The following is a 72,089-nucleotide window of genomic DNA, read 5'->3' as shown; positions in this document are numbered from 1 at the left end:
GTAAAATGGCCATGAGAAAATAATTACACATGGGTGCCGAATCCCGCGGACGCAATTTCCGTAAAATGGCAGTTTGAAGTATTATTGGCTTGAGATGTAGTCTCGCTTAAGTTGTCTGGCTAGGTTCTGAGCCATGTTTATATGTTGAGTTTTGTTAAGTGAAGGATTATGGAACTGGAATGTACTGTATGATTGGTTTATATGAGTTAGACATTTATCAAGTGCAAATGTTTTAATTATTGCTCATATTATGTTTAGCATATCTCTACTGGGCGTTGGCTCACCCTATATGGGACATCATTTTCAGGTACATGTATTATGCCACCTCCAAGGACGTAACTTGGGAGACTTGGGACTGTCAGACTCCTTTTTGTTGCTTTATTGTATTACATGTATATCAAGCCAAGGGCTTGTTTTGTGTAGAGTTAGTACTCTCTTTTTGTGACCAAGTGTTGACTTGAAAAGTTGTAAGCCTATAAGGCATTTACTTTTGTTGTCAACATGTAATACCTTTTGTAAGAATACTCTGATGATTATAATATGAAATCTCTTTTCTTCATCGTAAATGCATGTTATTATGGGTTTATTTTGAGGGTGTTACACAAATGATGTATCCAACATGAATGAGGTAGCAAAAGGGATGGTCTAGTGTCAAGCCACTAAGTGGCAATTAGGTAAATAACTTGAATAATGCAATTTCGTTTTATTTAATCTAATTTAATCATACCAAATCAAATTTCAATTAAATCTATCATAAAATCACATAAATTCTAATCAACATAAAATACCAATCAATTTCAGATTCGGCCGCCGATAAGGCCTCCAATTCGCTATTCGAGATTAAAACATGAACAGATCAATTAAGTAATCAAACAGATATAAATGCGTTTAAAACAGTATACTCATGAAATCAATTTAGAATTTCAGTCAGATCAATTACTTATCATGCTTAATCACAGATTAGCACTAATCAGAGGTGAGGGTTGTCACACTGCGTGCTGTGAAACTGCCAGGTACAAAAAGAGCTCTTCACCAGGTATTGGGGTTACTAGCAACGGTGAGGAAGACATGTATTCTTTCAGGCTTTCTAGGGTATGATCGCATTCTTCATCCCACTCAAACTTGGCCTTTAACGCTTGAAAAAATGGTCGACATCTGTCTGACGACCGACTTATGAACCGGTTGAGCGCAGCTGCCATACCAGTGAGATGCTGCACTTTTTTTGTTGAGTTAGACCTCTCTAGATCCTGAATTGCTTTGATTTGAGAGGGGTTTGCCTCTATACCTCGGTTGGTTACCAGGAAGCCTAGGAATTTTTCAAATCTTACGCCGAACACATACTTGGATGCATAAAGGCGTAACTTATTCTTCTTTAGGATTTGAAACATCTCACCTAGGTTCCTGAGATGGTCATTCTCATCCTTGCTTTTGACCACCATATCATCTATGTATGCCTCCATTGTTCTGCCAAACAATGGTTCAAACATCTTGGTGACCATCCGCTGGAATGTTGCCCCTGCGTTTTTTAGGCCAAAAGGCATGACCTTGTAGCAATACAATCCTCTTGGTGTTGTAAAGGATGTGACCTCCTGGTCTGGTTCGTACATAGCGATCTAATGGTAACCTATGTACGCATCAAGAAAGCTAAGTCGATTGTGTCCTGCCGTTAGGTCTACCAGTTGGTCTATCCGCGGTAAGGGAAAGCTATCCTTTGGGCATGCCTTGTTGACTGTTTTGTAGTCCACGAAGATACGTCATTTTCCATTCTTCTTTGGCACCACTACAATATTGGATATCCACTTGGGATAGTGCACTTCTCTGATAGCTCCTGCCTCTAGAAGGTTTCCCACTTCTTCCGCTACTATCTCGGCGTGGTGGAGTGTTGATCTATGAGTGCGCTGTATAATCGGTTTGGCAGTTGGGTGGACATTTAATTGGTGACACATGAAGTTTGGATCAATGCCAGGCATGTCATACGGCGTCCAGGCGAACACTTCAATGTTATAGGTTAAGAATTTCATGACCTCTATCCTCTCAGTGCTAGACAATGATGAGCCGAAACTTTTCTGGGTCTTTTTCATCCATCCTTACCTGTACCAAGTCTTCCACTGCCTTCTGTTCAACTGCTTTGCTAACATCTGCAAACAGCTCATTGCTCTCAGGTTCTTCCACCATCTGTACATATCCCTTGGCAGCGCAGCTGCCATTTGCTGTGACGAAGCATTGTTTGGACATAATTTGGTCTCCTAAGACCTCTTCAATTACTCTGGCTTAGTTGGGGAACCGCAATACTTGATGGTAGGTTGATGTTACAGATCGCATGGCATGCAGCCATGTTCTTCCCAAGATTATGTTGTAAGTGGAAGGGACTTTCAATACCTAGAATTTCACTTGTTTCGTCATGCTTCCTGCTTTGACTGGGAGGATTATCTTGCCCACTGGCCACTCTGGCATTGAGTTGAATCCGATTAGGGGAGATGTTGCAGGCGCCAAGTCTTTGTCCTCCAGTTTCAATTGTTTGAAGGTTTCGTAATACATTATCTCACACGAGCTTCCTTGGTCGATCAAAATCCGTTTGATGTCGTAATCCTTGACGCGGAGTGTGACGACCAGTGCATCATTGTAAGGGCAATATATCCTTGCCAAGTCTCTGTCTGAAAAAGATATGACATTCGTAGCTTCTGTTCTCCCTATTTTGATGGCAGGTTGTGCACTTAATACCCCCCTTAAATGCTCAGCCTTCTTGATCATTCCCCTGAGCTCACATACTCGCTCAGGATCGAATACCCCATATATTACGTTAATCACGCCTTGAGGTGGGGCGTCGATCAGCATTCCGTTTGGGTTGTCGTAGTTCTGGGAGGTTGGTTGTGTCCCCCCTTCTATGTACTGGTCCAAGTGCCCAGCTACCACTAACTCCTCCAAGTGATGTCTCAACGGCGTGCAATTCTCTGTGCGGTGTCCGTTTTCATACCGGGATCCTTCGTCATAGTCTTTTTGTGTTTCTCCCAACTTAGCTGGCCATTAGACGAAGGGTTCATCGCGTATCTCACAGAGAATTCGGTAGATTGGTTTTTTGAACACCGTGGTAATAGCAGTGCGAACTCTTAGCCACCTTTTGTCTGGATCCTCTTTGTTGGCCCATCTGCCTCGCCCATTCCTGCTTGGTTGTTCTACCGTGTTGACTTTTGCCGAAGTCTTTTTATCTGGTATTGCTGTCGTGCTAGATTTCATCTTAGCACGGGCGTCATCCTCTTACACACGAATATGTTGGTGCACTCTCTCCATTAAGGCCTTCATCGTGAGGAGAGGCCTCATAGTAATTGAATCCCTCAATTTGTTGCCGACTAGCTAGCCCCGTTTGTATTGTGCGATGACGAGGTTTGTAGAACAATCTCCTATCTGGTTGAAAGTTTCCCAGTAGCGACTGTTGTAGGACCTCAATGTTTCTTTGTCGCCCATGTCAATGGAGAGTAGCTGATCGATCTCCACTGGAGTCTTGGTGTTCATTCTAAACCTTGTCACGAACGTCTCTGCCAATTGTGCCCAGGAGGCGATGCTGCCTTCTGGTAGCCTTTCGAACCAAGTTAGGCCCAGGTCGCCTAGGCTGGATGGAAACAAGATGCACATTAAAGCCTCGTTTCGCCGATATACTGCCATAACCTGGCGAAAGTGGTGAAAGTGCATGTAGGGGTCCGTCTTTCCCTCATAAGTGGTGAATTTGGGCTAGTGAAAGCCCGAAGGTAGTGGTGCGTTCTCGATTACCGGAACAAACGGCGAGGTCTGCAGCCTTGCTAATGCTTTGTCTGTTGGTTTGTAAGCAAGGCACGGTATTGGCATTCCCACATCGACGCTCCCATGCGTCCGATAAGCCAACCGCTGAAGGGTTGATACTCTGCGCGGCTCGCGCGCCCTGGTATCTTCCTTCCATTGTGCACTTTCTTGTAGCACAGTTCGCAAATCAGATGATCTAGGTAACTCCGTCTGCCTGGATAATGTCTGGTGCGTGCATGAGGGCCGATAGGTGATCCCTCAGTATATGACCTCTCAGTTCTCGTTCTCTCAAACCTGGAGTAACGAGTCCTGGGAGTTCTTGACTGAGTGTCGCCTGTTCTCAGGCTCCTACTCTCTGCTTGTAATGGTGTGATACGCCTACCACGATCTTCTGAGTGGTGAGGGGGCGTGTTGCTTTTGCGTCCCTCTCCTGTCGCCACCCTTTTTCCTTTTATCTGACGCTTCATTGACTCCATGTCTACCGCCATCTTCTTTATCAATTCGTTCTGTTCCTTCACGCGATCCTCCAAGACTTGAGGGTCCATCCTTCGCCTCTACCTTTCAGGACTTTGAGAGCGACAGGGGCTGTTAGTCCGCCTCCCCCTGGCATCCCTCCAGGGGTTCTGTCGTTGGGGCTCCAAATCCGCCATGGAAGGGATAAAAGGCAAACCTTCGCGCCTCCCACCCCCCTCTGGGGTTTGTCCGTCGATAGCGGACTGTGGCAAATTTTCACTGTGCGCCATTACTTTCCAATTAGAGAGGAAAAACTTGATCAAGAGGTTTTGTTCTTTCTGGACTTCCCACAGACGGCGCTAATTGTACGAGCAAGAAATAATGTTCTCGTATAATCCTGTTGATCAATTTTACGCTCCTCCTAACGTCGTCGCTTTACTCCCTGAAAACACAAACATGAGCTAGCCGGCGGATGTGTGCCGGATACCTCTCCGATGCCTAAGTCAGCAAAATAGACAAATAGACAAAAGCTCTGTGTATTCGAGAATCAAAATTGTGTTACCTCTACATAGGTTATGTTGTGAGCTTTTATAGGTTCCGTGTGGCATAATCTTACTAGGACTCTTATTCCTCCATGTAGAGTCCTCCTAGGAATCACATTCCTGAAAGATAATGCTTATCTTTTAACATCCCCTCACTGCTTAAACCAAGTGAGATGGTTTTACCTCGGTAGTATGACAAAACGACCGGGCTAACAATACTTCTTTGTCATACTCAAACCAGCACCTTCACATGCAACTTATAGCTCGGCCTTTGTTCACCAATACCTCGGTTGTATCCATTAAAGACCGAGCTAAATACAGCAAGCTCTGACCGTGCTAACCATAGCAAGGTCAACCTCAAAAAGCCATAACACCTCGGTCCAAAACACTGTGGCCGAGATAATTACCACTCCGACCGAGGTGGCTGAGCTAACTGCAAGGCTCCTTTTGGACCGAGCTAACTACAAGGCTCCTTTTGGACCGAGCTAACTACAAGGCCTTTTTACTCAGCCTTTCTTACCGTGGCCCACAGAACGACCCATTACCCAGCTCGGCCCAATTTATTTACAAATTACCCTCTCAACAAGTTTTGAAATTCAAAATTTGAATTTTGAAATTTGACACAAAACTTGAATTCGGAAATCGAATCTTTAGCACAAAAATCTGGATTCAAATTCCAAAAGTTTTTGGCTCAAAAAGATTAACAATGGGCTGACCCAACCCAACCTCTCACCACGCACATGTGCCCAGCCTGTGATGGTGGTGTGTGTTGTTTTTTGGGTTCAACCAAACATGGTCCATAACTCCCCTCCTCACAAAACTTGCAGTGCCCTTGGGGTCCCAATCCAAAAATCCAACTAGGGACTTATATACACTTCAACCTCATATATTTTCAATGGGGGACAAGAAAATTGCTCCTTATTCAAACGTGTAACATGTTCACAAAACTTGCAGTGCCCTTAGGGTCCCAACCCAAAAATCCAACTCGGGACTTACATGCACTTCAACCTTCTATATTTTCAATGGGAGACAAGAAAATTGCTCGTTATTCAAACATGTAACATGTTCAATGAGGCACACTGCGACATCAATTTCCATTCACAGGAAAATTGATTTCAGCCAACAAAATACAAATTGTTATTCTCCACACGATAACGATTACATTACCGCTTGGACCATCAGAACAGACGTGTGACTCCCACTTAATAATTAATACAAAGTTTTTGAAAAATAATACTCGAAAACATATTTTCCAACAGTTTGTTCTTTAAATGGTTTCATAGAGTTGCTAATGGGGCGGCACATTGGACGGCTCGAGCATGCTTGGATGGGATTTTGCCTTTGAATTGGGTTTCATGTTCCTTCTTGTCTCTTGTTAATGTTCCTTCTTACAATTATGAGTAACTGGAGTTGTTTTGATTAAAATAAAAAGGCCATGCAATGAATTTTATTTTATTTTTTTCAATTTGCTTGGAATTTTTTTGTAAGATTTGTTGCCAAACTTGAAAAATAAGATCAATAAAATTATTTTACATCGAAACAAATAGAACCCAAATTAAAAATATACAACTTGAATGAGTATTGTCAATTTTATTCATTTGCAATCTCTAATATTAAATGCAAACTTTTTAGTTGTATTGAAAATTAAGAGTAATGATAGAGATCCCAAAAGTTCTACTAAATGTCTTACATGGTGTGGGTCCCACACCTATGTGAGACATTTGGTAGAATTTTTGAAGCTTTTAGCATTTTTGAAAAATTAAATATAACCCTGGCATTATGATGAAAGGAAAATTAAAGTATAAGAAAATCAACTTTTTATATATATATATTTTAGCTATCCAGATAGGATAAATTTTCACTCAAAATTTGGCAACTTGTTTTTCTAACCTAAAATCCCTTAAAAAATCAAACATCTTAGTAATTTACAAATTTTCATACAACTAAAAATAATTAGTATGTTTGGTTTCAATTTTCTGAAAATTGAGTTTTTTGTTTTGTATTTTTCTTTATTTTTAGCGAATATTTTTAAAATTTTAAGCAATTTTTTAAATTTTTTGTACGCACCATATTTAGATGTATCTAAAAGTAAAATATTTGTAAAAATCAATAAATACATAAGTATACAAAAAATATACTGAATTTTTCTTCTTCTTTTTTTTTTTTGAGTTTTTGGTATTTAGCAAATTTTCTAAAGATTTTTTTCATAAATATTATACTTTTTAAGTATATTTATGTTAGGTGTATCTAAAAATTAAAAAAATTGATTAGAATATTAAAAAAATTAGTAAAACCAAAAAAATATAAAGAATAAAAAAACTCAAATTTCTAAAAAATAAGCTGAATAATTTTCAAACACATTCTGCATAGTGCATAGGTGCAGAGCTCGATAGTTCTATGTTATTGTACGTTTGGAATGAAAAAAAAAAAATTTAAAATTAATGTTTTTAACTTTTGCTTTTGACCATGTAGTGTTTGGGGAAGTTGATAAAAAGTTAATTTTTTTGATTTTTTTTTTGTATTTTTTTTGGCTTTTTTGTGTTAAAAAATTAAAAAGCTAAAAAGCTGACTTTTTTAGAATATTTCCAAAACGCCGGTATAGTTGGTAAGAAATGGGGACGAGTATCGGTCAATAGGCCCAGTCAGTTTGTCCGGTCTAATCTTGTTTTTTTTTACGATTTAGGGAGATTGTTTTAGTCTATAGGGTCGGGTTAGACCAATATTTTTAATTCGATATATTAATGGACTAAATTTAGGATTTACACTTTCAATTCAGTCTGATCCGCTATTAAATTAATTAATTAATTAATTATATATATATTACAAATAAATTTTTTTGGGGATCTAAATTTTATCTTTGTTGATTTTATTAAAATTCACGTTTATGGTAATGTATGATTGAATTTATTTAAGAAAATTTTCAATTTATACACAAAATATTTTAATTTATAATGAAGTCGGTATATTTATTTAATAAATATAATATGTGATTGAATTTAATTATAGAATTAACCTGATTTATGGGTTTAGGGTTTATAATTATTTTTTAGATCAGAGTTGGACAAATATAGAAGCCTGATGTTAAGATCAAACTAGATTTGAACAAAACATAAAATCTCTTATTATGTAGTATCGGCATCTGCCGAACTTAGCCCAACCCACGAAATGTCCACCCCCCAATAAGAAGTTACACCAAATAAATTCAATAAAACACATTTATAATCATGCCATTTTGATTACTAAGATTTTCAATTTTATCACTTGATCCTAAATGCTGGTGAAGAACACGAAGCATGTCCTAAAAGTGTTCAACAATTAAATTGATAAAATTAAAATTTTTTAAATAATAATCATTATCTATCTATACAATATATTAAGTAAAAAGAGATTTTTAGCCCCCAAGACCTATGGGAGTTTCAATATGTCAATCCTAATTTTCTAATTTTTTGTTTTTTTAAAAAAAAATTAACCTCAGCATATTTATTAATTTCTCTCAACTCACAAGACTTTTTGACTTCTCTCATAATTACTGCAATACCTTTTCCAAAACAAATAATTTGTATATTCAAAAAAATTTAAAACAAATATAAATATCTATATCTATATCTATCTATTTATTTATATCTATCTCTAGAGTCCAGATCATCGGCCGCAAAAGCCTGCGGCTATCCCTGCGGCACCCCCAAAACGACGTCGTTTTGGGGGAGATTTCAATTTTTTTTAAAAAAAAGCAGAGCAGAGCAGAAACCAGAGGGGAGGGAAAGAAGAGAGAGAGGAAGGGAGAAGCAGAGCAGAAACCAAAGCTCTCTTCCAAAACCCAAAATCCATGTCTTGTTCAGTACTAGTACCATTCCTCCTCCAACCTGATGTGGGTTTGGAGTTTGGAGGGCTGATTTGCAGAGAAAGGTCTGGTTGTGCTGGAAATAATTCCATCTTCTCTCAAGCCAAACAAGCCCTCTAAAACTCTTTAGCTATTCTCCTTTGTCCTCTCTCTCTCTCTTTTTGTTCTTGTGTTTCTAGGTCTTGGTCTTGTGGTGTACTTGAACAGTAGTACGTAAGAGGCTTTGTCAAGGATCAGAGAGGCTTCTTGAGAAGTTTTGATGAAATGGGTTTTGAATTTTCAGGTAAGAGATTTCTGGGTTTTTTTTCTTCAGATGGGAATTTAATGATCAATTGAATGGAGTAGTTGCAGAGATAAAAAAAAAACCACCAGCGATTGCGGCGACGCCCTCCTCCTTCTTCTCCCCTCTTCTTCTCCTTTCTTCTTCTCCCTTCCTCTCTCTCTTCTTCCCCTCCCTCTAGTTTCTGCTCTGCTTTTTTTTTTTTTTTTTAAATTGAAATTTCCCCCAAAACGACGTCGTTTTGGGATGGCCGCAGGCTTGTGCGGCCGAGGATCCGAACTCCTATTTCTAACCCACAAGTTTTGTAGGAGTTCCAATATCTAAACCTTAATTTCTTAATTTTTTTGATTTTTTTTGAAAAAAAAAAACTTAGCGCTTATTAAATTCTTCCAAATCTTTTTAATTTCTCCAATACACACACTCTTTTTAACTTTTCACATACTCATTGCAAACAGTGAGTCTCCTTTTTATTTTCTTCTTCTTGACTTTTCACTTCTACACTTTTAACTTCAGTGACCAAGTATGCAAACAGTAAGTCTTTTTTTTGTTTTCTCTTTCTTGACTTTTCCTTTTGTTTACTATTTTAATATTGTAATTAATAGCGCATAAAAATATTTGTTATTTGTCTAGCGAATAAAAAATTATAATTTAATTTTTTAATATGATTGAAATTAGATAAATATAAACCCTCACAAAGAGAAAAATGTGATTATAATTAGTTGAATGATTCTTTTTTTTTTAAATGTGATTGTAATTAGTTTAATAGTTCTTTTTTTTCATTTATTTATTTTATTATGAGAAAAATGTGATGTGATTGTACTTTGTTCAATGACTCTTTTTTTAATATGATTGTTGTAGTTAGTTCAATGGTTTTTTTTACTATTTTAATTTTATTTTTGATTTTTTAATTTGATTGAAGTTAGATAAATATAAACCCTCACAAAGAGAAAAATGTGATTATAATTAGTTGAATGATTCTTTTTTTTTTAATGTGATTGTAGTTAGTTTAATAATTCTTTTTTTTCATTTATTTATTTTATTATGGGAAAAATGTGATATGATTGTAGTTTGTTCAATGGCTCTTTTTTTAAATATGATTGTTGTAGTTAGTTCAATGGTTTTTTTTACTATTTTAATTTTATTTTTGATTTTTTAATATGATTGAAATTAGATAAATATAAACCCTTACAAAGAAAAAAATGTGATTATAATTAGTTGAATGATTCTTTTTTTTTTTTTAAATGTGATTGTAGTTAGTTTAATATTTTTTTTTCATTTATTTATTTTATTATGGGAAAAATGTGATGTGATTGTAGTTTGTTTAATAGCTCTTTTTTTTAATATAATTGTTGTAGTTAGTTCAATGATTTTTTTTAATGTTATTTAATCTTTTTATCTACTATTTTAATTTTATTTTTAATATGATTGAAGTTAGATAAACATAAACACTCACAAAGGAAAAAATGTGATTGTAATTAGTTCAATGGTTCTTTTTTTTTTTAATGTGATTGTAGTTAGTCAATGGTTCTTTTTTTCATTTTTTTTTTTTTAATTATGGGAAAAATGTGATATGATTGTAGTTTGTTCAATAATTCTTTTTTTAATATGATTAAAGTTAGATAAATATAAACTCTATCAAACAAAAAAATGTGATTATAATTAGTTGAATTATTCTTTTTTTTTAATGTGATTGTAGTTAGTTTAATAGTTCTTTTTTTTCATTTATTTATTTTATTATGGGAAAAATGTGATGTGATTGTAATTTATTCAATGGCTCTTTTTTTTAATATGATTGTTGTAGTTAGTTCAATGGTTTTTTTTACTATTTTAATTTTATTTTTGATTTTTTAATATGATTCAAGTTGGATAAATATAAACCCTCACAAAGAGAAAAATGTGATTATAATTAGTTGAATAATTCTTTTTTTTTTTAAATGTGATTGTAATTAGTTTAATAGTTCTTTTTTTTCATTTATTTATTTTATTATGGGAAAAATGTGATGTGATTGTAGTTTGTTCAATGGCTCTTTTTTTTAATATGATTGTTGTAGTTAGTTCAATGTTTTTTTTTTTTTAATGTTATTTAATCTTTTTATTTACTATTTTAATTTTATTTTTAATATAATTGAAGTTAGATAAACATAAACATTCACAAATAAAAAAATGTGATTGTAATTAGCTCAATGGTTCTTTTTTTTTTTAATGTGATTGTAGTTAGTCGATGGTTCTTTTTTTCATTTATTTATTTATTTTATTATGAAAAAAATGTGATGTGATTGTAATTTGTTCAATGGTTCTTTTTTTTAATGTGATTTAATCTTTTATTTACTATTTTAATGGTTTTTCTTTACAATTATTTATCAAAAAAATATAATTGTAGTTGGATAGCATAAAAATATTTGTGATTTGATTTTTTTTTTTTCTGATTTGATTTTTAAAATACCAATTATTGATAATGATTAGAGTGTATTTGGAAAAAAAATTATAATTGATTTTTTTAACTCACTAAGTTTTTTGAAAAAAAATTATTGTGTTTTTTTAGCTGTCAATTCACTTAATTTGTGATTTGATTTTTAACTCACTGTAGTTTGTTCAATGGTTCTAAATAATTCTATACCTATCTATCTATACTATATATTAAGCAAAAGGGGGTTTTTAACCCCAAGGCCTGTGGGAGCTCCAATCTCTTAATCCTAATTTTCTATTTTTTTTTTTATTTTAAAAAAAAACCTCAGCATTTATTGGCTTCTCCCAACCCAACCTTAGCATTTATTGACTTCTCCCAACCCACAATCTCTTTTGACTTCTCTCATAATTATTGTAACACCCTTTTCAATTTCTCCCATACACTATGGTTTCACACAAAAATAAAAATAAAAAATATAAGAATTTAGTTATAGATCTCAAAAAGAAATAACATCTAAATTTGAATTATGATTTAATAATATAATTATGTATTTTTTTTATGTATATCTATCAAAATTTTAAATCACTTAATGAGACAAATTAATCAATTTTCCAAAAGTATTGATTTTTAATTTACAAAATAGATTAAAAAAAACTATTGACTGATTTATTTATTTAATAACAAAAATATTTCATAATCTCTCCCTCCTAATCTCTCTCACAAATTTTTAAAAAAAAAATATTAAAACTTGCATTCATTTTCTCTTCCCCAAAAAACCAGATAATATTTTTTTATTAAAGTTGTAGATATCTACCTATATTTTATATATTATATTATAACATAACCAAAAAAAAAAAAACTATAAAACTAAAAAAAAATCTTTACTTTAAATCAATAAAACTCACATGTCTATCACATATCTAACTCACATCATAACTTACCTACATAATAATAATTAAAAACAAATGGAAACCACAGATAAATTAAATTAAAAAAAAAAGATACCCACAACTTCATCTTAAATAAATTGAAAAAAAAATACTCGAATAGAAACCACACAAAAATAAAAAGATATATTTACTTTAAATCAATAAAACTCACATGTCTATCACATATCTAACTCACATCATAACTTACCTAAATAATAATAATTAAAAACAAATGGAAACCACAGATAAATTAAATTTAAAAAAAAAAAGATACCCACAACTCCATCTTAAATAAATTGAAAAAAAAATACCCGAATAGAAACTACACAAATAAAAATAAAAATAAAAAGATATATCTATCTATCTATCTATCTATCTATCTATCTATATATATATATTAAGAAAAATGGGGTTTCTAACTAGGGATGGTAATTTGAAACCGGCCCGACGGGGACCCGATCCCCCGATCCCGATTTGAATGATTTTTTCCCGAAAAATACCCCCGACGGGGAGGGGATGGTATTTAAAAATTAATCCCCGATTAATTTCGGGCCGGGGACGGTAATTAATGCCCAATCCCCGGCCCCGGCCCGGCCCCGACCAGTTTGTCCCCGACTTAGTATATATATATAAAATATACTTTATATATTATGTTTCCGTCTCTCTTTCTCTCTCTTTCATTTGCACACTCTCTTCCCTCTCTTCTCTCTCTCTGGTTCTCATCCTCTCACTACCTCTCATCTCTCTCTCTCCCTCTCACTCACTCACTCACTCACAGTCTCTCTCTCTCTCTCTCACTCTCACTCTCATACTCTCCTCCCCTTCAGCGCCACCGTCTCTGTGGCCTCGCACCGCCGTCCTCCTTCGTTGTTCGTCTTAGCCACCGTCGTTCATCGCCTTCGTCCATCGCAACCGTCGTCGTCTACCATCGCCGATTGCAGCAACCATCGCCGATCGCAGCCACCATCGCCGATCACAGCCACCGTGGTCCACCTTCGGTGCAGTCACCATTGCCGACTCAAATCTGTTTGATGACACAAAAATCTCAGATCTGTCTCTATTTGTCTTTATTTTTTTTTTTGGTAGTTGATGCACGTTGATTGTCACGACCCCAAACCGCCCCTAGTAGTTTGGTGCCGTGATGGCCAGTAATCCGTAATTACCGAAGGCCAACTTCCAAGGTTCACACACAATTAGAGTATATATATATGGGGCTCACAAATGCGGAAGCAATAATTCAAAATACAAGTGGTCCATAAGAGCAGTGCATAAGTCAAATGAAATGGCATACATCTTTACATAGCTTTACAACTTGAGTACAATAAAGAAATGAAATACAAAATGCATCTTGACCAAAAGGCTTCTCAAGCCGACATATGCCAAAACAACAAAAACATAAGCCGAGAAGCATAATCTTCAAGACGCCACAAAATATGAATCCGAGGAACATCGGTAATACATCCAAAACACATCGGCAAAGCATCTAGGCCTCATCGCCTTCTTGCTCATCACCTACATATATATAGAGAGGGTGAGCTTGGATACTCAGTGAATGGTACAAGTAATAAAGGGGTCTGCATGCATGACATCCGAGATCCTTAACAATACAATGCATAAACATAGCTTATATCAAAACGTGGAATGAATCAAGTTCTTCTACAAATCTAACAAGCTTTGTCAATCAAGTCTTTCGAGGCTTCCAAGTTCCAAGGATGATATTTGCAAGGTTGTGCTACAAATTCTTATAGTCCCTTAGCACGTACGGACTTTCAAATTCTGTGCTACTAATGCTTATAGTCCCCTAGCACGTACGGACTTCCAAACTTTGTGCTACTAATGCTTATAGTCCCCTAGCACGTACGGACTTCCAAACTTTGTGCTACTAATGCTTATAGTCCCCTAGCACGTACGGACTTGTGCCACAAATGCTTAAAGTCCCCTGGCACGTACGGACTTTCAAAGATTGTCATCCAAAACAAAGCTCACTTGATAACTTGCCATTCAAAACAAGGCTTATACTTGTCACATAAAATAGAGAGGTCATTCATGCTTAACAAATACTTTTATCAAAACGAGGCAAAGCTTTATCAAAACTTTAAGAACATATCTTTATTAAAAATACCACTCACCTAATTCTGCAATGTCGGGGTTACAGGCAAAGGTCCAAGGCCTACAAATACACAAGGGATCCCATTGAATGCACTAACAAACAAACTTTACATGTATGCAATGATTTCGGCATTCATCAAAGCCAAGTCGAACCAAGACAAATACTGTTTCTCCTTTTGGGAAAATATGTTGGGTACCAACCAGGCTATTGCCGAGGTCCCACACCTCTTTGCCGAGGTGTGGTCCCAGCGGCCTTACCCAAGGAAATGAAGCTGGGAAACCTGGGTTTCCCTTTGCTGAAGAACATGGAGAACATGAAACACATGAATGCTCAATCTTAACTTGTCACTACGAAATCTGGGATTTCATGCTATGAATTTCAAAACATGGACCTGGGTACCCAAACTCGAAGATCTTACGAAAACAAACACAAAAGCATGAATCTTGATGTAAACTTTCGGATTAAACAAGGCTTTTATTCAAGAACACATGAACACTACTTATTCTTTCTAAAACCAGACTTTCAATCAATGCATGGCCAGCAAATCAAATTCAATCATGCGATGTAGTTAGATGATCATAAAGAATCACAAGAGAAGATCAAGAATCTAACCTCAAGACACAAATCTAACGGTTTGATCTCTAGGAATCAAGCTCAAGGATCTACTTTCTCACTCTACAACTTCTTCTTCTTCCTAGAGCTTCTCTCTCTAAAAGACAAGGACTTGATACAAAAATGATAGGTTCTTTGGCTGGTTTCAGACTTAACCCTCAGCTGGGACACGTGGCAGCGACTGGTTGGGTTTCCTCAAAAAGATGGCTGACAGGCCAGGCAAAAGCATGGCGATAGAGTGTTCAACAAGTAAAACGGTATGGGCGCTCTGGCAAGACACTGACATCGGGCGAAACCATCAACTCCGGTAGGTAAGGTATCTATGACCTCGGCTAGAACGAACAACACTTGGCCTAGCTGTGCCACACCTCGGCCTAGGTCGCACCAATCCAGGAACAAGATCACTTGGGTTCAAGGTTAACATCTCGGCCTAGATGATACTTCTCGGCCTAGAAAATGACATCTCGGCCAAAATGCCAGGACGGAAACAAAGGTAAACCTAAGTGGTTTCTAGATGGTTTTAGTTTTAAAGTGACCTCGGCTAGGCTTACCAAGGGGAACAAGACCTAACGAGTAATTCACATGAGCACAAACCATGACAAGAATCTTATTCTAGATAAAAAAAAGTCGAGAAAATTCACTAATGCAAGTTTATCACAACAAGATTATACAAATGCTCGTGCTCGAGGCTAAGGTGGGGATTGAGGGTCTCTACATTGATGATGTTCTTGATTGATGAATGCACACTCAGATTTGTTGATTGATGATTTTTTTTATGATTTTCTTGATGATTTTGTTGATGTTAAAAGTTGTTGATGATGTTGAAACAGATTTGGGCGGGGAATTTTCGGGGTCGGGGAAACTCGATCCCCGTTAGGGGCGGGGATGGGGACGGTGGAAGAGTCCCCGTCAAGGATCGGGGCCGGGGCCGGGGAATTTTTTACCATCGGGGATCGGGGACGAGGAGGGTGATCCCCGGCCCCGCCCCGCCCCGTTGCCATTCCTATTTCTAACCCCCAAGTCTTGTGGGAGCTCCAATATCCTAATCTAAATTTTCTGATTTTTTATTTTAAAAAAAAAACCTTAGCATTTATTAACTTTTCCCAACCCCCAAGTATAAAAAAAATTCTTTGAAAAGTCCAACACATATGAATTTCTTGAAAAGTCCCAACACATACGATTATTATCCCTTATAATAACACTTTAATACATTAAGAACAATCATAAAAAAAAATTCCTTGAAAAGTCCAACACATATGATTATTATCAAAATATTACACTTTAATATAATATAAAAAAAAAACATTTAAAAATCACAATTCACATATATAGAAATAATTGTGAAGTACATATGAATTCCTTGAAAAATTCAACATATGATTATTATCTCTCATAATAACATTTTAATGCATTAAGAACAAGCATGAAAAAAATTTCTTGAAAAGTCCATCACATATGAATTACTTGAAAAATCCAACACATATGATTAGTATCAAAATATTAAATTTTAATATAGTATAAAAAAAGAAGAAAAAAAAAAGACAAAGTGCTGAAACACAACCCGTGCATAGCACGGGTGATATGCTAGTATTATATATTAAGCAAAAGGGGGTTTTTAACCCCAAGCCTTGTGGGAGTTCCACTCTCCCAATCTAAATTTCTTGATTTTTTGATTTAAAAAAAAAAAAAAAAAAAAACTTAGCATTTATTAACTTCTCAAAACCTTCAAGTCTTACCCTCATAATAACACTTTAATGCATTAAGAACAAGTATAAAAAAAATTCTTTGAAATCCAACACATATGAATTCCTTGAAAAGTCCCCACACATATGATTATTATCCCTCATAATAACACTTTAATGCATTAAAAACAAGCATAAAAAAAGTTTCTTGAAAAGTCCAACACATATGATTATTATCAAAATATTAAACTTTAATAAAATATAATAAAAAAAGAAAACATTTAATTCCTTGAAAAGTCCAACACATATGATTATTACCAAAATATTAAACTTAAATATAATATAAAAAAGGAAAAAAAAAGACATTTAAAAAATATATATATTTAAAAATCATAATTCACATAAATAGATAATTGTAAACACAATCTGTGCATCGCGCGGGTGATATGCTAGTACTATATATTAAGCAAAAGGAAATTTTTAACCCCAAACCTTGTGGGAGCTCCAATCTCCCAATCTAAATTTCTTAATTTTTTGATTAAAAAAAAAAAAACTTAGCATTTATTAACATCTCCCAACTCCCAAGTCTTACCCTCATAATTACACTTTAATGCATTAAAAACAAGTATAAAAAAATTCTTTGAAATCCAACACATATGATTATTATCCCTCATAATAACACTTTAATGCATTAAAAACAAACATAAAAAAAATTTCTTGAAAAGTTCAACACATATGATTATTATCAAAATATTAAACTTTAATATAATATAATAAAAAAACATTTAATTCCTTGAAAAGTCCAACACATATGATTATTATTAAAATAATAAACTTTAATATAATATAAAAAAGGAAAAAAAGAAGACATTTAAAAAAAAAAGAAAAAAAAAAGACATTTAAAAATCGCAATTCACATATATAGATAATTGTAAATATATTAAGAAAAAGGGGATTTCTAAACCCCAAGCCTTATGGGAGCTCCAATATCTCAATCTTAATTTTCTAAATTTTTTATTTAAAAAAAAATCTCAGCATTTATTGATTTGGTCAAAATCCCCTGAGCAGCATTTATTAACTTTTTCCAATCTACATGCCTGCATTTATTAATTCGGTCAAAATCCCTGATTAGCATTTAAAATCCCCTCATACAAATAATTATAGATACAGCCCGTGCATAGTTACTGCAGTAGCCTTTTTAATTTCTCATGTACACTATGGTTAGTGATAAGATTATTAAATTATTTTTATAAAAAATCTTAAAAAAACATAATTTATATATAAAAAAAATAAAATAAAATATAAATATCTATAATTATTCCGTGCATAGCACGGGTGATAGGCTAGTACTATATATTAAGTAAAAGAAGATTTTTAACCCCAAGCCTTGTTGGAGCTTCAATCTCCCAATCTAAATTTCTTGATTTTTTGATTTAAAAAAAAAAAAAAAAAACTTAGCATTTATTAACTTCTCACGACCCCCAAGTCTTACCCTCATAATAACAATTTAATGCATTAAGAACAAGTATAAAAAAAATTCTTTGAAATCCAACACATATGAATTCCTTGAAAAGTCTCAACACATATGATTATTCTCCCTCATAATAGCACTTTAATGCATTAAAAACAAACATAAAAAAAAAATTTAAAAGTCCAACACATATGATTATTATCAAAATATTAAACTTTAATAAAATATAATAAAAAAAGAAAACATTTAATTCCTTGAAAAGTCCAACACATATGATTATTATCAAAATATTAAACTTTAATATAATATAACAAAAGAAAAAAAAAAGAAGACATTTAAAAAAAGAAAAAGAAAAAAAAGACATTTAAAAATCGTAATTCACATATATAGATAATTGTAAATATATTAAGAAAAAGTGGGTTTCTAAACCCCAAGCTTTGTGGGAGTTCCAATCTCTCAATCTTAATTTTCTAAATTTTTTATTTAAAAAAAAAAAACTCAGCATTTATTGATTTGGTCAAAATCTCCTGACCAACATTTATTAACTTTTTCCAATCCACATGTCTGCATTTATTGATTTGGTCAAAATCCCTGATTAGCATTTAAAATTTCCTCATAAAAATAATTATAGATACAGCCCGTGCATAGTTACTGCAGTAGTATTTTTAATTTCTCCTGTACACTATGGTTACTGATAAAATTGTTAAATTATTTTTATAAAAAATCTTAAAAAACATAATTTGCATATTAAAAAAAATTAAAATAAATATAAATATATATAATTATCTCGTGCATAGCACATGTGAGAGGCTAGTATCTATATCTTACTATATATTAAGCAAAATGGGGTTTCTAACCCCCAAGGCCTGTGGGAGCTCCAATATGTCAATCCTAATTTTTTAATTTTTTGTTTTTTTTATAAAAAAAATTAACCTCAGCATGTATTAACTTCTCTCAATCCACAAGACTTTTTGACTTCTCTCATAATTATTGCAGTACCTTTTCCAAAACAAATAATTTGTACATTAAAAAAAATTTAAAACAAATATAAATATCTATATCTATATCTATCAATTTATTTATATCTATCTCTAACCCATAAGTTTTGTGGGAGTTCCAATATCTAAACCTTAATTTCTTAATTTTTTTGATTTTTTTTTGAAAAAAAAAACTTAGCACTTATTAAATTCTTCCAAGTCTTTTTAACTTCTCCAATTCACACACTCTTTTTAACTTTTCACATACCTATTGCAAACAGTGAGTCTCCTTTTTGTTTTCTCCTACTTGACTTCTCACTTCTACATTTTCAAGTTCAGTGACCACGTATGCAAACAGTAAGTCTTCTTTTTGTTTTCTCCTTCTTGACTTTTCTTTTTATTTACTGTTTTAATATTGTAATTAGATAGCGCATAAAAATATTTGTGATTTATCTAGCGAATAAAAAATTATAATTTGATTTTTTAATATGATTGAACTTAGATAAATATAAACCCTCACAAAGAAAAAAATGTGATTATAATTATGGAAAAAATGTGATGTGATTGTAGTTTATTCAATGACTCTTTTTTTTAATATGATTGTTGTAGTTAGTTCAATGGTTTTTTTTTAATGTTATTTAATCTTTTTATTTACTATTTTAATTTTATTTTAATATGATTGAAGTTAAATAAACATAAACACTCATAAAGAAAAAAATGTGATTGTAATGTGACGTGATTGTAGTTTGTTCAATGGCTTTTTTTTTTTTAATATGATTGTTATAGTTAGTTCAATAATTTTTTTTTAAATGTTATTTAATCTTTTTATTTACTATTTTAATTTTATTTTTAATATGATTGAAGTTAGATAAACATAAACACTCACAAAGAAAAAAATGTGATTGTAGTTAGTTCAATGGTTCTTTTTTTTTAATGTGATTGTAGTTAGTCAATGGTTCTTTTTTTAATTAATTAATTTATTTTATTATGGAAAAAATGTGATGTGATTGTAGTTTGTTCAATAGTTCTTTTTTTAATGTGATTTAATCTTTTATTTACTGTTTTAATGGTTTTTCTTTACAATTATTTATGAAAAAAATATGATTGTAGTTAGATAGCATAAAAATATTTGTGATTTGATTTGATTTTTAAAGTACCAATTATTGATAATGATTAGATTATATTTTGAAAAAAAAATTGTAATTGATTTTTTTAACTCACAGTGTTTTTTGAAAAAAAATTATTGTGTTTTTTTAACTATCAATTCACTTAATTTGTGATTTGATTTTTAACTCACTGTGTTTTTTGAAAAACAAAATGGATTGTACTCATTAAGGTCACGTAATGTACCAATTATTGATGATAATTAGATTGTATTTTGACCCCCAAAAAAATTGTAATTGATCTTTTTAACTCACTATATTTTTTGAAAAACAAATTATTGTGTTTTTTTAATTATTGATGATGATTAGATAACATTAAAAAAATTGTGATTTATATGATTGAAGTTATCTGCTTTTGTTTATAATTTTACTAGCCTATCACCCGTGCTATGCACAGGATAATTATAGATATTTATATTTGTTTTAAATTTTTTTAATATATAAATTATGTTTTTTAAGATTTTTTATAAAAATAATTTAACAGTCTCATCACTAACCATAGTGTATGGGAGAAGTTGAAAAGGGTACTGTAGTAACTATACACGGATTGTATCTATAATTATTTGTATGAAGGGATTTTAAATGCTGATCAGGGGATTTTGACTAAATCAACAAATGTAGGCATGTGGAAAGACACGTGGATTGAAAAAATTTAATAAATGCTGATCAGGGAATTTTGACCAAATCAATAAATGCTGAGTTTTTTTTAATTAAAAAATAAAAAATTTAGAAAATTCAGATTGGGATATTGAAGCTCCCACAGGCTTTGAGGGTTAAAAACCCCCTTTTGCTTAATATATAGTATAGACTAGCCTATCACCCGTGCTATGCACGGGATAACTATAGATATTTATATTTGTTTCAGATTTTTTTTAATATATAAATTATGTTTTTTAAGATTTTTTATAAAAATAATTTAACAATCTTATCACTAACCATAGTGTATGGGAGAAGTTGAAAAGGGTACTACAGTAACTATACACGGATTGTATCTATAATTATTTGTATGAGGGGATTTTAAATGTTGATTAGTGGATTTTGACAAAATCAATAAATGTATGCATGTGGAAAGACATGTGGATTGAAAAAATTTAATAAATGCTGATAAAGGGATTTTGACCAAATCAATAAATGCTGAATTTCTTTTTAAATCAAAAATAAAAAATTTAGAAAATTCAGATTGGGATATTGAAACTCCCTCAGGCCTTGGGGATTAATAACTTCATTTTGCTTAATATATAGTATAGAAGTATAGATATAGATATAGATATAGATAGATAGATGGATAGATAGATAGATAGATAGATTGTAAAGAAAAATCATTAAAATAGTAAATAAAAGATTAAATCACATTATAAAAAAGAACCATTGAACAAACTACAATCACATCACATTTTTTTCATAATAAAATAATTAAATAAATGAAAAAAAGAACCATTGACTAACTACAACCACATTAAAAAAAAAGAACCATTGAACTAACTACAATCACATTTTTTTCTTTGTGAGTGTTTATGTTTATCTAATTTCAATCATATTGAAAATAAAATTAAAATAGTAAATAAAAAGATTAAATAACATTAAAAAAAACCATTGAACTAATTACAGCAATCATATTAAAAAAAAGAGCCATTGAACAAACTACAATCACATCACATTTTTCTCATGATAAAATAAATAAATAAATAAATAAAGAACTATTAAACTAACTACAATCACATTAAAAAAAAAAGAATCATTCAACTAATTATAATCACATTTTTTATAGGTATATTCTACTTGATATATTCTAAAATGTGAACGGTTCGGATTATCAAAATGGACCCCGAAAAGGGCCCAAATGGCTGCACAGCAGTGACTGCTGTGCACCCCGCACAGTAGCCACCCCAATTCCAATAATATAACATTTCTCAATAAAAGAAAAAGAAACAAAATTACATTTTTCTTTTTTTTTTTTGGGTTACAAATAATTTACTTTGATTCCCCTTGCAGGCCGATCAATTTGAAAGGTGGCGCCAAGACACCGAATCCAATGTTGGGTCAAACTTGATTTATTCCAGCCTGTAGGTTTAATGCTAATTTTACTTTTTATTTATGTTATTTTTTCTATTTCATTATTAAATTATCAAATTTATTAATGTTTTTGTTGCAATCTTATAATTTGTGTGGTAGTAATTATATTAGTGGTGATGTTAGTGTGATGATTTTGTGTGGTAGTAATTATATTAGTGGTGATGTTAGTGTGATGATCTAGTAGTGGTAGTGGTAGTGGTGATGGGAATCAGCAATGCTAGGTATCATGAAAAGTCTTTCATGAAAATGGTCATGATTTGTGACCTTTGGATTACACTTACAATAAAGCACCACACACTAATCAAGGTAATCTAAGGGTCACAAATTTTTCATGATTCTTTTCATGACAAAATTTTCATGATCTCTAACATTTCTCGATGGGAATAGTACAGGAGGAGGAGGTGGTAATAGAGATGGTGCCAAATAGAGTAAGAATTTAGGATTGTTTTGATAAATAATAAAGTGGAAAGTCTTTTTTTTTTTTTATAGTAACTTTTTACCATTTTGATACTTTAATGACTTGTCAAAGAGGGCGTTTGGTTTGGATTATTATAAGTTAAAAGTTAATAATCAGAAAATTGTAAGTAGAAGCATCCCTTCCCCAGCTATTAAATAATTAGTTTTTTCCAACTTATTTAAGTTATTTTTGTCTAAAAACTGTAAGCAAAAACTGCACCAAATAATCTGAAACAAATTTCCAAATTAAAATAAGCTACGATTCACACCAAACACCCCCAAAACAAGCTTTAGTTTGAAAATTATTTTTTTACCTTTCAAAAGTATGAACACCATTTCATTCCAAATAAACTTGTTTTCTATTAATTATGGAAAACGTTTATTTTTATCATACCAAGCACTAAAAAATGTTAAAAGTATTTTTGTAAAAATATTTTTTATCTAAATAAGTGAAGTGTTAGTCTCTAAAATTTATGATTTTATTCATATAATCTAATTAAAGATGTATTACAACTTACAAGCAATGAATGGTGGTAAGAGTATCTCTAATGGTTGTTGCTATAATATCATTGCTATTGCTATAATTTGGTAACTAGCCTATCACCCGTGCTATACACGGGATAATTATAAATATTTATATTTGTTTTAGAATTTTTTTAATATATAAATTATTTTTTTAGGTTTTTTATCAAAATAATTTAACAATCGTATCACTAATCATAGTGTATGTGAGAAGTTGAAAATGATGCTATATTAACGATGCATGGGTTGTATCTATAATTATTCGTATGAGGGGATTTTGACCAAAGCTCTCAAAAGGCATGTAGAAATGCATGTGGATTGGAAAAAATTAATAAATACTAATCAGAGGATTTTGACCAAATCAATAAATGCAGGCATATGGATTGAAAAAAGTTAATAAATATTGGTCAAGAAATTTTGACCAAATCAATAAATGCTGTGTTTTTTTTTAAGTAAAAAATTTAGAAAATTAAGATTAGAATATTGAAACTCCCACAAGCCTTGGGGGTTAGAAATCCCCATTTCCTTATATATAAACTAGCCTATCACCCGTGCTATGCACGGGATAATTATAGATATTTATATTTGTTTTAGATTTTTTTTAATATATAAATTATGTTTTTTAAGATTTTTTATAAAAATAATTTAACAATCTTATCACTAACCATAGTGTATGGGAGAAGTTGAAAAGGGTACTGCAGTAACTATACACAGATTGTATCTATAATTATTTGTATGAGGGGATTTTAAATGCTGATTAGGGGATTTTGACCAAATCAATAAATGCAGGTATGTGAAAAGATATGTGGATTGAAAAAAATTAATAAATGCTGATTAGGGAATTTTGACCAAATCAATCAATGCTGAGGTTTTTTTTTAAAATAAAAAATTTAGAAAATTCATATTGGGATATTGAATGTCCCACAGGACTTGGAGGTTAAAAATCCGTTTTTGCTTAATATATAGTATAGATATTTAGGAATTTTTTTTATACTTGTTCTTAATGCATTAAAGTGTTATTATTAGGGATAATAATCATATGTGTTGAGACTTTTCAAGAAATTCATATCTATTGGACTTTTCAAGAAATTTTTTTTATGCTTGTTCTTAATGCATTAAATGTTATTATGAGGGTAATGCTTGGGGGATGAGAGAAATTAATAAATGCTAAGTTTTTTTTTTTAAATCAAAAAATCAAGAAATTTAGATTGGGATATTGGAGCTCTCAAGGCTTGGGGGTTAAAAACTCCCTTTTGCTTAATATATAGTATAGATAGCATATCACCCGTGCTATGCACAGATTGTATTTACAATTATCTATATATGTGAATTGCGATTTTTAAATGTTTTTTTTTTGTTGTTGTAAAATGCCTTCTTTTTTTCTTTTTTTATATTATATTAAAGTTTAATATTTTAATAATAATCATATATGTTAGACTTTTCAAGGAATTAAGTGTCTTTTTTTTATTATATTATATTAAAGTTTAATATTTTGATAATAATCATATGTGTTGGACTTTTCAGGAAATTTTTGTTATGCTTGTTCTTAATGTATTAAAGTATTATTATGAGGGATAATAATCATACGTGTTGGAACTTTTCAAAAAATTCATGTGTGTTGGATTTCAAAGAATTTTTTTTATGCTTGTTCTTAATGCATTAAAGTGTTGTTATACTTGGAGGTTGGGAGAAGTTAATAAATGCTAAGATTTTTTTTTTTTTTAGATCAAAAAATTAAGAAATTTAGATTGGGAGATTGGAGCTCCCACAAAACATGGGGTTAAAAACTACATTTTGCTTAATATATAGTACTAGCATATCACATGTGCTATGCATGGATTGTGTTTACAATTATCTATATATGTGAATTGTGATTTTTAAATATATATATATTTTAAAATGTCTTCTTTTTTTCATTTTTTATATTATATTAAAGTTTAATATTTTGATAATAATCATATATGTTGAACTTTTCAAGGAATTAAATGTTTTTATTATTATTATATTATATTAAAATTTAATATTTTGATAATAATCATTTGTGTTGGACTTTGTAAGAAATTTTTTTTATACTTGTTCTTAATGCATTAAAGTGTTATTATGAGGGATAATGATCATATGTGTTGGGACTTTTAAAGGAATTCATAATAATCATATATGTTGGACTTTTTAAGAAATTTTTTTTATATTTGTTCTTAATGCATTAAAGTGTTATTATGAGGGCTAATAATTATATGTGTTGGGACTTTTCAAGGAATTCATAGGTGTTGGATTTCAAAGAATTTTTTTTATGCTTGTTCTTAATGCATTAAAGTGTTATTATAATGGTAAGACTTGAGAGTTGAGAGAAGTTAATAAATGCTAAGATTTTTTTTTTAAATAAAAAAATCAGGAAATCTAGATTGGGAGATTGGAGCTCTCACAAGACTTGGGGTTAAAAATCCCATTTTGCTTAATATATAGTATAGACTAGCATATTACTCATGCTATGCACGAGTATAAATAAATAATTAAAAATTAGTTTTTAAATTAAAATAATAATATAAAATTTATTTGAAATATGTTGTAAAAGTGATTTATAATCAATTAAATTTTATTAATTTTTATTAGAGTTACACGAAGAGAAGATTTTTATTCTGATATTATTAATTGTATTTCCTAAGTTCGTAATAAAAATCTGCATGTAAAAATTTAATTGGTAAAATTTAAATAATAAATTACAAAAATTTTATTTACAATAAAATATAAATACATTTCATTTTATAAGTTTCGTAATTTTAATTTTAGTAATAAATTATATTTTTTAATATACTAATTTTTTCTTATTTTGTAAAACCTAGAAATTTGTTTACTTAAAATTGTTGTTATAACTCTTATGTGAAAATGGATTAAAATTGACTTGTGGTGTTGGACTAAATATTATAAATGACCTAAAAGCTAGTTGACTGAATATTTAGAGTTATGCTAGGTACCCCAAACAAATTACCAAATTTTCTACCAAATCTCTCACATGGGTGTGGGACCCACACACATTTGATTTGTGTGGATTCTACACCCATGCGAGAGGTTTGGTAGAAAATTTGGTAATTTGTTTGGAGTCCATAGCATTTTTCAAATATTTATGCCAATGTGACATTCGCCTAGTCATTAAAAATTGTCTTGATTGTTTAAAATTATCTTTATCGGTTTGTAACCTAGATAAGTTAGTTTGAGGGTTTCAATATTAGATTAAATATATAAAATGAGTCTAGAAAATTTAGTTTGAGTCGATTTTTTTTTTTCCCCCCAACAATTCTTGGTTTAAGCATATAATACATTTTATTTTAATAACTCAATATAATAATTTTAAAAAAAACAATAATCTTAATGTTTAGGGTGCTTTTTGTCAATCAATAAAAAATATTTATAAATATTAAGAGAATTACATCTGAACAAATTCTAACATAAATTTTTTACTTTAAAATTCTAAGACCTACACATTTTGTTTGATTCCATCTGCATCACTAATCTTTGGAGGTTTAATGATTTTTTTTTTTAATGGAATGTCTGTTCGCTATAATATAGATATATAGATTGGAATATCGATGCATATAAAATTATTAAACATTAAGAAAAAAAATCTATGAAAGCTGTAGATTAATTCCTATATTTTAGTAGTATAAAAATTCAAATTTATATTTTAGTTAACTTTCCTTCTCAATTTCTAAATTTAAATTTTTAAATAAATTAATTAACTTTCTTTTTGAAATGTGTAAATCAAGGCATGAAAGTTATTTAAAATTTTAAATAGATTAACTAACTTTCTTTTTAAATTTAAATTTGTAAATGAATTAATTAACTTTCCTTTTAAAATGTGTAAATTAAGGCATAGAAGCTATTTAAATTTTTAAATAGATAATTAACTTTCCTTTCAAATTTAAATTTTTAAATGAATTAATTAACTTTCCTTTTGAAATATGTAAATCAAGGCATAAAAGTAATTTAAATACTTAAATAGATTAATTAGCTTTCCTTTTAAATGGATTAATTACTATTTTTTTAGATTTGTTATAAAAATAATTTAACAATCCCATCAGTAACCATAGTGTATGGGAGAAGTTGAAAAGAGTGTTGCAGTAACTATAAGAGAAGTCAAAAAGGCTTGTGGATTAGAAAAAATCAATAAATGCTGAATTTTTTTTTTAAATCAAAAAATTAGAAAATTAATATTAGGATATTGGAGCTCCCACAAGACTTGTGGGTTAGAAATTTCATTTTTCTTATATAATACTAGCATATTACTCGTGCTATGCACAAGTATAAATAAATAATTAAAAATTAGTTTTTAAATTAAAATAATAATATAAAATTTATTTGAAATATGTTGTAAAAGTGATTTATAATCAATTAAATTTTATTAATTTTTATTGGAGTTACACTAAGAGAAGATTTTTATTCTGATGTTATTAATTGTATTTCCTAAGTTTCTAATAAAAATCTGCATGTAATAATTTAATTGGTAAAATTTAAATAATAAATTACAAAAATTTTATTTACAGTAAAATATAAATACATTTCATTTTATAAGTTTCATAATTTTAATTTCAGTAATAAATTATATTTTTTAATATACTAATTTTTTCTTATTTTGTAAAACCTAAAAATTTGTTTACTTAAAATTGTTGTTATAATTCTTATGTGAAAATGGATTAAAATTGACTTATGGTGTTGGGCTAAATATTATAAATGACCTAAAAGCTAGTTGACTGAATATTTAGAGTTATGCTAGGGACCCCAAACAAATTACCAAATTTTCTACCAAATCTCTCACATGGGTGTGGGACCCACACACATTTGATTTGTGTGGATCCCACACCCATGTGAGAGGTTTAGTAGAAAATTTGGTAATTTGTTTGGGGTCCATAGCATTTTCCGAATATTTATGCCAATGTAACATTTGCCTAGTCATTAAAAATTGTCTTGATTGTTTAAAATTATCTTTGTCGGTTTGTAACCGAGATAAGTTAGTTTGAGAGTTTCAATATTAGATTAAATATTAAAAATGAGTCTAGAAAATTTAGTTTGAGTCGTTTTTTTTTTTTTTTTTTTTTCTAGCAATTCTTGGTTTAAGAATATAATACATTTTATTTTAATAACTCAATATAATAATTTAAAAAAATAATAATAATCTAAATGTTTAGGGTGCTTTTTGTCGATCAATAAAAAATATCTATAAATATTAAGAGAATTACATTTGAACAAATTCTAATATAAATTTTTTACTTTAAAACTCTAAGACCTACACATTTTGTTTGATTCCATCTACCTCACTAATCTTTGGAGGTTTAATGATTTTTTTTTTTTAATGGAATGTCTGTTTGCTATAATATAGATATATAGATTGGAATATCGATGCATATAAAATTGATAAACATTGAGGAAAAAAAAATCTATGAAAGCTGTAGATTAATTCCTATATTTTAGTAGTATAAAAATTCAAATTTATATTTTAGTTAACTTTCCTTCTCAATTTCTAAATTTAAATTTTAAAATAAATTAATTAACTTTCTTTTTGACATGTGTAAATCAAGGCATAAAGTTATTTAAAATTTTAAATAGATTAACTAACTTTCTTTTTTAATTTAAATTTGTAAATGAATTAATTAACTTTCCTTTTAAAATGTGTAAATTAAGGCATTGAAGCTATTTAAATTTTTAAATAGATAATTAACTTTCCTTTCAAATTTAAATTTTTAAATGAATTAATTAACTTTCCTTTTGAAATATGTAAATCAAGGCATAAAATTAATTTAAATATTTAAATAGATTAATTAGCTTTCCTTTTAAATGGATTACTTACTATTTTTTTAGGTTTGTTATAAAAATAATTTAACAATCCCATCAGTAACCAGTAACCATAGTGTATGAGGAAGTTGAAAAGGTTGTTGCAGTAACTATGAGAGAAATCAAAAAGGCTTGTGGATTAGAAGAAGCCAATAAATGCTGAGATTTTTTTTTTTAAATCAAAAAATTAGAAAATTATGATTAGAATATTGGAGCTCCCACAAGACTTATGGGTTAGAAACCTCATTTTTCTTATATAATACTAGCCTATCACCCGTGCTATGCACAGGATAATTATAGATGTTTTAGATTTTTTTTAATCTATAAATTATGTTGTTTAAGATTTTTTATAAAAATAATTTAACAATCTTATCACTAACCATAGTGTATGGGAAAAATTGAAAAAGGTACTGCAGTAACTATACATGGATTGTATCTATAATTATTTGTATGATGAGATTTTAAATACTGATTAGGAGATTTTGACTAAATCAATAAATGTAGGTATGTGGAAAAACATGTGGATTGAAAAAATTTAATAAATGCTGATCAGGGGATTTTGACCAAATCAATAAATGCTGAGATTTTTTTTAAATAAAAAATAAAAAATTTAGAAAATTCAGATTTTGATATTGAAGCTCTCACAGGCCTTGAGGGTTAAAACCCATCTTTTGCTTAATATATAATTAGCCTATCACCCGTGCTATGCACGGGATAATTATAAATATTTATATTTGTTTTAGATTTTTTTTAATATATAAATTATGTTTTTTAAGATTTTTTATAAAAATAATTTAACAATCTTATCAATAACCATAGTGTATGAGAGAAGTTGAAAAGGGTACTGCAGTAACTATACATAGATTGTATCTACAATTATTTATATAACGGGATTTTAAATGCTGATCAGGGGATTTTTACCAAATCAATAAATGCAGGCATGTGGAAAGACATGTGGATTGAAAAAAGTTAATAAATGCTGATTAGAGAATTTTGACCAAATCAATAAATGCTGAGTTTTTTTTTTTAATAAAAAATTTAGAAAATTCAGATTGGGATATTGAAACTCTCATAGGCCTTGGGGGTTAAAAATTCCCTTTTGCTTAATATATAGTATAGATAGATAGATGGATTGTATCTATAATTATTTGTATGAGGGGATTTTAAATGCTGATTAGGGGATTTTGACCACATCAATAAATGCAAGCATGTGGAAAGATATGTGGATTGAAAAAAGTTAATAAATGCTGATTAGGGGATTTTGACCAAATCAATAAATGCTGAGTTTTTTTTTTTTAATAAAAAATTTAGAAAATTCAGATTGAGATATTGAAACTCCCTGTAGCGATCCCGGTTTCTTTTCTTTTGATTGTTGTATTCCGGACTTAGGTTTCGTGGAGTTGGTGGTTGTATATCTTGTTGTTATCCTTTAATTCCGTGTGTTTGAGTTTTAGAATGTATTGGGCGTGTTTCGAACAGGTTGGTTGAGCTTCAGTCCCATTCCTTGTTGCCCAGATTTTTGGTGGTACGCTCGAGCGGGTCCCTTTGTGCTCGAGCGGAGTTTGATTTTTGGTTGTCCACTCGAGCGGAGTTTTCACACTTTCAGCATTTCGTGCCTCTGTAAAACTTCTTCAGGTGTGTTTTTCACGCTCGAGCGGATTTCCTCACGCTCGAGCGGATTTCCTTACGCTCGAGCGGGTGTCTTGGCACTCGAGCGGGTGTGTTTTGCAGTTGTGTCTTGGCGCTCGAGCGGGAATCTTTACGCTCGAGCGGGTTCAATTTTTGTGTCTGATGCTTGAGCGTCCTATTCTCCGCTCGAGCGGGTCATACGTATAACAGATATCAGCTAGGTCTTTTTAGATCACTTTTCAACTTCCTCTCTCTCTCTTACTTTTCCGAAAAGCCATTTTTGAGAGCTTCTCTCACTACTTTCTTCCTTCTCTCTTAGGATTGATCTAGTATGAGTGATTTTCTACCCTTGGGCCTTTGTAAAAAGTGTGTTGATCGTTGAGGGCTACATTTTGATCCGAGAATCTTGGGATTTAGAGCATTTTCTAGTTCTTCATCATTTCTTTTGGGTTTTATCTCTTGAGGTAGGGATTCCTACTCATCTTTATGATCTTTAACCTAAATGTAGAGCTTTTGTATAAATGGTCTGGTTTGGGAAGTTAGGATTTGTAATGTATTATATTGAAAAACAGGGGTTATGTCTTTTTGACTCATATATATATATATATTTGGGGTCTTAAAAAGAGATTATTGATGCTGTTGCAAATATTTGGACCTTTGGGTCAATATTGAGTTTAAAAGGAAAAATGCCATATTTGGGTATATTTGGGTCATTAGTGTAATTAATGACATTTGTTATGAAAGTGAGTTGGGGATAATGAAATTTGATCATTAAGAGATAGAATGGTGGAGTTGGATTTATAAATGGCTCACTTTTGAATATGTCAATTATATATCTGTTGAGGCATTTATTATCTGTTTAGAAATAACTGCTTTGAGCTATCGGTGGAGGATAGTCTTGATTGTTGTAGACATTGCATGATGATTAGGTGAATTGAAATTAATCAAGTTGTGTATTTGAATACATGGGTGCCGAATCTCGCGGATGAAATTTCCGTAAAATGGCCATTGGAATGTAATTATACATGGGTGCCGAATCCCGCGGACGCAATTTTCGTAAAATGGCAATCCAAGTATATCTATACATGGGTGCCGAGTCCTGCGGATGAAATATCTGTAAAATGGCCATAAGAGAATGAAAATACATGGGTACCGAATCCCGCGGGCGCAATTTCCGTAAAATGACAAGTTGTAGTATTGTTGGCATGAGATGTAGCCTCATTTCAGTTATTTGGCCAGGTTCTGAGCCATGTTTATAAGTGGAGTTTTGTTAAGTTGAACATTTATCAAGTGCTAATGTTTTAGTTATTGCTCATATTATGTTTAGCGTATCTCTACTGGGCGTTGGCTCACCCTATATGGGACATTATTTTCAGGTACAGGTAGCATGCCACCTCCAAGGACGTAGCTTGAGAGGCTTAGTGGCTGGGACATCTTTTGTGATTACATTTTTGTATTACATGTATATCAAGCCAAGGGCTTCTTTTGTATAGAGTTAGTACTCTCCTTTTGTAACCAAGTGTTGACTTGGAAAGTTGTAAGCCTATATGGCATTTACTTTTGTTGTCAACATGTAATACATTTTGTAAGAATACTCTGATAGTTTTAATATGAGAACTCTTTTACTTATCGTGAATGTATGCTATGATGAGTTTATTTTTGAGGGCGTTACACTCCTACAGGCCTTGGGGGTTAAAAATCCCCTTTTGCTTAATATATAGTATAGATAGATACTAGCCTATCACATGTGCTATGCATGGAATAATTATAGATATTTATATTTGTTTTAATTTTTTTTAATATATAAATTATGTTTTTTAAGATTTTTTATAAAAATAATTTAACAATCTTATCACTAACCATAGTGTACATGAGAAATTAAAAAGGCTACTGCAGTAACTTTGCACAAGCTGTATCTATAATTATTTGTATGAGGGGATTTTAAATGCTAATCAGAGATTTTGACCAAATCAATAAATGCAGGCATATGGATTGGAAAAAGTTAATAAATGTTGATCAGGAAATTTTGACCAAATCAATAAATGCTGAGGTTTTTTTTTTTAAATCAAAAATTTAGAAAATTAAGATTGAGATATTGGAACTCCCACAAGGTTTGGGGTTTAGAACCCCCTTTTTCTTAATATATTTACAATTATCTATATATGTGAATTGCGATTTTTAAATGTCTTTTTTTTTATTTTTTTTAAATGTCTTCTTTTTTTCTTTTTTTATATTATATTAAAGTTTAATATTTTAATAATAATCATATGTGTTGGACTTTTCAATGAATTAAATGTTTTTTTTATTATATTATATTAAAATTTAATATTTTGATAATAATCATATGTGTTGAACTTTTCAAAAAAAAAAATTTATGCTTGTTTTTAATGCATTAAAGTGTTATTATGAGGGATAATAATCATATGTGTTGGATTTCAAAGAATTTTTTTTATACTTGTTCTTAATGCATTAAAGTGTTATTATGAGGGTAAGACTTGGGGGTTGGGAGAAGTTAATAAATGCTAATGTTTTTTTTTTTTAATCAAAAAATCAAGAAATTTAGATTGGGAGATTGGAGCTCCCACAAGACTTGGGGTTAAAAATCCCCTTTTGCTTAATATAGAATTAGAATTATTTATTAGTACAGATATAGAATTATTTAGAACCATTGAACAAACTACAATCACATTTTTCTTTTTGTGAGTGTTAATGTTTGGCTAACTTCAATCGTATTAAAAAATAAAATTATAAACAAAAGGAGATAATTTCAATCATACAAATCACAATTTTTTTAATGCTATCTAATCATCATCAATAATTAAAAAAATCAATCACAAATTAAGTCAATTGATAATTAAAAAACACAATAATTTATTTTTCAAAAAACATAGTGAGTTAAAAAGATCAATTATAATTTTTTTTTGTCAAAATACAATCTAATCATCATCAATAATTGGTACATTATATGACTCTAATGAGTACAATCCATTTTGTTTTTCAAAAAATACAGTGAGCTAAAAATCAAATCACAAATTAAGTGAATTGATAGTTAAAAAAACACAATAATTTTTTTTCAAAAAACACAATGAGTTAAAAAAATCAATTACAATTTTTTTTTTCAAAATACAATCTAATCATTATCAATAATTGGTACTTTAAAAATCAAATCAGAAAAAAAAATCAAATCAAATCACAAGTATTTTTATGCTATCTAACTACAATTATATTTTTTTCATAAATAATTGTAAAGAAAAACCATTAAAATAGTAAATAAAAGATTAAATCACATTAAAAAAAAGAACCATTGAACAAAGTACAATCACATTACATTTTTTCCATAATAAAAAAATAAATAAATGAAAAAAAGAACCATTGACTAACTACAATCACATTAAAAAAAAAAAGAACCATTGAACTAACTACAATCACATTTTTTCCTTCATGAGTGTTTATGCTTATCTAACTTCAATCATATTAAAAATAAAATTAAAATAGTAAATAAAAAGATTAAATAACATTAAAAAAAAATCATTGAACTAACTACAACAATCATATTAAAAAAAAAGAGCCATTGAACAAATTACAATCACATCACATTTTTCCCATAATAAAATAAATAAATGAAAAAAAAAACTATTAAACTAACTACAATCACATTAAAAAAAAGAATAATTCAACTAATTATAATCACATTTTTCTGTTTATGAGGGTTTATATTTATCTAACTTCAATCATATTAAAAAAAGAATCATTGAACAAACTACAATCACATCACATTTTTTTCATAATTAAAAAAAAAATAAATGGAAAAAAGAACCATTGACTAACTACAATCACATTAAAAAAAAAAAAGAATCATTGAACTAACTACAATCACATTTTTTCCTTTGTGGGTGTTTATGTTTATCTAACTTCAATCATATTAAAAATAAAATTAAAATAGTAAATAAAAAGATTAAATAACATTAAAAAAAAAACCATTGAACTAACTACAACAATTATATTAAAAAAAAGAGTCATTGAACAAACTACAATCACATCACATTTTTTCCATAATAAAATAAATAAATGAAAAAAAAGAACTATTAAACTAACTACAATCACATTAAAAAAAAATTCATTCAACTAATTATAATCACATTTTTCTCTTTATGAGGGTTTATATTTATCTAACTTCAATTATATTAAAAAATCAAAAATAAAATTAAAATAGTAAAAAAAACCATTGAACTAACTACCACAATCATATTAAAAAAAAAAGAGCCATTGAACAAATTACAATCATATCACATTTTCCCCATAAAATAAATAAATGAAAAAAAAGAACTATTAAACTAATTACAATCACATTAAAAAAAAAGAAGAAAAGAATCATTCAACTAATTATGTTGATACAGTTTTATCCCAGTGAATGGAGCGAACTGGTCCAAGCTCCTCAAGCCCAAGCCTAAATGATCGAGCCCACCGGATATCCTGCAAACAAGTTCAACGGGGAACGGGGTAGTCCCCCAGTGAACCCTCCGACGATCAAGTTAGGAAGAGAAGTAGAGTATATGGGGGGAGGTTAGAGATAGAAAGCTTAACCTTTTTCTTGTTTACAACGTTCGCTTATATCCTTTGGTAATCATTTCGCTGTCCCTTCCGACCTACTCTCCTCACCGAAAGCCTATGCTGCACCTTACCTTGCTCAGGGTAAGGGGGTCCTGTTCCGGCGAAGAGGTGTTGTCGTAATAAATGCTGTGATGGGCTGCATTAGTGGTGATGTGCAGTGGCAATAATTTTGCAGATATTTGTCTGCTGATGTGGCTCGTCCTTCTCTTGCCGTGTGTCTGAATGTCATTGGTTCTTTATGCCATGTTGGACTCCAGCTGTCCTAGACCTCACCAGCTGGGTTATGCACTGGGCTTCAAGTGATGGGCCATAGGTGATTCGTGACCTTTATGGGCTTATACATGTCAGTAGTCCCTCATTCCCGAATGCAGCTTTAGTCCAACGAAGGGAATATTAGTGACGTAGATGAGTGTGTTAGGGATTGGTAGGATGGAGGTCGATCGGAAAGGGTGATCGAGGGGGGTGAACCGACCGGGAGGTGGTCCGACTGCGCAGGGCGACCGAGTGGAAGTGCCGATCACGGAGAGGGCCGACCGTGAGGTTGGCCGAGCGGGACGGTCGACGCCCAGGAGGGCCGACCGCGGTGGTTGGTCAAGCGGGAGGGCCAACCGCGAGGAGGGCCGACCACGGTGTTGGCCGAGTGGGAAGGCTGACCACGAGGAGGGCCGACCGCGGCGTTCGGCCGAGCGGGAGGGCTGACCACGAGGAGGGTCGATCGCGGCGTTCGGCCGAGCGGGAGGGCTGACCGTGAGGAGGGCCGACCGCGGCGTTCGGCCGAGCAGGAGAGCTGACCGCGAGGAGGGCCGATCGCGGTGTTTGGCCGAGCGGGAGGGCTGACCGCGAGGAGGGCCGGCTGCGGTATTGGCCGAGTGATATGGTCGGTAGCAAGAAGGGCTGACCGTGAAGGGTGAGGTGGAGGGGTGTGGGGCTCGAGACGCGGCGGGTCACGTGGTGAGTTGAAGTGGAAAAGACAAGGTAAGGGGAGGAGACAGTGGATCGTGGACGTACACGTGGCAACATCCCGCAGGGGGGGAAGATTAGGTGTTGGATCAAAAATGAAACGATTAGTCATTATGGATGTTGAAGAGACAGTTTTGGCGGATGATTTTGAAAAGTTTTCAAACTGGCGAAAATTAATTGGAATCCTTGGAATACGGGCAAACCGTGGGCTTTTGGCATTATTTGATTCACTTACCTGTTTACGAAAAATCAAAATATTCCAAGTGTGAATTCCTTTGTTGCTCACAATACACCTTTATAACACTTTTTCGATTTCCTTGTTCCTGCCGCCGAAGCGATTCGCAAACATACCATAGAAATGGCCCAATAAGGGAATGCGATTGTCAGGGTGGACCCACTTGGAGATGACGATGTTGTGGAGCTAGCGGCGCAGTATAGGACAGAGAGGGTGGGGGAGTCGGTGGTATAATCCCACGGTTCCACCATGATAGCAGCTCCAAAGCCAATCAGCCAGGCGGAACCAGATCATTGGCACACGAAGGCTGACAAATCTACGATTACTGAGGCGGAGTTGGAGGCTATCTGCAAAAAATACCAAATCCCTGGGGAAGTGGAGTTATTGCTGCCGACATCAACGGAAAGGCCGTCTGACGCCAGGCCAGGAGAGTTTTCCCTTTATGAGGAAGCTCTGAAGGGTGGACTGAGGTTGCCACTACCGCAAGTTGTGGTGGATGTGCTCAACCGTCTGGAGGTAGCACCAGGGCAACTAATGCCCAATGCATGGAAGATCTTGTTGGCCTGCGCAAGTGCGTGGCCGAAAGCAAATGGAGGGGAGGCTATGACAGTAGACGAATTCTTTACATGTTATAAGGCCTCGGGGCAGCAAGAGATATGGGTCACTCTGCAAGCAGCAATGGGGAGAGGGTTGGTGACGGGGCTACCGTCGTCGATCAAGGGGTAGTGACCACGATGGTTCTACGTGTCTGCCAATGGGGGCCTTGGAGTGCGCACCATTTGGAAAGTACCCATCAGGTCTATGGAGTCGAAACTGGGAGCAGCCGCAGAGGGAAGGGTGAAGAGGGTGAAGGAGTGGAGGGAGAAAGAAGGGGCTAAATGGGACGAGCTCGTTCAGCCGTCTGCATTGTTTGAGGTAGGGTTGGGTCCAAGGCCAAGTAGTGGGGACCTTGACCGAGCGGAGTTGGAGGCGAGGAGAAGGGCTCAAGAGGCGGAGGATCAGGCCATTCTGGCTAAAGCCCAAAAATTCAAAGTGCCCCAGGCCGACCGACCACCAAAACCGATTGCGAGGGAGAGGATTCGACCCCGCCCCAAACCCTTGGGAGAGAAAAACTTAGGCGATTTTGTGCCACGACCGCCCCCAACAAACCCTTTGAAGGAGAGGTCTTTGAAGGAGATAGAGGCGTTGGGCGTGGGGAAGAAGAAGAAGAAGAGGGTGAGGCGGAGTGAGAAAGTGCCTGCCCAGAAAAGAAGGAGGGAGACAAGTGTGAAGGAAACTAGTGCTGCCAAGGGGGCTGAGGGGGGAGAAGTGGAGGGGACCCCAGGAAGAGTAGGTGGCCCAGAAGCGGTGGATGTTGCTTCAGAGGGCATAGAGGTGGTGCCAGTGGTGGCGGCGATCGCCGTGGGGGTCGCGAGGGCCGTCCCTGAAGGGCAAGGAGAAGATGGGGCAAGCGGCCCTGGCTCAAGAAGAGAAGAGCAGCCCCAGGGGGGCCCTACACCCCAATGAGGGGGAGTTGGTCTGACCACAGCGATCTATCATGTTCGCGCGGTGGCTGGGCGGCTGGAGGGAGAAGAAGGCCCAGCTAGGGTAGGGGCAGACCGCCTGGTGGGGATCGTAGAAGAGGCAGCCGTGCGCTCGGCATCCAGATTCAACGAGGCTGAACTGCTGAGGGGGTTATGCTCCGTCCAAATGGAGGTAACCACCTTAGCAGAGGCTCTATTGAGGAAAGCGGGGGCTGCCAAACTCAAGGCAGGTGAGGCCAAGGCCCAGCTTGCGAAGTTGGAGAGGGAGAGGGCGAGTTGGAAAGCTGCTCATGCTAATCTACAAGCAGTTGAGGTGGAGCTGGAGAGCACACGCCACCAGGTTGTGTCGCTCGAGTTCCAACTTGCTGGCGAGCAGAAGAAGTTGGAGGAGGCCCAGAGAGCCTGCGCCGTCGCGGTCGAGCGACATGAAGAGGCCATAAAGAGTAATGAAGAGCTGGTCAGGCAAAAAGATGAGGCCGATGGCAAAGTGGGCGATCTCCAGAAGGAACTGGAGGGCGAGCGCGCCAAGGCAATAGAGGAGAAGGGGAGGCTTCAGAAGGAGTTGGAAATAGAGAGAGCGAAGGCGACGACGGAAAAGGAGAGCCTGAAGAAGGAATTGGAGGGGGAAAAGGCAAAGGCTGCGTCGGAAATGGCAGCGCTGCAGAAAGAGCTGGACGAAGAGAGGGCGAAGGCAGCCTCTGAAAGGGCGGCTTATCCCGATCTGTGCGTCGCAGCAGTGGAACAATTCAAAGGGTCTACCGAATTTCAGATGGCGGTTGATGCCGCGGTCGCGAGTAGCCTGACTAGGCAAGAATCTGGGGGGGCAGGCCCATCGAGGATGACTGCTGGAGGAAGAACTAAAGCAGAAGTTATTGAAAGCTTCCAACAGTCAGACTTTTATAAGCACAAAATGGCTGAGTACTGGGACAGTGGCTGGAAGACGTTCAAACGTAGAGCTGAAGAGCTGCTCCCAGACTTAGACCTTAGTAGTGTAACGATTGGCGAAGACGATGTGGCCCAAACCCCCCTGGACGAGGGCATTGAAAAAGAAGACCTCCTCTCCAGTGAGGAGGAGTAACTGGGGAGAAAGGAGAAAAAGACTGGGCATCGACATTGTTTTTGTTATTGTTTTTTTTTTTTTTTTTTTTTGAATTGATGTAATGAACTTTTGTATAAAGTTTGCTGTAATGAACTTTTGTATAAAGTTTGTGGATAAATGAAATTTCAGTTGTGTTGTGCATTTCACTGTTTTTGCTTGTGCGTCTGAAATGGATGAAAACATATGATAAAAACTTGTGGTGAGCTTGTGATAAAAACTACATTTAGGAATTCCTCAAGACAGAGTGGGATTGAAACTGTAATAAGGACTGGGTAGACTCCTTAAGGCAGAGCGAAATTGGACTTGTAATAAAAACTCAATGTAGAGTAAAGTTAAACTTGTGATAAAAAAACTCAATGCAGAGTAAAGTTAAACTTGTGATAAAAAACTCGATGCAGAGTAAAGTTAAACTTCTGATAAAAACTCAATGCAGAGTAAAGTTAAACTTGTGAAATGTAGTAAAATTACAAGTGTGTGTTTGCCACATTGCTCAGGTAAGTTAATGGTTCATGGAGGGAGGCGTGGTTTGTGAGGAGGAGAGAGCTAACTTGTGAGGGTTTGACTGAGGAGAAAATAACCTGTGTCTGACCCTTGGGCTGTGGCGCTCGGTCTGGCTAAGACTTGTTAGGCAGGTCGAGTGCCTCTTGCTCGGTCTGGCAGAAGCTCTTACTGCTCGGTCGGGCCGAGGTTTTTGATGCTTAACTGGCTGAGGCTCTTGTGCTCAGTCTTGCTGAAGCTTTGGATGCTCAGTCTGGCTGAGGCTTTTGATGCTCAAGTGCACATTTGAAATACGCTCGGTCTGGCTGAGGCTTTTGATGCTTAGTCTGGCTAAGGCTTTTAATGCTCAGTCTAGCCGGGGCATTTTCGTGCTCAGTCTGGTTGAGGCTTTTAGTGCTCAGTCTGGCTGAGGCTTTTAGTGTCCAGTCTGGCTAAGACTTTGGATGCTCCGTCTGGGCTGAAGCTTTTGGTGCTCAGTGTGGCTGAGGCTTTTAATGCTCAGTCTGGCTGAGGCTTTGGATGCTCAGTCTGGCTGAGGCTTTTTGAGTGCTCAGTCTGGCTGAGGCTGTTGACGGTCGGTCTAGCTAAGACTTGTAATAAGTGCTGCAGATGAGAATGTTATGGAGACAACACATAGATAGCCAAGGTATAGAATTGTTGCCATGATTAGTGTAATTCAATCGATGCAAGTTTACATTATGTAACAAAACAAAAAGAAAATACAACAACTGAGCAATACAACAGTTGGGACTTATTGAAAGTAGCGCTTCAGGTGTTCAGCGTTCTAGGGGTGGGGGAGATCTCGACCTTCCATGTCCTGAAGTCGGTAAGTGCCCGTACGCGGTCGGGCCTTCACAATGTAAGGTCCCTCCCATTTGGGTGCCAGTTTACCCTCGGTCGGATTTTTGGTAGCAAGGGTTGCTTCTCTCAAGACAAGGTGCCCTACAGCGAACTCCCTTGGTCGGACTTTGCGGTTGTAGTGTGTTCGTTTTTTCTGTTGGTATGAGGCCAGTCTGACAACAGTGGTTTCTCTAAGTTCTTCAATTAGGTCCAGGCCTGCCCAACGGAGCTCTTCCGTTAGTGTTGGATCCGGATGTAAAACTCTAAGGGTAGGCAGACCTACTTCTACCGGAATAACCGCCTCAGCGCCGTATGTCAAGCGAAAAGGAGTTTTCCCAGTGGGAGTTCGTGCTGTAGTTCGGTAAGCCCAAAGTACATTTGGTAGTTCCTCGGCCCAAAGCCCCTTGGCATCTTTTAGCTTGGTTTTGATGATCTTTAGAAGAGAACGGTTGGTGACTTCAACTTGGCCATTGGCTTGGGGATGTTCGGGGGAAGAAAAACGTGGTTGAATTTGGAGGTCCGCACAGAACTTCCTGTACTTGGCGTTGTCGAATTGTTTGCCGTTGTCGGAAACAATGGCCTGGGGAATGCCAAATCTGCAAACGATCGACTGCCAGATGAACTTGGTTGTGTTCCGCTCGGTAATGGTGGCAAGGGGTTCTGCCTCTACCCACTTAGTAAAATAATCAATGGCGACAATGGCAAATTTGGTTTGGCCTCGGCCGGTGGATAAGGGGCCAACTAGGTCAATCCCCCACTTGGCGAACGGGTAGGGGCTGCAAAGTGTGATCAATTCAGTAGGGGGCACGAGGGATACTGGCAAAACGCTGACACTTATCACATTTGAGCACGAAGTCAGCTATATCTTGGTTGAGAGTAGGCCAAAAATATCCAGTGCGAAGTATCTTGTGGGCCAGAGACCTGCCGCCCGAGTGATTGCCGCAGATACCCTCATGAACTTCTTGCATCACATAAGTTGCTTGAGTCGGATTGAGGCACCGCAGATAAGGGCGTGAGAAACCATGTTTGTACAAAATACCGCTGACGAGGATGTAATTGGACGACCGGGCCCTGACTTTGGCGGCTTGCTGTTGGTCGTCTGGAAGTTCCCCCATTGTCAAAAATAGAAAGATGTCTGACGCCCAAGGGATGGGCTCATTTTGGAGGAATTGGATTTCATGCTGGTCGGGGGAAATGGAGGGGTGGGATAGGTATTCTAGGCGGACACCACTGCTGAGGTCAGACTGGTCTACGGAAGCCAATTGGGCCATCTCATCTGCCTTAAAGTTCTCCGCCCGAGGAATGTGCTTGATGTGGAAAGTATTGAAGAGGCGAACAAGGGGAAGTGAAAGATCCTTGTAAGCCCGCATTGTGTCCTCCTTGGCATCGAAATCTCCCGTGATTTGTCCGACGATGAGCTGGGAGTCACTGAGCACTCGGATATGGCTAACACCAATGTCCCTAGCTAGGCGAAGGCCTGTTATTAGTGCCTCATATTCGGCCTCATTATTACTGGCTTCAAACAGGAAACGGAGTGCACATTTGAAATAACCACCCTCAGGGGCGGTGAGGATGAGGCCCGCCCCACTACCTTGCCTGCGGGATGATCTGTCGACGTTGAGAGTCCAAGAATGAGGGTCTTCTGGCTCGTTGGGGGCTGGTGGGGGTGGAGAGGCAGTGGTCAGGGTAGGATTAGTGAATTCCAGGATGAAGTCGGCTATAGCTTGCCCCTTAATTGCTGTTCGGGGTCAGTAAGAGATGTCAAACTGGCTGAGTTCCACTGACCACTGCATGAGTCTGTCGGAAAGTTCTGGTTGCTGCATGACTTTCTTCAAGGGCTGGTCGGTGAGGATCACTATGGAATGGGCTTGGAAGTAAGGACGGAGTCGTCTGGAGGCGGTGACCAAGGCCAAGGACAATTTTTCTAACAGTGGGTAGTTCTGTTCTGCTCCCCTGAGGGTCCGACTGATGTAGTAGACCGGTCGTTGGACAGAGCCGTCTTCCCTGATAAGTGCTGCACTGACAGCGGTGTTTGACACGGCTAAGTAGAGGAAGAGGGGCTCGCCCACGATTGCCTGTGAAAGGAGGGGAGGGTTGGCCATGCACTGTTTCAACTGTTGAAAAGCCTCTTCGGACTCAGATGTCCATTCAAAAGTTTGCCGAAGAACTTTGAAGAATGGTAGGCACTTATCTGTGGCGTGGGAAATGAAACGATTGAGGGCTGCAACTCGGGCAGTGAGTCTTTGAACTTCTTTAACCGTTCTGGGTGACTGCATCTCGACCAAGGCCTTGATCTTTTCAAAGTTAGCTTCAATGCCCCGCTGACTGACCATAAAACCCAGAAACATCCCGGATCCTACGCCGAAGGCGCACTTCTCTGGGTTGAGCTTCATTTGGTACTTGCGTAGGGTGGCGAAGGTCTCCCGTAGGTCGGTCAGATGGTCAGTGGAGAGTTTGCTCTTGACTAGCATGTCGTCGACGTATACTTCCATATTCCGACCTATTTGGTGATGGAAGACGGCATTGACCAACCGTTGGTAGGTGGCCCCAGCGTTCTTCAATCCGAATGGCATTACTCGGTAATGGTAGGTACCTCGGTCGGTGATGAAGGATGTATGTTCCTGATCGGACGGGTGCATCAGGATTTGGTTGTAGCTAGAGAAAGCATCCATGAAGCTGAGCATTTGATGACCGGCCGTGGCATCGACCAGCAGATCTATGCGGGGCAGAGGATAGCTGTCTTTGGGGCAAGCTCGGTTCAGGTCAGAGTAATCGACACAGAGTCGCCATTTGCCATTGTTCTTGCGGATGAGGACCACGTTTGACAACCATTTAGGATAGTCGACATTTTTGATGAATTGGGCCTCAAGGAGTTTGTCGACTTCTGCGGCTATAAGAGTATTGCGCTCCGGATGAAAGATGCGCTGCTTCTGGCGGTAAGGTCGAAAATGAGGTTCAATGCTGAGGCGATGAGTTATGAAAGAAGGGTCGATGCCTGGCATATCTGATGAGTCCAGACGAATACATCATTGTGCTCGGTCAGAAAGGCAGTAAGGTCGGCCTTAGCTTGGGGGGATAGCTGGCTGCCGATCTTAGCAGTTTTCATTGGGTTGGTGGGATCGATGAGAATCTCAACGAGCTCCTCCACCGGTTCGCCTCTGACCAGCTCGTCCTCATCTCGGGCGTCAAGTCCTTCAATGATCATGGCCTCCTTCAGCTTGACTTCCTTGAGTGAGGCGACATAACATTCCCTGGCTATGGTCTGCTCTCCCCGTACTGTCCCGACCCCCTGGTCGGTGGGAAACTTTATGGCGAGGTGGTAGGTTGAAATGACAGCTTGAAAAGCGTTGAGGGCGGTGCGACCAAGGATGATGTTGTAGGCAGAGGGACAGTCGACCACAAGAAAAGTGAGCAACTTGGTAGTCTGCCGTGGGTATTCGCTGATGGTGATCGGGAGGTCGATGGAGCCGATGGAGGTCACCCGATCACCAGTGAAACCGACCAAAGGGGTTTGGAGGGGGAACAGGCTTTCCTCCCCAATTTTGAGCTAGTGGAAGCAGCTGAGGAATATGATGTCTGAAGAACTGCCGTTGTCGATGAGAACCTGTCTGACCTTATAGTTGGAGAGAAGGGCAGAAATGATGAGAGGGTCATCATGAGGATAACGGATGCCAGTACAATCGGCGTCCGTGAAGGTGATGGGCTTTGTCCACTGCTTGGGCTATTTGGAGGGTCGGTCTACCATGTCCATTGCTCTGTCCGAGCCTTGTCTTATCTTCCGGAGCTCTGCCCTCTGAGCGGAGCGGGATGGTCCGCCATAAGCAAGGCCACCAGAAATGACTCGGATTTCACCAACTGGCGGAGGGGGATTACCTGGGGGTCGAGGCTGTTGTGGGGGGCAGTCATGGCCTTGGTTAGGTTGGGCTGGCTGCCGGGGTGGGATACGCCGGCGGTTGTTTCTGAGGAGCTTGGTTCTTTGAACCTGTTGTGGGCGGGTGTCCGTGAACCGGCTGAGACTCCCTTGACGAATGAGGGTCTCGACCTGATCCTTGAGGTTGATGCAGTCATCAGTGTTGTGGCCATGATCCTGGTGGAAACGACAATATTTGGACTGGTCTTTCCGGTTGGAAGGGGTCAGTGAGGGGAGGGGCCATTTGAGGGGGTAATCCCGTTGGATCTGGTGGAGGACTTGTTCCATGGGAGAATTAAGGGGCGTGTACCGCTCGAACCGACCGGGCGGTCGAGCCGGTGCCGACCGGTCAGTACGAGGAGGTCGGTCAGTATATTGGGGTGTTTGGCTGTTATACTGGGTGTTTCTAGGTTCCGAGTCTTTTCTCTTTTCTCTAGGGGTCGGGTTTTTGGATATCGGATCCTGCCGAGCGGCTAGTGAATCTTCGGCATTCATATACCTCTGGACTTTAGATAATAGGGCTGCCATGGAGGTCGGGGGGTTTTTGGAGAGAAAGAAGAGGAAATCGAACGATCGTAGCCCGGCCATGAAAGCCGTGAGGATGACCTTATCGTCATTCTCCGCTACTTGTAGGGCTTCGGTGTTGAAGCGGGTAACAAAGCTGCGCAGCGACTTCCTCTCGGTCTGACGGATGTTGAGGAGTTGGGTTGCAGGGCGGCATTGGCGCTGGGCTCTAATGAAATGGCTGAGGAAGGAGTCGCTGAGATGCTGGAAAGTGGAGACAGAGTCCGCTAGTAACTAACTGAACCACAGTCGAGCTGACCCCTTCAGTGTTACGGGGAAAGCCCGATACATGATCTCGTCAGGGAAGGCATGGAGGATCATGAGGGTACGGTAGGTCTCCAGATGGTCGACTGGGTCCGTCGTACCGTCAAAGGAGTCAATGGTGGGCATCTTGAACTTGGCGGGCAAAGGTTTATCCCAGATGGAGGCTACAAATGGTGAATTTGCCGTGGTAGAGGGTTTATGCTGAATATTCTGCATGACCCCTTGGAGTTGGAGCTTCATTGCTCGGAGCTCAGCGTCCCAGAGGGGAACGTGGTCACCATGGTCAGTCAATGGAGGCTGGACGCTACTGGCCTTCCCTTCAGGGGCTGGTGCTACGACCGACGGGTGTGGGGGTGGTGGTGGTGGATTTATATGTGGGTGGGGAGGTTGCAAACCTTCCAAGTTGGGTGGATGGAGTTGTGGAGCAGTATAGCTCGGGGCTCTTTCTTGGTTGGGAGGGATATCTGGAGGTGGTGGAGGAGGCATTGGAAGGTTTTTTTAGAGTAAAGCATTTATCAAGTCCTGATTTTGCTCGGCCATGCGGTTAATGCTGTTGGTAAGCTCGATAAAATACTGTGGTGGGTTGTTTGGATTGGGGGGGTCGGCTTGATGGTCGGCAGCATTATTGTGAGAAGCCATGGATCTAGTCGTGACTATACACTTTGACGAGTAGGAGATAGAGGTTGTTGGAATGGGGTCTCCGGCGACAGTGAACACAACTGGTGTGAGGAGCAAAGCGATTCTCACAGACGGCGCCAACTGTTGATGCAGTTTATCCCAGTGAATGGAGCGAACTGGTCCAAGCTCCTCAAGCCCAAGCCCAAATGATCGAGCCCACCGGATATCCTGCAAACAAGTTCAACGGGGAACGGGGTAGTCCCCTAGTGAACCCTCCGACGATCAAGTTAGGAAGAGAAGTAGAGTATATGGGGGGAGGTTAGAGATAGAAAGCTTAACCTTTTTATTGTCTACAACATTCGCTTATATGTTTTGGTAATCATTTCGCTGTCCCTTCCGACCTGCTCTCCTTACCGAAAGCCTATGCTGTAGCTTACCTTGCTTAGGGTAAGGTGGTCCTGTTCCGGCGGAGAGGTGTTGTCATAATAAATGCTGTGATGGGCTGCATTAATGGTGATGTGTAGTGGCAATAACTTTACAGATTTTTGTCTGCTGATGTGGCTCGTCCTTCTCTTGCCGTGTGTCATAATGTCATTGGCTCTTTATGCCATGTTGGACTCTAGTTGTCCTGGACCTCACCAGCTGGGTTATGCACTGGGCTTCAAGTGATGGGCCATAGGTGATTCGTGGCCTTTATGGGCTTATACATGTCAAATTATAATCACATTTTTCTTGTGAGGGTTTATATTTATCTAACTTTAATCATATTAAAAAATCAAAAATAAAATTAAAATAGTAAAAAAAATCATTGAACTAACTACAACAATCATATTAAAAAAAAGAGCAATTGAACAAACTACGATCACATCATATTTTTCCTATAATAAAATAAATAAATGAAAAAAAAGAACTATTAAACTAATTACAATCACATTAAAAAAAAGAATCATTTAACTAATTATAATCACATTTTTCTCTTTGTGAGGGTTTATATTTATTTAATTTCAATCATATTAAAAAATCAAATTATAATTTTTTATTCGCTAGACAAATCACAAATATTTTTATGCGCTATCTAACTATAATATTAAAACAGTAAACAAAAGGAAAAGTCAAGAAGGAGAAAACAAAAAAAAGACTTACTGTTTGCATACTTGGTCACTGAAGTTGAAAGTGTAGAAGTGAAAAATCAAGAAGGAGAAAACAAAAAGGAGACTCACTGTTTGCAATAGGTATGTGAAAAGTTAAAATAAGTGTGTGTATTGAGAAGTTAAAAAGATTTGGAAGAATTTAATAAGTGCTAAGCTTTTTTTTTCAAAAAAAAATCAAAAAAATTAAGAAATTAAGGTTTAGATATTGAAACTCCCACAAAACTTGTGGGTTAGAGATAGATAAAAATAAATAGATAGATATAGATATAGATATAGATATTTATATTTGTTTTAAATTTTTTTGAATATACAAATTATTTGTTTTGGAAAAGGTATTGCAGTAAATATGAGAGAAGTCAAAAAGTCTTGTAGGTTGAGAGAAGTTAATAAATATGCTGAGGTTAATTTTTTTTTTTTTAAAAAAAATAAAAAATTAGAAAATTAGAATTGGCATATTGAAGCTCCCACAGGTCTTGGGGGTTAAAAACCCCTTTTGCTTAATATATAGTATAGATGAATAGTGCTATTTTGCCAAATTATAGCAATGGTGCTCCAATGGTCATTTGCTATTTTGACAATTCTCAACCAACTTTTCCTCAAAGTTTGTAGGTGTTGTTTAGATATAAATTTTTTTGTGATTTTTTTTTTTGTTTATTTTTTGTCTTTTATGACCTTTTTTTAACTGTTTGTAGAAAAATATATATTTTTATATTATTCCCGACTAGACAAATATAAAAAATAAATAAATATAATTCACCTCACCAAAAAATATATCACTGCAAATATAATTCGCTACATATCACCCCACCAAAAAAACATATCACTAAAAATTAAATATAATTCACCCCACCAAAAAATATATAATTCATCCCATCAAAAAACATATCACTAGACAAATATAATTCATTCCACCCAAAAACATAACATTGCTGTTGTTTGTAATTTATTTATTTATTTATTTATATATATTTTTTAAGACAAACAGAAATGGTTGTTTTCAATTCCAACATAGATCCCCATCGTCCACCTACCCTTAACCAACGGTTGAGATTATATCTCTAGAAGCATCTTTGTCTTTCACCGTCCGTAGCCATTTCTTTTGTCTTCACTCTCCTTCTCACTCTAACTCTCACTATCTTATTCCCTCACTCTCCTCCATACATGAAGCTTCTCCCTCTATCTCTCTCTCTCTATCTCTCTCTCTCTTCACTCTCCCTCTCACTCTGACTCTGACTCTCCTCTTCTCTTTTCCTCCTCCCTTGTGGAAACGTCTTTCTCTCTCTCTCTCTCTCTTTCTCTCTCTCTCTCTCTATGCCTTTGTGTTTGAGCTCAAAAGCAATCAGCACTACCGATCTATCTAAAGTCGTTGATCTGTCTTTTTCTCTCTATCTTCAAACCTTTTCAGCCTCTCTCTCTCTCTCTCTCACTCTCACTCTTTCAAACTCTCTCTCTCTCTCTGTGTCTCTGTCTGCGATCTGTCTACTGTCCAATCTATCTCTCTGTCTGTGTCCACAAACCACTCCGATATGTCTCTCTTTCTTTGTCCTGAAACTGATCATCGATCTACGATCTCCAAAACCAGTCTAGTCGGTTGAAGAAAACAATTAATTCTAGTCAAGTCCTCGAACCCATTCTAGGTATTTTTTCGGTTAAATTTGTTTATGAAATTTATATCAATTTGTGAAATTGATTCTGAAATTTGCTATGGGATTCTAAAATTGATTCCCAAATTGAAATTTGTGTGATTCTAAAATTGATTTTCAATTTGTGTCATTCTAAAATTGATTTTCGATTTGTGCGATTCTAAAATTCTCAAATTGATTCTGAAATTTGTTCATATTTATTCTGAAATGCTGAAATTTATTTAGAAATTGATTATGAATTTGTGAGATTTATTGTGAAATTATGAAATTTATTGTGAAATTTGTGAATTTGGCTATATATTTCAAATTTCAGTTTGTTTTTGAAAATTGGGAATTGATTCTGAAATTTGGGAAGTTTTTTATTGTTTCAATTCTGTTTTTTCAACTGAATTTGGAGTCACAAATCTATTCATATTTACTGATGTGGCATGTTTAGCAGCTTCTATTCAACCTACCAAATTTAAGAATAAAAATGGCATCTGCTATCTTTGGCAAGTAGAATAGCAGGCTATTAGAGCATCTCCAATGGATGGCTAAATCAGCTGCCAAAGCCATAATATGGCAGCTTGGGCAATCTTGGCTTCTCCAATGGCATGCTATAACAGTTGCCAAATTTGGCAACTGCCAAATCAAGTGCTAAATTTGGCAGCTACTTTGGCAGCTGCCAAATCTGCCAAGTCACCCAAAATTAACTGTTTTCTCTCTTCCCTCATTCCCTCATTCCCTTTCGGTTGGGATTTTCCAGATTCATCAATATTCATGAATGAACAAGAATGAACAAATTCATCAATATTCATGAAGTTTTATTCATCAATATTCATCAATATTCAACAAGAATGAACAAGAATTTCAGAGACAGATTTAAAAAATAACAGATTAATTTCAGAGACAGAATGAACATGAATATTCAATAACAGATTTAAAAAATTTCAGGAAAACGAACATAAATAATCTCAAATTAATTTCTCAAATAATCCATTAATTTCTCAAATAATCCATTATAAAGGAAGTTGTTTGCCAACACAAGTGTATTATTTAATTATGTTTCCCAGACCCCCCCTCTCGGAGAAGAAGACAGAGTAGGGCCACAGAAGTTTTATGAAGTTTTATTCATCAATATACGAATTTCAGGGCCACAGAAATTTTAAATAAGACAGAGCAGGGCCACAGAAGAAAAGAGAGCAGGGCCACAGAAGTTTTAATTTCATGAAGTTTTATTCATCAATATATGAATTTTTTTTGCTGCAAATTTGCAGGAGATCGGGGCTGAAGAATTGGAGCAGGTTGGAAATGGTTAGAAGTGTAAAGAGTCACCACCACGAAGATGAGGAACTCGTTCCAAGGAAGGCCACAGATTGCTCTTCGGAGACAGAGTAGCGTAGAAAGAGCAAGATTAATGAGAGGTAATCTCAAATAATCCAAAGAAAAATAGCTGGATTTGATGGGGGCTACGCCTTCGATCTGAAGAGGGTTGAAGATGAAGGCTGAAGTTCATCTTCACTGAAGTTCATCTTCATCTTCGCTGATCCGAGGGTTGAAGTTCACTGATCCGAAGTTCATCTTCACTGATCCGAGGGTTGAAAAGGGTTGGAAGTTCATCTTCACTGATCTAAAGTTGATCCGAAGTTCATCCGAAGCTCTCTCCCTCTGATCTTCACTCATTCGAAGCTCTGATCTTCCCTCTGACCTTCCCTCTGATCTTCACTCATCTGAAGCCCTCTCTCTCTCTCTCTCTCTCTCTCTCTCTCAAGTTTCAAAGCTCTCAAATTGTTAAGGGTAGATCTGGAAACTTTCCTAAACTTTATTGAACTTCGAAACTTTACAATGTAATATTATTTTTGAAACTTTATGTATAATGTTCACTAATTTGAGTATTTTGGAAACTTTATTGAAACTTTATTAAACTTTCCTAAACTTTCCTAAATTTCATGTTGTTGTTTTTATTTTTGAGTATTTTGTACTTCACAATATAATATTATTTTTTCAATGTATAAAGCTCACTAATTTGTATTATAATTTAATATTTTCAATAAAGTATAATGCAAAAAAATAAATAAAATTTTTCAAATGAACGCAATAAAAAGATAAAATACATTAGCTGATATTAAATGAAGATAATTTTATTATAATAAAAAGACATTATAATATAAATATATAATTTTTTTCAATTTTTCATTTTTTTAATTTTTTATATTTGTCTAGTTGGGAATAATATAAATATATAATTTTTTTAACAAACAGGTAAAAAAATGTCACAAAAGACAAAAAATAAATAAAAATAAAATCACAAAAAACCTATATCCAAACAACACCTACAAAGTTGGAGGGAAAGTTGGTTGAGATTTGTCAAAAATAGCAAATGACCATTAAAGCACCATTGCTATAATTTGACAAAATAACACTATTCATTACCAAATTATACCAATAGCAACCCCAATATAGCAACAACCATTGGTGATGCTCTTAGATACTCCATTTTTGTCACTCTTGCCAAATTATAGTTTTAGCAAGTATAGTTTTGACACTATTGTTAAATAATAGTTTTGATGGCTCCATTGAAGATGCTCTATGGGAGAGCCGTAATGGTTCAACTTTTTGGTTGGTAATATTATTTTATACATTTTAAATTGTTTAAATTTAATTTAATTTAATTATTTTTGATGATGATATCAAACTAGCCCGCTAAAATCAAAACTTTAAACGCAACATAAAATTAATAATTTAAGAATAAAATAATAATTAATAATAATTAAATGGTAAAAAAATTTATGAATAAAATAATAGTTAATAATAATTAAATGGTAAAAAATGAAATTAATTATGCTCATGTGATTATTTGGTGGTTTAAAAACAATCTTTCACATACCAATTATCACTTCACATGTGTCAAGTTCTCTCCCAAAAACTTAACAAAAATACTACAATTTAACCAACAAATACCAAATTGGGTGGCAAATGAATTTACCCTAGTAGCACCAAATAATATTCCCAACAAGTCCCAATAAAACAGCTTACCATTCTTCCTCTTGTTCCCTCTTCTGTCATGCCTCTGTGGTCGCAGAGCTCCTTTCTCTCTCCTCTTCCTCTGTAAATATACCTATATATGCACCCCATGTATACATTTCCATCAAACCTTTTCTTTTCTCTCTCTAAAAGAGAAACAATGAAGAACAGAAACAGTGGGAAAGTCTCTGTAAAGTGGATTCCTGTTCTCTCCCTCTTTTCCTTTTTCATCGGTATGCTCATCACAAACAGGTCTCTCTCTCTCTCTCTCTCTCAACTTCTTCTCTAAATTTTGAAGCAATAGGGTTTTGAATTTCGATGATTACATGTTAAATGTAGATGAAGAAGAAAGAAAAAAAAAACTGAAGAAGCTATAAAGATTTGAAATTTGAAATGTAAAGGCTGTGACAAAGTGTTGTAGGCATTTATGTAATAGAATAGTTAGAACAGATGTAGTATACCTATGTTATGCATTTCATGGTTGTTTTGGTGAGATTGAGATTAGTTAGTAGTAGTAGTATTTGGTAGCTGATGTGAATGTGATTTGGGTTTTTCACAGATTGTGGGCTCCATTGGAATCTAATGGTCCAGTGATATCGACGCGTCGACATGATCAAGAAGAGTTGCAGATCATATCTGAAGACTGCAAGACTGAGAAGGTCTGTGTGTGTGTGTTAGACACTGAATTTTTATAAATACATTGAATTTATTTGAGTTGTTTTGGTCTATGCTATGTTGAATCATTTTCCAAAAGCACATAAAAACACAAACGTATAATATTGAATTATTAATATTTTTCTAAATTCAATCTGACAGAAGCCTGGACTAGATGGGAATGTAATGGAGGAGGTTTTCAAAACCCAGAAAGCAATTCAGTGAGTTTCGACTCCTCATTTTCAAAATTCACTGTTTATATGTATGTTATTAATTGAAGTTGGTGTTAGTAATTTGCGTTGTTATGCTAATTTAATTTTTTGGGTGGTCTGATAGAGCACTAGACAAGTCAATTTCAGTGCTCGAAATGGAATTGGCTGCTGCGCGAAGTTCTCAGGAGATGGGTAGGTCTAATGGGTCCGATGCCATCTCTACCCCATCTCACGAGGGCTTGCCAAGAAAGAAGGCATTCGTAGTTATTGGGATAAATACTGCTTTTAGCAGTAGAAAGAGGCGTGATTCTGTTAGGCGGACTTGGATGCCTCGAGGTAATAAATAATAATGTCCTTCCTCAGATGTTAATTTTATGGCTTTGTTTGGTCTTGAATTTTCCTGACTGGATTTTTGGGTTTGAGTAGGGGAGAAGCTTCTTCAATTGGAACAAGAGAAGGGAATTATCATCCGGTTCATGATTGGCCATAGGTAAATCACAAGTCTTCATCTTTTCGCAAATAATATTGTTTGAAAACAATAGAAATTCTTGGGCAAAATAATATGTTTTTTTGAAGTTGGATCCTTTGCTTTTGCCTGTGTGGATTTATGAAAAGTCAACTACTTGAGGGACCAGATACAACTAATATGATTGTGGAAAGATGATGGTGAGGTGATCGATGGTAGGCCAGTATAGTTGGAGATCACTGAAGGCAGCCTTAGACAGAGAGAGGGAGGCAGTCGTGTGGGAGAGAGTACTTGAGCTTGCCAAAGGGATGAGGCTTGCTTGTGTCCATGCAAGGGTATAATCACCTTTATTGGAGGGTTGAGCCATGGAGGACAGTTCACCCTATACAAGTTGTTCTCCTTCGGTTGACAATCTGTAGGTTCCCACCACTCACTGCCATGCTCAGATCTTGGGGTATGTATCAGGGGATGACAGTGGGTACGTATGATAAACATGAGAGATCATATCCTAAGATCTGCTGGGGTAGGTATGATATGTTGTCCAACATATCACATATCTCTGTCAAAACCTATCTCTCTGTAAGTTTAGTCAAAGTGATTTGGGGGACGAGCTAAGTAGCCATGACGATCCATTGACTCTATCATTCAAACCACAATCCTCTAGTGTTCCCAAGTGAACATCCTAGGTCTTGCTCTTAGCCTAGGTGACAATGTAAGTGACCTCTATAATTTGATCAGAGTGAACTACTTTGGGGGACGAGCTAAGTAACTGTGATGATCCATTAGCTTACAAACCACAATCCTCTAGTGTTCCCAAATGAACATCCTAGGCCGTGCTCCTAGCCTAGGTGACAAAGTAACAAAACAATTGACCTCTTCTTGGTAAGTTGTGTTGGAAATGGTTATAAAATTCTGGATAAAACCAGAATTTTTTCCTAAGTTCGGTCTATTTTTTAGGTGGGCCCCGAGTGTCGATTTACTCGGGTCAAAGTGGTAACGCGTTCTATGCCGCGTTGTGATTCACGTGGTATATTTGGTTGCTCAAAACCATTTCCGAGTGAATGGGAAATTGAAGCCAAAGTGTGCTCCATGGAAATGGAGTTTTGGTGGAAATTCCTTAAGGTTGTAAATTGGCTTGTCCCACATTGATTTGGTGGGAGGTTTTGAAAGGGTTTATAAGGCTTAGGGTGAGATACTTGGGGTGTGCCCCAAGGGGTACCCAAGTGTTTTAGAGGGAGAGGTTATGGGCAAAATGGGCTAGACCCATTGGACCCAAAAATCATCACACGCGCGCCGCCGCCGTCCGTCCGGGCGGGCTGGGCTTGGGCGCGGGTGTGTGGTTGGGTTGGGCTTCTAATCTTTTTGGACCAAAAACATTTGAATTTAATTTTATTTTTTATTAAAATAAAATCCAGAATTCAAATTAAATTAGTTTGGATTTTTTGTTCATCCAAACAGGGCCCTTCCCGGTTTCAAACAGAAATAAACTGTTTTGGAATTAATGCACACCCAAACAGGGCCCTTATCTGTTTGAATTCAAAACCCAACAGGTATGATACCTGTTCAATTCAAAACCAAGAGTTACATACCTGTTTAATTCAAATCCTAGAGCCACCTTCACATCTATAAATAGGACCACCCTCATTTGATGTTTTGCATTCAGAAATTTCGTATTTCATCTCTGTTAATTCTATTCTTCATCTTGCTGCATTTTATTTCCGAAAGAAAGAGTGTAAACACTTAGTGTGTTCGTAAGGCAAACAATTAGTAGTGCTGCTATTGTTTGTGGTAGATCATTTCATCCTGAGAGATAGACGTCCAATTTCTGAAAGCACCGTGGAGAGGACGAATCTGTCTTAAGGACACAGTGTTAAACACTGGACTTGATCAGAAAAATAATTCGAAGAAATTAAATCAAGTAAGTTATTTAATTACTTTCAGTGTTGTTTTTATTTGTTTATTTATTCAGATTTTAATTTTGTTTTTGTAACAAAATAAAATCTGTTTTTTATTTATATATTTTTATTTCAAGTTTGATTTTTGTAATCAAACATTTTCTCTCCTTTTCTTTATTTCTTTATATTCTGGTTGTTGTTTAGTACACAACAGAATTTAATTAATTTAAATACTGTGAAGATTGCCTAACAATCTTAAGACAGATTCCTTTTTGGGTATCTTCATTGTATTTAATTTTCTGTGATTTCAAATTAATATTCTGGTTGGAAAAACAAATAGTGATTTATGCTATTTGACAGATAGTAGTAATATACTGTCTCTTTTCTTTGACAACAACTAGTAGTACGATACTGGTGTCATTAACAATTCAGAATATTATTTGGTATTACAGAAAATTCTTGTTATATTTTATTTTTCTAGTTTTAGTAACAAGGAAAATAAAATTATTTTGTTGTTATAATTATTTTCTGGTTTTAGTAACTAGAAAATTAATTTGTGTTTTAATATTTTCTGATTTTTGTAATCAGAGATTATGGCTACTACAACTGAAACTGCATCTGGCAGTGGTACTCCTATTGTTACACCTACATCGGTCCCTATCCAGAACCATGTTCATGTACCAATCAATCATGGAGAAAAACCGGAAAAATTTAATGGTACCGAGTTTAAGAGATGGCAGCAGAAGATGCTGTTCTATCTTACAACTCTTAATTTGGCCCGGTTTCTCCATGAAGAGGCTCCAGCACTTAAAGAGGGTGAAAGTGATCGGCAAGTTGTTGCCGCTGTAGATGCTTGGAAACATTCAGATTTCCTGTGCAAAAACTACATCCTAAATGGCCTTGACAATATGCTGTATAATGTATACAGTCCTCTGAAAACAGCAAAAGAATTGTGGGATTCTTTGGAGAAGAAATACAAGACAGAAGATGCCGGCACGAAGAAATTTGTCGTCGGTAAATTTCTGGACTTTGTTATGGTAGACTCCCAAACGGTAATATCTCAAGTTCAAAGTTTTCAAATAATTTTGCATGATATCCATTCAGAAGGTATGTCTCTTAGCGAGTCATTCCAAGTCGCAGCTTTAGTGGAAAAGTTACCACCGGCTTGGAAAGATTTCAAAAATTATTTAAAACATAAACGCAAAGAGATGACTATGGATGAATTGATTGTAAGATTAAGAATTGAAGAAGATAACCGAAAGGCTGAAAAGAGGAATGGGAAAAATCCCATTGAGTCCAAGGCAAATGTGGTTGAACAAGTTCATAAACCACATAACAAAAAGAGAAAGTTTACTGGAGATGGTCCTAAACAAGGCGATAGTAGCAAGAAGTTCAAAGGAAAATGCTATAACTGTGGCAAAACTGGACATCGAGCTTCTGACTGCCGCCGCCCTAAAAAGAATCATGGAAGTACAAGTAAGAAGACCACCAATCAGGCCAATGTAACAGAATTGGATTACATCTCTGACGGAGTGAATGACATCAACCTCTCTGCTGTGGTGTCTGAGGCTAACTTGGTTGGAAATCCCAAAGAGTGGTGGGTTGACACTGGAGCAACTCGTCACATATGTGCGGACAAGAAGATGTTCACTACTTACAATGAGGCGGCAAATGGTGAACAACTTTTCATGGGAAATTCTTCTACTTCTACTGTGGCTGGACAAGGGAAAGTAATCTTGAAGATGACATCAGGGAAAGAACTGACCCTCAACAACGTACTGCATGTACCTGACATCCGGAAGAATTTAGTTTCTGGGTCTTTGTTAAGTAAAAATGGTTTTAGGCTTGTATTTGAGTCTGATAAATTTGTATTAACAAAGAGTGGTATGTATGTTGGTAAGGGATACATGAGTGATAGTCTCTTTAAGTTAAATGTAATGACAGTTGTACCGAAAGTTGCTATGAATAAGAATAACACATCTTTTGTTTATATTCTTGAGTCAAATTTATGGCATGGTAGATTAGGACATGTGAATTTTGATGCTTTGCGTAGATTAATTGGTTTAGATTATATACCAAAGTTTGAAATTAATCCTAATCATAAATGTGAAATTTGTGTAGAAGCGAAACTAACTAAGGCTCCATTTAAATCGGTTGAAAGAAAAACCGAACCTCTAGAATTAATTCATACTGATGTATGTGATTTAAAATTTATTCAAACTAGAGGAGGCAAAAAATATTTCATAACATTTATCGATGATTGCACAAGATATTGTTATGTTTATTTACTTAGAAGCAAAGATGAAGCCTTAGAAATGTTTAAACTCTACAAAACAGAAGTTGAAAATCAACTTGGTAAAACCATTAAAATGGTTAGAAGTGATAGGGGTGGTGAATATGATGCACCATTAAATGAATTTTGTACACAACATGGCATTATTCACCAAACTACAGCCCCTTATTCTCCACAGCAAAATGGAATTGCTGAAAGGAAGAATAGAACCCTAAAAGAAATGATGAATGCCATGTTACTAAGTTCAGGTTTACCACAGAACTTGTGGGGGGAAGCAATATTGTCTGCTAATTATGTTCTTAATAGAATACCCCACAAGAAAACCAAAAGCATTCCTTATGAATTGTGGAAAGGTCGACCACCTTCCTACAAATACTTAAAAGTGTGGGGGTGTTTGGCAAAAGTTGAAGTACCTGTTCCTAAAAAAACTAAGATTGGACCAAAAACAGTAGATTGTGTGTTTATTGGTTATGCTCAGAATAGTAGTGCATATCGGTTTCTGACTTATAAATCAGATATACCTGATATAAATGTGAACACTATTATAGAGTCAAGGAATGCTGTGTTTTTTGAACATGTCTTTCCTTACAAGAAAGGACAAGAATTAAGTTCACAGAAAAGAACTTATGATTGTACACAAAGTCAAGAGACTAATGACAATCAAACACAAGAGACTAGTAATAGTCTCGACCAACAGGATTTAACTAATGATGAACCAAGACGAAGTAAGAGAGCAAGAACATCAAAATCCTTTGGTCCAGATTTTCTGACATACTTGTTAGAAAATGAACCTCAAAGCTTTAAGGCAGCAATGACAGGTCCTGAAGCACCTTTGTGGAAAGAGGCTGTTAATAATGAAATTGAATCCATTATGCAGAATCATACTTGGGAATTGGTGGATCTTCCACCAGGTTCTAAACCTCTTGGATATAAATGGATATTCAAGAGAAAAATGAAAGCAGATGGTTCAATTGATAAGTATAAAGCAAGACTTGTTGTTAAAGGTTACAGACAAAAGGAAGGTCTGGACTATTTTGACACATATTCCCCTGTGACAAGAATAACATCCATTCGCATGCTTATTTCTATAGCAGCGTTGTTTAATTTAGAAATACATCAAATGGATGTTAAGACAGCTTTCTTAAACGGTGATCTAAATGAAGAGATCTATATGGAACAACCCGAAGGGTTTGTAGTATCAGGGCAAGAAAAGAAAGTTTGTCGACTTGTAAAATCCCTTTATGGATTAAAACAAGCACCTAAGCAATGGCATGAAAAATTTGATCATGCAATGCTTACTAATGGGTTTAAGATAAACGAATGTGACAAATGCGTCTATGTTAAAAACACTGACCAAGGATATGTCATAGTTTGTCTTTATGTGGATGACATGCTTATCATTGGAAGCAGTCAAAACATGATCAAATCAACTAAGCAGATGCTTAACAAAAGATTTGATATGAAAGATATGGGGGTCGCAGATGTTATATTAGGAATGAAAATTACTAAAACATCTGACGGATATGCATTATCTCAATCTCATTATATTGAGAAAATTCTTGATAAATTTATCAAGGATGATTTGAATTTAGCTAGAACACCTGTAGACATCAGTCTTTATTTGTCGAAAAATAAAAGTGATGCAGTGTCTCAGTTAAAATACTCCCAAATCATTGGAAGCCTAATGTACCTAATGAATTGTACTCGTCCTGATATAGCTTATGCTATCAGTAAACTGAGTAGGTACACTAGTAACCCTGGAGAAGACCATTGGAAAGCGATCATTCGAGTTCTTAGATATCTAAGATTTACTCGTGATCATGGTTTGAACTTTACTCGATATCCAGCAGTACTCGAAGGTTATTGTGATGCCAATTGGATATCGGATACTAAAGATTCAAAATCCACTAGTGGATATGTCTTTACTCTAGGAGGCGCTGCTGTTTCTTGGAAGTCCACGAAACAAACTTGCATCGCACGATCCACAATGGAATCCGAGTTCATTGCTTTAGACAAAGCCGGTGAAGAAGCAGAATGGCTTCGTCACTTCTTAGAAGACATTCCGATGTGGCCAAAACCTGTGCCAGCTATTTGCATTCATTGTGATAGTCAATCTGCAATAGGCAGGGCACAGAATCACATGTATAACGGTAAGTCACGACATATACGTCGTCGACATAATACCGTAAGGCAATTGTTGTCAAACGGAATAATCTCAATAGATTATATAAAATCTAAAGAGAATATTGCGGATCCGTTAACAAAAGGTTTGACAAAAGAGCTAGTGTATAGTTCATCGAAGGGGATGGGATTAAAGCCTATTACATAAGAGTCGTCATAATGGTAACCCTACTTATATGACTGGAGATCCCAAGAACTAAGTTCAAAGGGACAACTAAGTTATGTATGGCTCGCCAGAAATCACCAAGAGATTAAAATTCCTACCCATTCCTATGATGAGAGTGATATCTGCAACAAATGTTGTCTGCAGGGGTATAAGGATAAGCTTTGCTTTTAATGATTACTTATATCTTGATTACGACATAAAATCAAGATGAGTATAAGAAGATACTCACAATAAGAATCACCTATATGAGTGTTGAACTGGGGCCGGTTCTACGAGAATGAAGAGGCTAAAATTCTCTAGAAACACTTATGAAAACCAGGTGCGTTCAAGGCCAAAATGAACACAACAGTGAGAACCACGATGTGTTAGAAGATATTTTGTGTGAAATCTATTGTCTTGGCTTACACAAACGGCTGAACAATTCAAGGCATCGCGTCCATTGGTTAGCCAGTAAGTCCGATAGGTTATCACTAGGGAAGGTTCAAAGCCGAAAACTACCTATCCTGATGCAAGATATTTTCGACTTATACTCTTTCGTTAAAGTCTGCATATTGTTGCATTTCCGTTGTCATCAAATTCCATTCATGTGGGGGATTGTTGGAAATGGTTATAAAATTCTGGATAAAACCAGAATTTTTTCCTAAGTTCGGTCTATTTTTTAGGTGGGCCCCGAGTGTCGATTTACTCGGGTCAAAGTGGTAACGCGTTCTATGCCGCGTTGTGATTCACGTGGTATATTTGGTTGCTCAAAACCATTTCCGAGTGAATGGGAAATTGAAGCCAAAGTGTGCTCCATGGAAATGGAGTTTTGGTGGAAATTCCTTAAGGTTGTAAATTGGCTTGTCCCACATTGATTTGGTGGGAGGTTTTGAAAGGGTTTATAAGGCTTAGGGTGAGATACTTGGGGTGTGCCCCAAGGGGTACCCAAGTGTTTTAGAGGGAGAGGTTATGGGCAAAATGGGCTAAACCCATTGGACCCAAAAATCACCACACGCGCGCGCGCCGCCGCCGCCGCCGTCCGTCCGGTCGGGCTGGGCTGGGCCTGGGCTTGGGCGCGGGTGCGTGGTGTGTGGTGTGTGGTTGGGCTTCTAATCTTTTTGGGCCAAAAACATTTGAATTTAATTTTATTTTTTATTAAAATAAAATCCAGAATTCAAATTAAATTAGTTTGGATTTTTTGTTCATCCAAACAGGGCCCTTCCCGGTTTCAAACAGAAATAAACTGTTTTGGAATTAATGCACACCCAAACAGGGCCCTTCCCGTTTTACTATCTGTTTGAATTAATTCAAATCTGTTTGAATTCAAAACCCAACAGGTATGATACCTGTTCAATTCAAAACCAAGAGTTACATACCTGTTTAATTCAAATCCTAGAGCCACCTTCACATCTATAAATAGGACCACCCTCATTTGATGTTTTGCATTCAGAAATTTCGTATTTCATCTCTGTTAATTCTATTCTTCATCTTGCTGCATTTTATTTCCGAAAGAAAGAGTGTAAACACTTAGTGTGTTCGTAAGGCAAACAATTAGTAGTGCTGCTATTGTTTGTGGTAGATCATTTCATCCTGAGAGATAGACGTCCAATTTCTGAAAGCACCGTGGAGAGGACGAATCTGTCTTAAGGACACAGTGTTAAACACTGGACTTGATCAGAAAAATAATTCGAAGAAATTAAATCAAGTAAGTTATTTAATTACTTTCAGTGTTGTTTTTATTTGTTTATTTATTCAGATTTTAATTTTGTTTTTGTAACAAAATAAAATCTGTTTTTTATTTATATATTTTTATTTCAAGTTTGATTTTTGTAATCAAACATTTTCTCTCCTTTTCTTTATTTCTTTATATTCTGGTTGTTGTTTAGTACACAACAGAATTTAATTAATTTAAATACTGTGAAGATTGCCTAACAAGTTGTTCATTGCTGGCGATAGGGAAGGATGAGCAGACCTCTTGCCGCTGCTCATCGAGGTGATAGAGGTGGGTGAGCTCCCCTTGGTGGCTAGGCCTCATACTTTGGTCTTTGTGGCATGATGTGATTGGGTCACATGCCACATTTTGAGGTCGACTCGTGGTTTTTTGAAATGTAGACGTGGGGATGATGTGGCCTTGCCACGTGGCGGAGGTGGAATAGAATCTTAAGAAATATCTATATTTTATATTATTTTGGTCCTATTGCGTGAGAAATGTTGTGTGGTCCATATGCCACATTTTGAAGTTCGAGAAATATTGTGTGAGCTCTATTCATTTTACTGCTGAATCGACAATATCTGTAGTATTGTTTTGAGAAATAGAAATGTTTAAAATTTTGTTGGGTAATTTTAGAAAAAGCGGGTCCTTACTCAAAATATATTTGCATTATATAAGGACCTGTGTGCATATGAATGACAAGTATGCTGAATGATGAATGTTTTGATTGGTTCAGTGCAACACTTAACAGCATATTAGATCGAGCTATTGATTCAGAAGATGATCAGCATAAGGACTTCCTCAGGCTGGTAACGATGCACATATGAAATTGCTACTTGTATATGCTACAGTGCTTTCGATATTTCACTGTGATTTTTTCTCAACCTTTGTTCTCATGTTATCTTGCAGGAACACATCGAAGGGTACCATGAATTGCCTGCAAAAACCAAAATTTTCTTCTCCACAGCAGTTGCGAAATGGGATGCTGATTTCTATGTCAAAGTGGATGACGATGTCCATGTCAATTTGGGTATACACTGCCTCTTTGCATTTTCTTTTCTATATGTTTTCCCTTCCTTATTTCACTTTTCCATCCATTAGTGAAAATTTGGGGCCTTTAACCATTGTTCGATTTTGTTTTTTGGGTTCAAAGTTGACAAATAGTGTACAAACTAGGGGTGCAACTCCGGCAGGTTCGGTCGGATTAGGAGGTTGTTCAAGGTAAGACATGTCCAAACCCGAATTGTAACCCGAAGTTGTCTGCCCAAGCCCGACCTGAGTTAAACCTGAATTGTCTGAGTTGCCTGAATTGCAAATGAATTTTAGTTTTTTTTTTTTTTTTGCAGCTACATTATTAAATTATTAAAATTTGACTCTATTTATATTTTTTTATTATAGAAAATCATTAATACCATCAGAACAAATAATTTATATAATGTAAGAGATGCCGCTATAGTAGTCCTTACAATTTATGAGTGAAAATAGAAAAAGTAAGATTTTATATTATTTGTATATATAATAATATATATTAAATATGATTTAATAATCTAAATTACTTTAATATCATGTAATGACTAATAATTTATATGTATATTTAATATTTTTATATATCTATATATGTATAATTTGGGTTGTTCGGGTTGTTTGACGTCTTTGCCCAAGCCTGTCTAAATTTAATTCGGGTTTCTGAATTTTTGTCCAAGTCCGTACCAAATTTGAAAATATCTTGTCTAAGTCCTAAAAAAATTCGGGTTGGGTTTAGGTTGTTCGGGTTGAGCCTGCCCAAGTTGCACCCCTTCTACAAATACAATTCATCATGTTTTTATATATAAAAGTATGATTGCTGATTTCTATGTTAAAGTGGATGACGATGTCCATGTCAATTTGGGTATACACTGCATCTTTGCATTTTCTTTTCTATATGTTTTCCCTTCCTTACTTCACTTTTCCATCCATTAGTGAAAATTTGGGGCCTTTAACGATTGTTCGATTTTGTTTTTTGGGTTCAAAGTTGACAAATAGTGTACAAACACAATTCATTATGTTTTTTACATATAAAAGTATGATTGCTAACCACATTTTTTACTTAACACATAACACTATCTGAACTACTGTTTTTCCTTGAGTGTTTACATTCAACTTTCAAGTAGCAATAACGCATTTCAAGAAAAACGTGTTTGTCAACCACGTTTTACCTTAGTTTCGGAATAAGTTTGTCCATACACTATTTGCTTAAGTTTGAGTTTTTTAAAAAAAAAAAAAAAAACATAAATGGGTTAAAGAGCAGAAAATTTGGCAATCACTAAGTCAATTTTGTCACATGTTTGACTTCTGTAGGCATGCTGGCTGCAACTCTTGCTCGTCACCGATCAAAGTCCAGAGTATACATTGGGTGTATGAAATCTGGACCTGTTCTTTCTCAAAAGTAATCCTACAACTTTAATATTGATTAGTCGTGTTCCAGCAGTAGTGTTTTTATATGTATATATATTTATAAAATTTTACCCCTTCTGTACTGTTCTCTAGGACCGTTAAGTACCATGAACCAGAGTACTGGAAATTTGGAGAGGTAGGCAACAAATACTTCAGACACGCAACTGGGCAGATTTATGCTATCTCAAAGGATTTGGCAACTTACATCTCAATTAATCAGTAAGGATCTGTTTGGTAATGTTTATTCAGTTTGTTTTCTGTCAAATCTCATTTACTTTATCCTGAAAGTGTTATGAGCCCGTGGGCATTTTCTTATATGGTGAGACAAATATTACGTTTTGTGTGCCTGCATCAACAACAATTTTTGACTTTCAGATTGTGATATTAGTGAAAATGGATATGAATTTATTAAAATAAATACATAAATAAATGCATAAAGTTAGTCAGAATTTTGACATTTTAGAACTACCAAAATTAACTGATTGCTGATATGGCTATAAGAATATTTGGTAATTTAAATTGGACAATCTTCTCACACCATATAATCTTCTTGGTTCTTAGACACGGCTAAAACTCTTGTTGATTGTTTGCAGGCCCATATTGCACAAGTATGCCAATGAAGACGTGTCGCTTGGTTCATGGTTTATTGGTCTTGATGTTGAGCATGTTGATGAGCGCAGTATGTGCTGTGGGACTCCACCAGGTACTACTGTCTTTTTATAGTATTCAACTCACTGGTGTCTTGAAAGGTCTAGTCCCCAAAAACAAAACAAATGGAAGAACAATCACCCTTGGTCAGGGTATAACTGATTTGGTGCTTGTTCAGTCTCAAAGTTCATTGAGAGATTGTTGTTAAACCAAAATGATTTGGTTCTAAGTGAATGTAAACAAATGACAGGTATATGAAATACCTTAAGTATAAACAATAACCCACAAGCCCAAATCACTGATTGGATTATGAGCCTCCAATGAATATATAACGGTACATTCAAATCAACGGGTTGGCTACCAGAGTTATCCCATGACTTATACGCGGCATTGGTGATGATGGCAATCTTAGGGAGATTGAATCACAAAGAGAGGATTACTCTTCTACATATACAGGATACGGGTTGTAGTATAGTTGTCTACAACCATTTTATCTCATACAAAATATATCCCATCATTTTAAATACATAGGTCTATCAAATAACTCATGTGGATGCTCCATGGGTTATAGTTCGGATCAGATCTGATACAAATTTCAACAAAAATAGTGTTATGAACTTCTCAAGTATGTTATTCGAAAAAAATTCCGACATCAATAGAACTGCAGATATCAGGCAGTCCAGTATCATTATCCAATTACTGTGTTGAATGTTTTTTGTTTAGAATCACTTTCTTTTTTTTTGTTGGTATATTGCTTACTTTAAGTGCAGTTTCTCTCGTTAACTTCTATTCATATTACTGCCACATTGCAGATTGTGAGTGGAAGGCACAGGCGGGTAATGTATGCATTGCGTCGTTTGATTGGAGCTGTAGCGGAATATGCAAATCTGTGGAGAAAATGAAAGTCGTTCACGAAAGGTGTGGTGAAGGGGAGGCCGCTGTCTGGAGTCCTCTGTTCTAAAGTAATTCCGACAGGAGGGTGATGTTTTGGCAAACTGGGAGGACTGAAACCATTTTTTCATTCAGCTACCCGGAATCTGAGAGAGTTGAGATAGTTCAAGTTCATACATATTTGCCATGACAATGCCTTTCTATGCATAACCATCGAGTTTCAAAGCAAATTTTGGTCCATGAGACACAGAATTGTCTCACAAAAACAATCAATGTGAGAGAAGAAGTTGGGAGGCCCTTCTTTCTTTCTTTTTACTTTTGTTGGTATCTCCCTTATACAAGTAATTCTTTCAAATTGGCTGGGAATTGTGAAAATGTAATTATTCCAAATATGCACAGTGATTGTTTTGTGTCATACAGAAGTTGCCTGAAATGTTTTAGATTGTGTTTGGTTTAATTTTTAAATTAATTTTGGATTGAAAAATTAAAAAATATGTTTGGTTTACCGCTTTTGAAAATTATTTTCAAAATTGTTTTTTCTCTCTCCTCTTTCCTCTTTCCTCTTTCATTCTACACATTAATCAATTAATTTTTTTTCACATCCATTTATTTAATTACAAAAAAAAAAAAATACAAATCATTTTAAAATTATTTTCATGACTCATAACCAAGTAAGTTTTCAATTTTTAAAACATTTTTTAGATAGAATAAATTACAAATACACCTTATGAGATTTGCTTAAAGTACAGACTGTTTCCTGTGATTTGAAAAATTATAAATATCTCCTTGTCAGTATTTTTTATTTAATAGAATTAACTAAAAAAATAAAATTCATAATTGCTCTCCTATACAATAATAAAATTACCTAAATTATTAATTGAAATATATTTATAACATTATTAAAAATTGTTAATTGACTTGATGATTTATTAATAGAATGAGCGATTTGTTATGAAATTAGAAACCTCAAGTGGTGGAATGTAATTTCTAAAACCACAGGGGGCGAGTTGTATTTTAATCAAATTTCAAGGGATATATTTGTAATTTACCCTTTTAAATACTTATCTTTTAAAATACAATTCAAAACTCAAAACTCTTTTTAATGATGTTTTATTTTTCATATTATTTTTGTTGAAAAATATCTCCAGTCTTGTGCTTCAAATTTGATTGATCGATATATATTGAAACTTTTTCTTTTTGTTGTTGTTGAAGGAATATACGTATTGAACTTATTTCATGCCTCATGTGGCATTACACAAGCCAATTTAAGTCATTCATTTGTGTGAACTTATGTAAATCTCACACAAATGGATGACTTGAATTGATTTATAACATTGCCATGTCAATGCCTTTAGGACAATAAATAATTATTGCATAACCACAGTTTGGAAAATAACTTTAAAAATGCAAATTTCTTCCGATATTCACTAGTTTATGAAAAGTAAGAGTTAAAAGTACGCTTGGTACGATAGAATGAACTAAATGAAATATCTATTCTAACTTTATATTTTTTTCTCCTTGTTTGGTATAACTTATCTAAGGGGGAATAGTCATTCCATTAGAATGGCTATTCAACAAAATGTGGGAAGACTTCCTATTCCTTCCTCTAACTTAAGGAATGGTCATTCCATTCCATCATGGAATTTTATTATTATATTTTTTATTGGCACTTAAAAAAAATATTATTATTTAGTTACTACCACCATTCCATTCAACCATCATCTACTCCACCACCCTACTACCACCGTCCCCACCTTATTGCCACCGCTACCACCAGCACCGCCCCCACCACGGTTGCCGCCACAACCACCACACCACCGTACTACCGATGTCACCATTACCGCCACAACCACAACCACTACCATTACATCCACAACCATAAAACCACCACTATTACCATCGTTAGAACCACTACTGTACTACCACCACTCCCACAACCACCACAGCCTCTACCGCCACAACCACTACCTTACCACCACTACTACTACCTTCATAAGCATCACACCACCACTATCACCATTGTGAGAACCATCACTCTAGTTGGCCATTGACACCACCACCACCACTACTACTAGTACCATCATCGCAACCACAACACCTTCTTATCCACCACCACTATGGCCACAACAACTTACTATCCCCATCCTACTATCATTGCTATCACCACCACCGCTGTTGGCGCCGCCACTACCACCACTACTACTGCAACTCACACCATCACTTCCACAACTATCAACATTATCATGATCTATATAAAATTTTAATTTATTTGTTACTAACTTGTTAAAAAAAAATTAATAAAAATTTATTCCATTTTATAAGTTTAATAGATATAACCAAACATGAAAATGAGAATTATCATCTTATTCCTTTGTCATTCCATGTTCGCAACCAAACAATGAAGTGAGAATGAACATTCCATTCTATTCAACTTGGTATTCCATTCTCCCTTTATTTCATTCTATGGTAAACTAATCTAAAATTCATAAAAATACAAGTAGTTAATGCATTAATTTAAGCAAAAAATTGTTGTATTTTTATGGATTTGAAATTATTTTTCACACTTATCATTTTTTTGATATTTCTCCTTTTATGAAATCCAAAAATAAATAAATAAATAAACCGAAAACGAAAACAATAACAAATAAACTCATAATACATATTCCACACTGTTATTTAAATACTGGCTTTAGGAAGGTGAGTTAAATTCAATACAAACAGGTTAAACACAAAAGTTACAAAGAATTTAAATATATGCAGACTAGCGACAGGAAATGTTGAACTATTTTAATATCTTTTATTTTTTATTTTTTATATGATCTTTTGTCTTATTCATGAATCTTATTTTGTCTTGTTTATGAATCTCCACATGAATTTGATTTTGTTTGATGAACGGAAATTCATTTGTTTTTGGTGACTGTATGAGCAAGAAATAATGTTCTCGTATAATCTTGTTGATCAAGTCTGTGCTCCTCCAAATGTCGTCGCTTTACTCCTTGAAAATACAAACGTGAGCTAGCCGGCGGGTGTGTGCCGGATACTTCTCCGATGCCTAAGTCAGCCAAATAGACAAATAGACAAAAACTCTGTGTATTCGAGAATCAAAGTTGTGTTACCTCTCCATAGGTGATGTTATGAGCTTTTATAGGTTCCGCGTGACACAATCCTAGTAGGACTCTTATTCCTCCATGTAGAGTTCTCCTAGAAATCACACTCCTGAAAGATAATGCTTATCCTTCAACACCCCCCTCACTGCTTAAACCAAGTGAGATGGTTTTACCTCGGTAGTATGACAAAACGACCGAGCTAACATGACCATGCTAAACTGGCAAAAACGACCGAGCTCTAACTAGCTCGGTTCTTCCCTTCATGGCTTGTACCTCGGTTTCACCTGTTGAGACCGAGCTAACCATAGCAAGCTTGGGCCCAACTAATCTTGAGCAAGGTCTTGAGGAAAGCTCTATACATCTCGGCTCAGAATGGTATGACCGAGCTAAATGTTACTACTCTGATCGTGATGACCGAGCTAACTTCAACGCTCTCTTTAGACCGAGCTAACTACAAGGCTCTTTTACTCAGTCCTTTCTTACTGCGGCCCATAGAACGGCCCATTATCTAGCTCGGCCCAAATTACGTATAAATTACCCTCTAAATTGCCCCTTAATTCCATCTGCGCAGCATGATTGGGATTACCCGTTACCAGCCGAGCTAAAAACTCTTACCTTTCAACTGAGCTAAAATGCTGTCGGGCTACCGATTGGTACGGTTACAAAACGTCTCTTCAGTCGCACTGTAACTGAATCGCTTTCTATTCCTTGGACATGTGGCTAGCTCTCATTAGCCCAGCGTAGCTATCACCGCCGACTTCGTACCTCGTGATTTTTGAACAGTCCCGTCTTTTTCCTTTACTTTATACAAAAACCCTATATTTTGAACCTTCCATTTCAACTATTCATCTTCTTCTCTCTCTGCTTTCTGAGCCTCCATTTTTCTTCAATATCGCATCTACAAAGGTCGTGCTCTCTGCTAGTACTGTGTTTACCTTTGATTTCTTCATTCTGAACTGGTACGTAACTCAAACCTGTTTCTTTTCCACTGATTTCGTATTGTTTTTGTAACACATAGTGTAGTATGTATGTTTCTCAAAATACTTTGTAGTTTCCACGGGATATGGCCACTTTTGCCCAAGAACATGTAATATAACCACTGTATTTACGAATAATCTGAAGAACAATGTGTTTGATCCAAAATCACACTTCAATCGAACTAGGAAGTTGTTTGTAATAGGCGCGAACTTTAGCAAAACTGAACAACTGAACTAGGACTTCATGCCATACCTGTGGTCTCAAATAGGTCTAAGCACCTTCTGTTTCACTTAGCCGAGCTGTCGAACTGTATGAGGTTTGCGCAATACCGCGCTAGAAAGCCTTAAACACCGACCGAGCTATAACTTGGGGCCAAACCAGCTCCCTGACTTAGTCAAAACCAAACTAAGAATGTCGCACCATAAGCCACAACCGGGCTACAAACTTCTCATTCACTTAGCCGGGTTAAAGTCCCTTGCTCAGGCCGAGCTAAAAATAAGATACCCCACGTAGCCAAGCTAGGACTCAATTTATTCTGTCTTTGTGTCTTTTAATGCGGTCCAACGATCTGTGCTTAACACCTTTCTTTTTCACTTTGCAAACTTAGGTTGGCCAGGCACTCCCTTGAACGCCCAACCGAGTTACTCAGCGTCATCTCTCCACCAAGCCAATACTCCAGCTAATTTATACATAACTTAAGACCACATGGGTAAATATAGGTTTTTAGTAAACTCACCAGGGGCTATGGCCGAGTTCCGAAGAGACTACCATATCCCTGATGACGTCCATCTTAGTTTAGCCGAGCTAGACACCATACCCTGGGGAAAACAGGGCTTCATTCCCTTCACCCTTCTTTCTATTGTAGAAACCGGACTCTGATTCCCTGTGCAGCCTATTCTTTGTGAATTCCTTAGACAAACAAATCTCTGCCTTACCCAGCTTTCCACAAACTCATACCGAATAATAAATGGCATGGCCGAGCTAAACCGCCGGCTTGGCCTCAACCTCGGTTTAGCCGAGATATTTCACCAATACTCTCTAGGCCAAAACGAAGACGGTTGGGTTTATTATTTAAGAATAAGGCGCCGCCGTAAAAAGATAATAAAGAAGACCCCGAATAAGGATGTTAATAACGACGATTTTTTCTGGGCTTCTGGAAATTTTGAAGATCATGAGGCCCAGATCCCAGGCGACCGAATTAACTGGAACAAAGGAGTAACCGGTATAATTACCTCGGCTTAGTTTTGTGCATTCTTTACTTCGTTTGTAAACTGTGAACCGTACTAACCGTTACTTTTTTCCTTATGCAGATTTAGACTTTCTAAAGTCGCAGTACAATTACCCAAACCTTGACGCCCTCCGCGCCGCACTAAGATATCCCAATCAAAGTTGGGCCGAGCTACTCAACTTCAAGCCGACCTACAGATACAGTAGCAGAAGGAAGACCAGGGTGACAGACTTCCTCTTGGAGCCCTCTCCTGAACCTGATCCAGCCCTCCCACAAATCAATCTTATCTCATTGACTGCAGAACAAGAGATGGCAAAAAAGCGAGCGGTAAGGGCCCTCATCACCGAGACAAACCAACCTGAGGTACCATAAGCTGGTCAAACACAGACGACCGTAGTAGCCCTTCTAACCGCTCAGCCTTCTTCATCTTGGCCAAGCAAGCGCGCCCGGACTTCCACAACCAAGCCGCGCCTCGTTGATGAAGAAGACACCATTCTCCCAAACCACATAACTGAGCCCAGAGCCCGCGGGTTCTGACCGAGCTAGCCCTTCTGAATGGGCCCCAAAGCTGACATTCCGGAACTGCGCCATCCGAGACACTGATTCAATGGTGGCAGACAAAAACCACATGCTTGCCTTCAATCTGGCTAAGAGCGTGTGCCTGTCCCCTGATATGGAACATCATGACCATTTGACCAAACTAAAGGCCATCCGGTCGGCAACGAAGTCAATGGTGCTGGTAAGTACTCCTGGTTGTTTTTTTATTTTATACCATCTGTTTGCTTGGTTTTGACTCATATCTGCTACCCCTCCTTTCGCAGGCCATGTAGAAAAACCATATTGCGCATAAGCGAGTGTTGGAACTGTGCAAAACCACAAAGCAGGCCATGGCTGAGGCCGAAAGCAAGACGGTCGAACTAAATGACGCTAAGCAAAAAATGGCCGAGCTGCAATTGGAAGTCGCCCGTCTCACCGGGTTAGTGGATTTGGCGGAGGTCGACAAACAAAAGGCCTTGACCGAACTGAAAGATTGTTATCTGCGTGAGCTTGCCAAAGTTAAGCAGAAGAAAAACGCCGAGATAACTACGCTCGAGAAGAAAATGGAGGATGCGGCAAAACCGCGGTTATAAAGAGGGTGAAGCAACCTATATCCTGCAGTGCGAAGCTGCTAAGGATATATTTTTCAAGTGTGGGTGAAAAGCGGCCATGGCACAGCTCGGTCACGGTTCAAAGACCGAGGTTTTCCTGAACCCTCCTCCGCACTTTATACCGAGCTATATGGCGGAGTATGCCCACGCCATTCAACAAAAATTTCTTGAAGCTGAGGATGACGAAGAAGAATCTGAGCCCAACAATGCCCTGGTCATCAATGATCCCGCTGTTCAGTCAGCTCAGGTGGAGCCATCGGTGGAAGACTTGGTTGACAATGTGACCGAGCTACCTGCTGAAACCGGGCTCCGAGTTGATCTGGATGCGGATCTTGACGACCTCTTTGCTTGATCTTGTATTTTCTTCTTTTTACTTTTGGAAAGAAACTGTAACCGGGCTGCAGTCCTGCTCCTTTGTAATTCTGATTTGAACTTT

The 72,089-nt window shown here is 35.8% G+C and overlaps 2 protein-coding genes across 2 annotated transcripts; one reads left to right on the top strand and one right to left on the bottom strand.

Moving 5' to 3' along the window:
• Positions 1–39,315: 39,315 nt before the first annotated feature.
• Positions 39,316–51,136, bottom strand: LOC145793571 (uncharacterized). Its single transcript, XM_082876430.1, has 4 exons — positions 51,083–51,136; positions 45,908–46,094; positions 41,587–42,248; positions 39,316–39,336 (listed from the first exon to the last, which is right to left on the bottom strand). Exons 1-4 carry the CDS (start codon positions 51,134–51,136, stop codon positions 39,316–39,318), a joined length of 924 nt encoding a protein of 307 aa, XP_082732556.1.
• Positions 51,137–51,614: 478 nt separating this feature from the next.
• Positions 51,615–65,823, top strand: LOC114289713 (beta-1,3-galactosyltransferase 7). The gene is made up of 11 exons (XM_028233487.2): positions 51,615–51,915; positions 52,223–52,322; positions 52,480–52,538; positions 52,654–52,865; positions 52,956–53,019; positions 61,957–62,029; positions 62,130–62,250; positions 63,558–63,645; positions 63,747–63,872; positions 64,247–64,356; positions 65,114–65,823. Exons 1-11 carry the CDS (start codon positions 51,764–51,766, stop codon positions 65,260–65,262), a joined length of 1,254 nt encoding a protein of 417 aa, XP_028089288.2. The 5' UTR covers positions 51,615–51,763; the 3' UTR covers positions 65,263–65,823.
• The last annotated feature ends 6,266 nt before the right edge of the window (positions 65,824–72,089 follow it).

The sequence above is a fragment of the Camellia sinensis genome, chromosome 6, assembly GCF_055761805.1.
Source record: "Camellia sinensis isolate YWXY chromosome 6, ASM5576180v1, whole genome shotgun sequence".
Taxonomy (NCBI): Eukaryota; Viridiplantae; Streptophyta; class Magnoliopsida; order Ericales; family Theaceae; genus Camellia; species Camellia sinensis.
Note: the sequence above shows the minus strand (reverse complement) of the source record. Positions and strands in the feature narration are given on the sequence as shown.

Coding starts and splice junctions, on each gene's coding strand:
- LOC145793571 (XM_082876430.1), bottom strand. CDS start 51,136: ATGGAGTATCTAAGAGCATCACCAATGGTTGTTGCTATATTGGGGTTG. Junction 46,095..51,082: donor CTATATTGGGGTTGCTATTG/GTATAATTTGGT, acceptor ACTTGTTTGCAG/GATATCCGGTGGGCTCGATC. Junction 39,337..41,586: donor ACCAACAGCAAGCCGCCAAA/GTCAGGGCCCGG, acceptor CATCCATTTCAG/ACGCACAAGCAAAAACAGTG.
- LOC114289713 (XM_028233487.2), top strand. CDS start 51,764: ATGCACCCCATGTATACATTTCCATCAAACCTTTTCTTTTCTCTCTCT. Junction 53,020..61,956: donor CGGTTCATGATTGGCCATAG/GTAAATCACAAG, acceptor TGATTGGTTCAG/TGCAACACTTAACAGCATAT. Junction 63,646..63,746: donor GGACCTGTTCTTTCTCAAAA/GTAATCCTACAA, acceptor ACTGTTCTCTAG/GACCGTTAAGTACCATGAAC.